The 59,245-nt window shown below is 46.5% G+C and overlaps 3 protein-coding genes across 6 annotated transcripts; all 3 read right to left on the reverse strand.

Annotated features, from left to right (window-relative positions):
• Window positions 1–5,317: 5,317 nt before the first annotated feature.
• PPP1R36 (protein phosphatase 1 regulatory subunit 36) lies at window positions 5,318–24,077 on the reverse strand. The gene is made up of 11 exons (XM_040975462.1): window positions 24,006–24,077; window positions 23,420–23,484; window positions 20,695–20,781; window positions 20,157–20,248; window positions 19,988–20,054; window positions 16,614–16,712; window positions 11,498–11,632; window positions 6,753–6,795; window positions 6,291–6,469; window positions 6,030–6,203; window positions 5,318–5,609 (listed from the first exon to the last, which is right to left on the reverse strand). Exons 1-11 carry the CDS (start codon window positions 24,072–24,074, stop codon window positions 5,423–5,425), a joined length of 1,197 nt encoding a protein of 398 aa, XP_040831396.1. The 5' UTR covers window positions 24,075–24,077; the 3' UTR covers window positions 5,318–5,422.
• Window positions 24,078–29,196: 5,119 nt separating this feature from the next.
• On the reverse strand, window positions 29,197–31,739 carry HSPA2 (heat shock protein family A (Hsp70) member 2). Of its 3 annotated transcripts, none has more exons than XM_040975461.1 (2): window positions 31,350–31,638; window positions 29,197–31,169 (listed from the first exon to the last, which is right to left on the reverse strand). In XM_040975461.1, exons 1-2 carry the CDS (start codon window positions 31,632–31,634, stop codon window positions 29,730–29,732), a joined length of 1,725 nt encoding a protein of 574 aa, XP_040831395.1. In that variant the 5' UTR covers window positions 31,635–31,638; the 3' UTR covers window positions 29,197–29,729. The 3 variants fall into 3 exon arrangements, with proteins under 3 accessions (XP_040831395.1, XP_040831394.1, XP_040831393.1); XM_040975460.1 differs by having other exon boundaries at window positions 29,197–31,163; window positions 31,218–31,638; XM_040975459.1 differs by having other exon boundaries at window positions 29,197–31,739.
• A 3,942-nt stretch (window positions 31,740–35,681) lies between these two features.
• On the reverse strand, window positions 35,682–46,342 carry ZBTB1 (zinc finger and BTB domain containing 1). 2 transcript variants are annotated; one of them, XM_040975457.1, is made up of 2 exons: window positions 44,431–46,342; window positions 35,682–36,620 (listed from the first exon to the last, which is right to left on the reverse strand). In XM_040975457.1, exons 1-2 carry the CDS (start codon window positions 46,326–46,328, stop codon window positions 36,563–36,565), a joined length of 1,956 nt encoding a protein of 651 aa, XP_040831391.1. In that variant the 5' UTR covers window positions 46,329–46,342; the 3' UTR covers window positions 35,682–36,562. The 2 variants fall into 2 exon arrangements, with proteins under 2 accessions (XP_040831391.1, XP_040831392.1); XM_040975458.1 differs by lacking the exon at window positions 35,682–36,620 and adding an exon at window positions 36,628–37,406.
• Between the last annotated feature and the right edge of the window lie 12,903 nt (window positions 46,343–59,245).

Consider the following 59,245-nt stretch of genomic DNA (forward strand, 5'->3'; position numbering starts at 1 on the left):
ATGTATTCATCCAATGCTTTTTCCAAAGGGATTACCAACGAAAACTTCAGTTAGTTCAGTTCTGATGACCCCCAATGCTGACTCCATGAGGCTGTTGTTTGAACGGTGACACAGGCGTGAGAGCAGAGCGTGGTGTCTGGTGACAGGTCCCGGACTACTCCTCCTGGGGCCTCAGGGATCGGTTAGCTGCAACTGAACAAAGGACTCTCTGTCCTTGACTTTGGAAAAAGCTTTGACCTTGCCCCTGGGGAAGGCACCAAACACAAAGTGTTCAGTCACCTCTGCCCAGCCCAGTTCTGAACAAAGCCACTTCCTGCTAACAGGCCGACTGTTTCCAGACGCTTGGCAGTGGCCAGCACCGACAGCATTCTCTCGGCCTCTGGGAGTCCTGAACTGCACCGTGTCAGGGGAGCGGCCACTTTGGAGACGCGGATAGCACCCAAGCCCTACTATTTAGGGAAATGCTGCCCCACGGGAAGCAACAGAGACCCCTCAGCCCCAACCCCCACCTGAAGCTCTTCCTCCATCACCATCCTCCCATTCTCTGGTTCCTGTGGTCCCTGTCATGCAGAACTTGAATTTCTGGAATTTTCACATTGCTCATAAAGTGTTCTAGATTTTTTTAAAACTAATTTGGAGCACCGCTTAAACTGGGATGAGTGCCCACTCCTAATGTACTTCAGCGATTTGGGTTCAAGTCAAGAGTTTTCTTCTCCACTTACAACTGACAGAACATCTTACTCTGATGTTTGCTGTTTTATTGTTTAGAAAATGGTCTGAGGGGCCCAGCACAGTAGCCTAGCGGCTAAAGTCCTCATCTTGCAAAACAAAATCTCATATAGGCACCGATTCTGGTCTCAGCAGGCTTGCTTCCCACCCAGCTCTCAGCCTGTGGCCAGGGAAAGCAGCTGAGCATGGTCCAAAGCCTTGGGACCCTGCACCTGCTTGGGAGACCTAGAAGAGGCTTTGGACTCAGACCGTTGGACTGGCTCAGCTCCAGCCATTGCAGCCACTTGGGGAGTGAACCATTGGACAGATCTTCCTCTCTGTCTCTCTTCCTCTCTGTGTATCTACATTTCGTCTTTGTGCTGTGGACCTGCTTGGATTTGTTTTAGCTTCATCAAGGTCAGCCAAAAGGGGTCATGTTGAGTTTGGTTCTTGCTGTCTGGGATGTTAGCAACTCCACCTAATATGGTATCATCCAACAAACAGAAGAGGCTTACTCTCAACTCTGTCCTGTGGGTCGCTGGAGAAAAGTTCTTGTACAATCCTTTTTTCCCCATAAATATTCTTTTCTGACTTCCAGAGAGCCTGGGAGTGGTGAGCTGGGTTTACTTTTTTAATTTCTTCCAACAACTGCAGTTGGTGATCGGTGCTTTATGTTGACTTAGAAAGAAACAATCAAGATTCATTTCCAATTCTGAAGCAACTCTGAGATCTGGCCACCACTCAGCTCCTGGAGACCAACCAACATGAATTTATGCTAACTACGGGAGAGGCGGCAACACTGTTTGGAAGGAAGATACTTGGCCAGCATATCTGGAACATGGTGTAAGGTTCTGCCTCTCACCCTGCTCCTATCCTGGCCTCCTAGTTAGCTTTTGCTAAGCAGAGAAACATTTTAATCTGGTAGCTAGCCAGGGCACTGTGCAACGACACACTGGGAGTCTTTAAACATGAACTTTCATGTTATTCATTTTACATCTTGTGCCCTAAAAAAAAAAGGTAGAAATGTGTCTTCAAAAAAGGAAGTTCCAGGACTTTTACCTAGCTTCTGCATTTGTGGGATGACCTGGCATTCCTTATGCCAACGCATCTGGCTGATGGGCAGAACTCCCTGCGAACTTTGGAAGACATACGTGGTCAGCCCTTCTAGGCAGCCTGCACCTCCAGCATGGGGTTAAGATGTGGGGGTGATATAGCTCTAGTTTGTTTTTGTTTTTGTTTTTTAAGATTTATTTTTGTTAGAAAGTCAGATATACAGAGAAGAGGAGACTGAGAGAAGATCTTCCATCCGTTGATTCACTCCCCAAGTGGCAGCAATAGCTGGAGCTGAGCCGATGTGAAGCCAAAACCCAGGAGCTTCTTCTGGGTCTCCCACGTGAGCACAGGGTCCCAATGCTTTGGGCCATCCTCCACTGCTCTTCCAGGCCACCAGCAGGGAGCTGGATGGGAAGCGGGGCCACTGGGATTAGAACTGGTGCCTAAATGGGATCCCAGTGAATGCAAGGCAAAGACTCTAGCCACTAGGCTACCACGCTGCCCCCTTCCCACCCCCCCACCCCCCCACCCCCGCTTTTTAAGATCTTTATTTTGCTAGGAAAGACAGACTTACAGAGCTCTGGGATCCTGGTCCTTGCAGGGGAGGAGTAGCCAACTGGGCCATCGTGCTGGGTCCTCATCTCTGTCTTTGAAAACTTCCCCGTGGCAAAGGATTACATCGGTGGTGAAATCACTGAAAGAGAATGCTAGCAGTCATTTTTAAAATGAAGATGGGGGGTGGAGGGGTGGGCGCAGTGGCCTAGTGGCTAAAGTCCTCGCCTTGAATTCACCAGGATCCCATATGGGCACCGGTTCTAATCACGGCAGCTCCCTGCCTATGGGAAAGCAGTTGAGGATGGCCCAAAGCCTTGGGACCCTGTACCTGTGTGGGAGACCTGGAGGAAGTTCCTGGCTCCTGGCTTCAGAGCAGCACTGGCCATTGCGGTCACTTGGGAAGTGAATCATCAGACAGAAGATCTTCTCTGTCTCTGCTCCTCTCTGTATATCTGACTTTGCAATAAAAATAAATAAATAAATAAATATTTTTTTAAAAAAAGATTGTGACTGGCAAAGTGGTGCAGCAGTACCAGGCTAATTCTCAACCTGTGGCACAGCATCCCACATGGATGCCAGTACATGTCCTGGCTGCTTCACTTCCCATCTAGCTCCCTGCTTGTAGCCTAGGAAAGCAGTGGAGGACAGCCCATTTCTGGAGAACCCTGACCCAAATTGGAGGCCCAGAAGAAGCTACTGGCTCTTAGCTTTGTATTGGCCCCAGCTCTGGCTGTTTCAGTCATTTGGGGAGTGAACCAGTATATGAAAGATATCTCTCTCTCTGTAACTTTGACTTTCAAGGACAATAAATGAATTAAAAATATTTCCATTGCTTTGCATCAAAGTGAACTTTTCTTTTAATTCCCTTTTCCTACCAATTTTTGGGAGGACACTCATACAAGGTGAGGGTTTCAGCACTCAGAGCTGAACAAGCTCAGGTCTGACTTACCTGGGAAGTTGTAGCTGTCACTGGTGAATGTGACAGCCAGGGCTGTGGGTGGATCAGGTTGGACACAGCTGGAGTACCAGTCAATTCATGTTCCAGATGGGGCTGGGCGCAGAACTGAGCAGGTAGCTGCATCTATCTATATGTGCATCATTGGCTGGTGCAAGTGACAGGCTGAACCTGATCCAGCACTATCTGACACACACAAGAGTCAAGTCTGAGGTCACCCCAGGCAAACTTTCTTGGGGGACTCCCCAGCTGGACTGCTGCACTCAAATCATGGCTACAGGGAAAAAATCACAAGATATATGATCCGACCTTCGAGTCCACGTATCGGGGTTGGGCATCCTCAGTTGTGGTTGCCCAGGTACACACAGGGCACATGATAACGAACTTATCTAGGTCAGCAGAGGAAGCTGAGCACTTTATCACAGGCTAAAAAGCAGAACAGGCTGGGCCACTCTCCTGGTCAAGCTTTACAGCAAGTGTCCGGGTCTGTAGATGAACACCGAAGTGGACGTGGCCAGCCAACAGACCTTGGAAAGATTTTCTCAACCCTGGTGCAACCAAACTGACAGAGTCTCAGAACCGCCAAAACCAGTCACGTCAATACCCTTGGAACACTCTTCCCCACACTGGGGTCTCTAAGGCATCATCAGATGACTGCCCCCTATCCCCTACCCCCGGGTACTGATGTGGTTTGGCAGCAAGGAGTGGTTCCCTCCCTCCTACCTCATCAGACCAGAATAAAAAGAAAATAACTAAAACGTTTGTCCCACCCACCTTCCTCTATACCTTGACCCTTCCCACCCTAATCAGAGGTCCACATGGGCATGCATCCCTCTCAACCATGTAAACAATATCAAAGATACAATTTAAAAAGAACATAAGGCATGTGAGTGCTCTACTTCTCAAATTCAACCTTGACTGATATATAAAACATGTTCTTTTCCCCCTACCACAAACCCTACATGAACATTTAAAAAATTCATGGAAAATTGAAATAAAAACTAAGTTATCTTGGTACAAAAACATTTGAAATCCGTGTATAGCTTTTTCAGAATACAAATTTTTTTGTTGACTTATTGAAACATACCTGTATTCATTAATCCATGTTGGATTCTTTATTTTTGTTTTGTTTTGCAGAGGTGGGAGTTTGGCGCAGCAGTAAAGACCAAGCGTGGGATGCCTGAATCCTGTACTGGAGTACCTTGACTCTCGGTTCCACTTCCAATTCCAGTGTCCCACTAATGTGCATGCTGGGAGGTAGCAGGTGATAGCTCAAAACTTTGGGTCCTAATACCTACCATATGGGAGCCCCAATTTCATTTCAGTCTCCTAACATCTGGGGAATGACCCGGTAGGTAGGAGGGTCTGTCTGTCTCTAATAAAACACAAAGAAAGTTTCAAAAAGTAGTATTAAGGAGAGATACCTTTAAAACTTTCCACTAAAATAAACTTATCTTTTAACTCCATTTTCTGTGGCTTTTTGAAGTTTTCATGTTTACAACAGGCTAATCCTCGGCCATGTAGCACCAGCATCCCATATGGGTGCCACTTCATGTCCCAGTTGCTCCACTTCCCATCCAGCCTTGTGCTTATGGCTGGAGGATGGCCCAAGGTGTTGGACCCCTATGTCCATGTGGAAGGCCTAGAAGAGCATGCTGGCTCCCGGCTTCAGATCAGCTCAGCTCTGGCCATTGTGGCCATGTAGCAAGAAAGCCAGGGGATAGAAGATCTTTCTCTCTCTCTCTCTCTCTCTCTTTCTCTCCAAATCTGCCTTTCAAATAAAAATAAAGAAAAAAACATTTGCTTGCATTTTAAAATGGAATTTTGTTTATCTATCTGTATCTCTATATATGCAGCAAAAAATGCTCTCTCATAAAGTAAAAATCAACTCAAAATAAACAAACCAACGTGTTTTCACTTGTCCACTGGAACACTGCTAACCCTACATCGTTATACAGAAGTCAAGGAAGAAGAGAAGTAACAAATCAGCAAAAATAGTAAAATTAGTTTTCGAGCTTTAAAGGACATTTAGGAAAGAAGCTTGAGCAATTTGGAGAAGTTTAATAATAGTAATAGTAGCAGATACTCGTCCTGTATAGAGGGACTAAGAACAGCATGCTTCATTTTCCCGTGCGGGGACTTCCCCGTGGGCTATCTGGAGTATGCTGGGTGAGACACGGACAGGGTCTTCATCACCAAGTCCAGGGTATTCTGAATCCGTACGTTGTTTCTTTCTATCACAGAGGAATGTCGCCCCGATTTCACGCTTTCTTCCAGGTCAATGGGTAGAAGGGTATGGGGATTGAACAGGTATCGAGGCTCCCCCAGGATGCCTACTCTGTGAAAAGAATTCATGGCACCGATGAAGGGGGAAAGACCAAAGACTGAGATGCTAAAGCTCAAACACACACACAGGCACATCTGTGTAAAGCCACTTCTTTTCCCATGAACTACCACTGAAAGCTTACGTATCTCCCCACGCAACTCTATTTCTCTCATAACAGGAAAACCTCAGCCTTAAAGTCTCTTATTCCTCCCAACTTGGACTACTTGAGTCCAGAACTCCAGCAAAGTTTATCTCGCCTGGATGGATGTACCTAGGGATGCTCACGAAAGGATACAGTTGGAGAGGTGGGAGGGAGGATGCAGGGAAGCTGGGGTTCTCATGCTTTCTCTACAGCAGTGGAGGGGGTCGGCCTGAGCTCCAGCGCTCCTCGGCCCACCCAGAAGCCCTGCGAAGGCCCCTTGGGCCACTTACTTGGGTAGGGGCACAAAGTCCAGGTGCCCCTGAGCTGGGAGCGTCACTCCTGTTTGGTACTTTTTCTCTATGATATTCTGAACTTTCTCTCTGTGAGAGGGCAGCAGGGTAGACAGAACTGGAGAGCGCATGTTAACGGCTTTTTTAATTGCTGGGCGTTTCGCCATCATTCTCCTGGGGGAGGAGAGAAAGGTGAGTTTGGGTCAAGTTGTCCTGTTTTCTGCAATTGTGCTTATGCTTGAGGAAGTCAAAAGGTCATACCTAAACTGCACAAAAGTCATGCGCTTCCTCTCCCCTCCTGATTCTTCCTCCTCCCGCTTCCGGCGGGGAATGTTGAACATACTGGTACGAAAGAGCCTCCCTACTTCCTCCTCAATCTCGGTCAAGTGCTGCCGCCGGAAGACAACCCACGCCACATAGGTGCAGAAAGTGTAAAAGCACTGCAAGGGGAAGCAGACAGCAACCACCTTCTCCGGCTAGCTGCACAGCTGGGGCTGCACAGCCCACATTCCTGCAAAGCCATGAGCAATCCAACAGGACCTCAGCTTTGTGGGGCTGGAGGGGTAAGTGAGAACCAGAGGGAAGTGTTAAGATGGAACGTCTAGCGTGTTAGCATGACTCTGAGGACACACACTCCCATTAAGTGCTTGACAGAGGGCCACAGGTTATTGCTATATTTCACCCTCTCCTATCAAAGTGGAAAAGCTCTAGGACACGACCCACCTCGAAGAATTTCCAGTCTTTCTGCGTATCTGAGATTTTCTCCCTGCAACACAGCAAAGCACGACTCTTGGGCGAGGAGAAAGTCCAACTGCTCAGTGACCTAGTCCCCAGCTTCTTTCCGAGAATTGGACTCTCAAGGGTATCTGGCTACATCAAAGCTCTCAAGGCATGGGCAAGGAGTCTCAACACCTCATTCCTCAACTTCCTCAGTTACCCCAAACTAAACACCCATACAGCTTGATCGCATGTCGTACCCATTATAGAAAGTGGGCACAAACGAGCCAGTGAAGAACTGGATTCCTGCGCATGCTGCTGGTGTTGTGGGTGCCAGGGAGGTGAGCCACGGGGAAGTGGCAAAGAGGTAACAGGAGGCATTAGGTGTGTTTGGAAGTATGGAACTAAAGGTTAAGTCCTAAGTGGAGGAAAAGAAATGATTATGGCTGTTGGCTACAAAAGAAACAGACATGCAGGGCAGCATTGTGGTACAGCGGCAAGGCTGCCACTTGGGATGCCTGTATCCCATAGCAGGAGGCTGGTTTGAGACCCAACTGTTCCATCTCTAAACCATCTCCCTGTTAATTCATCTGGCGAGCAGCAGGTGATGGCCTAATGGCTCGAGTCCCTGCCAGCCATGGAGGAGACACAGAGGGAGTTAGTGGTTACTGGCTTTGGCCTGGCTCAGTCCCACCTGTTACAGCCATTTGGAGAATGAGCCAGTAAATAGAAGATCTCTCTCTTAACACTCTCCCTAATTCTGTGTTTCAAATACACACACACACACAGTTTAAAGAGACACAGAAAATGAGTTAAGTTCTATATCACACAATCAATATACTGAAGGGCAGAAATTTGCACAAGAGTCTTTGCAACCCAATCCTAAAGCCACTGTAGTAGTCTGGGCACAGCAAGTGAAAGCGGCCTCTGGTCCCAACACAGGCCATTCCAATTCTCATCCCAGCTTCAGGGAAGTAGCGTGGGAGTTGAAGGAAGGGTCTACTGCACCTGTGGTCACTTGATGACTCATACAGGCCACGGCTAGCCTCAGAGCACGCCAAGGTTTTGCTGCTGTTTTGTGTGGATTGGCCTTCTTTGGAGTAATTGTGACTCCAGGGACTGGCCCTGGACTTGGATCTTTAGAGTCACCCACAAATCCAAACCCCTCAGAAGCTGCAGCCTTCTCACATAGCCTGAAGGGACCCACACTAGCTCATGGCTTTGAGGGTGAGACAGATAAGTTGGCTCAGCATTTGCCGGGACCTATGCCTCCTTCCCAGCAGACTCATCTCCTCAAGTTCAAGTCTTCAGCAAAGAATTAAAGAAAGAGCCATATTTGAAGGCCAGGTACCACATGCCATGCTAGCTCTTCACACTTACTGCGATCCTTAGTCCTTCCCTTTGAGATAGTCTGTGTGGCTGTTTCCAAGTTATGGTTAAAGAAGCTGAAGTTGGAACTCTATCATATATATGGGAATGTCAAAAAGTTCATGGAACACACTAAATATCTTTAAAATGTGTGAATATAAAAAAAATGCATCAAGATAAGGCTTTGGCCCATTCTCTACCACTTTGTCAGGCCACAAGCAGGGAACTGAACAGAAAGTGGAGCACTCGGGGTATAAACTAGCGCCCTTTGGGATCCTGACACGTGCAAGATGAGGATTTAGCTGTTGAGCCATCACACTGGGCCCGCTTTTTGTAAATCTTAAATTCTGGTCTTTTCAACTTGAAGTGATACTTTGAAGACAAGAGAAGTTAGAGTCAGCACAGTGCTAAGATGAGAAAAAGTAAGTGCAGCATTGTGTGGCACAGTAGATGAAGCTGCTGTCTGTGGTGGTACCAGCATCCCATATGAATGTGGAAGTGAATGTTGAAGTGGCTGCTCCACTTCCAACTCAGCTTCCTGTTAATGTCCCTGGGAGAACAATGGATGATGGCCCAAATCCTTGGTCCCCTGCACCCATGTGGGAGACCTGGAGGAAGCTCCTGGCTTCACATTGGCAGAGAACCAGCCATTGTGGCCATTTGATGAGTGAACCAGCAGAGAAGATTCCTGCCTCTCAAATAAACACATAAACATTTACAAAAAAAAAAAAAGAAGAAGAAGAAGAGAAAAGGCACATTTGTAGGTAACAGAGTAGGAAACTTAAAGCTATGATTTTATCATAACACTTTTCTTGAAAGTTCTGCCAGAAGGAGAGACAAGCCCATTTTTTCGTAAATGGAGTCTGTTGTAAACTGAACCTCCGCCTACAGTTCTTGGGCTCCTGCAGTAAGGGTCTTCAAAAAATTCATGAAAAATTCAAAATGTCCTTTGCGCCAAAATAAACTCATCTTTTAGTGCCCTCCGTCCACAAACTTCTGGAAGTGCACTCATATCTCTGGTGCAGCCATCAGCAATCTCTGCACCAGGTACCCAAAGACTCCTCCTCTAGGTCTGCACCAGCTCTGTTCTCTGTATCCCAGCACACGACACCACACATCGCAATGCAGGTGCTCAACGCATGGCATGCATCAAAAACAGAACACAGACTGCATTGCTCTGTGTTCATCATGGAAAAACCGGGGCTAGCACTGTGCCTTTCAAATAAACAAATACATCTTTAAAAATAAACAGGCAACTCTTTTACACCAAAAAGGAGCACAGTATCTGAGGTCAGTGCAAGTTATTCCAAGAGGCCACTGTGGAAATATACAAGCTAATTCTCCCTCTACACTGCTGGCATCACCATGGGCACTGCTTTGTGTCCTGGCTGCTCTTCCACTTCCAATCCAGCTCTCTGCTCATGGCCTAGAAAAGCTGTGAAGGATGGCCCAAATCTTTGGGACCTCGCACCCATGTGGGAGACTAGGAAGAAGTTCCTAGCTCCTGGCCTCAGATCGGCTCAGCTCCAGCCTTATGGTCACTTGGGGAGTGAACCAGTGCATAGAAGATCTTTCTGCCTCTCCTTCTTTCTATAAGTCTGCCTTTCAAATAAAAATCAATCTTTTTATAACAAAGATATCCAAAGTTTAATTAAACAGCATTAAGATTTTTATATACTTTCAAACTCCCAAATTACAAAGTAATAAAACCCAATGTGAGTAGGTGTGCTTCCTGCTGGTATGCTGCAAAATGTTTGAACCTTTCTGGAGAACCATCTGTCGCTATGTATCCAGAGCTATGCAACTGTTTGTGTCTTTGAAGTAAATGTACTCTGGATAGCAGGCCACGAAAAAAGTACCCAAGTGAGCAAAGTAGTTTATATATAAAACAGGGGGGAAAGAAAGTGAAGGCACTTAAAGGTCAATAGAAAGAACAGTTAATTGCAAAGCTGTACGATATGACAGAACAGTGACAGCTGCCATTCAAAGTTCTAAGAACAGGGAATGCAGATGCAGAAAACACACATGCCAACAAGCACGTGCGTGTGTCGGCCCGCTGACAGCTGTCTACCAGCTCTCTGAAAAGGTGGGGGAGTGGAGTCCGATTCGTCAGGCACTGGGTTCTTCTGCTGAGTGCAAAGAAAATTTCTGTGTGACAAGGATGCATGATCTGTACTTCAGGCTGGGTGAGACTTTGGGCTGGAGGTTGAAGCTTTCTGTCCTATGAGTCCAAACTTTGCGGCAAGGAGGCTGTTTCTTACATTTAAAAAAAAAAATTCAAAACATGCCATTCTGGTCTCCCACCTGGGTCATCTTCTGCTAACACTTTTTTTTTTTAAGATTTATTTATTTTTATTGGAAAGGCAGATATACAGAGAGGAGGAGAGACAGAGGAAGATCTTCTGTCTGATGACTTACTCCCAAACCGGACACAACAGCTGGAACTTAGCCAATCCAAAGCCAGAAGTCCAGAGCCTCTTTTGGGACTCCCATGCGGGTGCAGGGTCCCTAGGCTTTGGGCCATCCCCCACTGTTTTCCCATACCACAAACAGGGAGCTGGATGGGAAGCAGGCCTGCTAGGATTAGAACCAGTGCCCATATGGGATCCTGGTGTGTTCAAGGTGAGGACTTCAACGGTTACGCTATCCCTCCAGGCCCATCTGCTACTACTTTCTGCAATCACTCTGGCATGGGAGATGGATGGAAGTGGAGAAACCAGGATTCAAATCAGTGATCATGTGGAATCCTTCAACCACTGCAACACCACACCGGGGTCCTTCTTTTTGCATTTTGATCACAGGAGTGTAGACATTGTCACCCTAAGGCAAAAGTCATCTCCCCACAACATTATCTTTATAAGTCCTGCCCAGCAGCTGGTAATCACAACTGTGCTGCTACAAAATGGGCAAAGGGCAAAGCCCCCTAAACTCAGACCCAAGGCCACAGTGGGAAATCACCTGCTCCTTTCTGAGGCACCAGGCATCCCTCCAGGTAGAGAGCAAGATTCTGCTGAGGGGTTCAGACACTTCACTTACTACTGCCCAGCTAGGGAGATCTCGGGGTTCCTTCCGTAGCCACCCGGCTCCCTCAAAGGAGACATCACAGGTGTTTAGCACCCAGACTCACCTGAATGCTGGTATTCTAAAAAAATGATGCACTTCCTGCAGGGTACCAACAGTCAAATCAAAGTGGGATGTCAAGGATGTGTGGACATACCATGGGGACTTTAAAAACACATGGAGAAATAGAATTCAACACAGGTTCAGTTTGGCGCAAAAAAAAAAAAAAAAGGAGGGTTGGGAATCCCAGCATGGTAATGTGCATCCTCCATGACCTTTGCGGAGTCCAGGGGCAGGGGATAGGGCGCTGGGCGCAGGCTTACTTCCCGCAGGACATGTGGTGCTTATCCGGCATGCCCAGGCCCAGCACGAGCATGCAGTACTTCTGAGCCAGATGCTTCTGTGCTGCCTCCAACTTGCTGACAGCCAGCTCCATCTCTTTTTTCTCCACAAGGCCCCTGCAGGGTGGGTCAGGGGAGCAGGATAGGAGAAAAAAGACAGTCTGGATTAATGTTGGCAGATGTCTGGATGAGTCAGCAAAAGGTCAGCATTGGGACTCCAGAAGTACCAGTGAGTCTGCATGACTTCACGTTCCAGCTTACTGTCTTGGGCTGTGATGCAGGAAAATCCTCCCGGGCCCTTGCTGTTCAATCATTGGACCTGTGTATCTCTTAAGGTGAATTGCCACCGTCCCATATATTCTTTATGCTCTATGGTCTTCATTTTACATTTTTAAACATGTTTATGAATTCATTTATTAAAGATGGGGAGACAGAGACAGACAAACTCACCTACAGGTTCATTCCCTAACTGCTCACAATGGGAGAGGCTGGGTTGAAGCTGAGAGCTAGGAACTCAACCCAGGTGTCCCACAAGGGTGGGAGGACCAAGCCATTGTTAGAGCCTATTAGGCCCTTGAGGCCTGCTAGAACCCCCAGACCTGATGAAATAGGAAGCAGTTCTAAGGGCTAGCGGGTGGGGGGGTGCTTAAACAGACAAGTGCCAACTCCACCAGGGAGCCCTTCTGCACACACACCCTCCCTCCCCTCTCCCCACCCACAGTCCCTCCACCAAAAAAGCACTTAAATGGGGGTTCCAACCTGCTGCTCAGATGATCAGCCTGGCTTCATACCCCTCGCTCCATCTGGGCAGGCTCAATCCCCAATCTCTTTACCCCCATCATTTCTGATTCTGTCCCCCCAAACCAAAGCCTCTCTACTTTAGCTCCCTCCTTGCCTTCTTCAACACCCTCAAATCCTAAAGTCTGACAATCACTTGAGCCATCACTGCCACCTGCCAGTGTCTTGCATTAGCAGGAAGCTGAGCTCAGGAACTGGAGCCGGGTCAAGCCAAGTACCACAGCGTGGGATGCAGGTGCACTTACCCCTAGTCTAATAGGTTACTACCAGCCCAACCCTGAGTCCTCAGTGCTACAGATGGGAAACCCTAATTCACACGGAACAGCTCGACTAACAAATGACTGGCTGCACGTTTTTCCACTTGGTCGCTGGCATTCCTGCAAAGCTCGGACTTGGGGCTGGGAATGGGAACGCAGCCCCACCTCTCGGCTCTTCAACTGTGCCAGTGGAGGAGGCAGGTGCAGTTCTAAAAGTGTAGCTTCCCAGAGAGACTCCGCCCCACGGCCCACTGAACTGCAAGTAGACTTCCCACCGGATGAGCTGCTCTGGCTGACACGGCGTCCCAAGGTGAAAGCTGAGTTTCTGCCTTACTACCACAGGGCAGGATGTGATATTGTGCTGCTGTTGAGAACAGCCGTGTCACCAGGCAAAAAGTGAAATGAATGTTCAACTGCCCCATTCTGAGGTTCACAATCATTAGACTCACAATTGCAGCCAGCCTGCAAGGGGATGGGATGAGAAGGATATTGCCAGCACAGATCCTTATCGCTTTTAAGGAAAAGACTGGGAGTCACAGGAATGAGATGAATTTCTGGAATGAACTGAGTGAACGGTGACTTCAAGTGCCAAATGTGACACAAGAGTCACCCTCGCACCCTGTCTCCCCATTTTCTTCAGCAACCCCACCCTTCCCATTCACTCTACTTTGCCCCAGTCACCAGCAGCTACATCTCTTTTTTTTTTTGTTGTTATAGGAAACAAACAAAAGCAAATCATAGCAATCAAGAAATGCCTTGAAGCTTTGAGGTCAACTGTACTCAAGTTTTAGTAAACAGGGACTGTGTTGTGGCTTAGTGCATAAAGCTGCCACCTGCAGTGCTGGCATCCCATGTGGGCACCTGTTTGAGTATCAGCTGCTCCATTTCCCCTCTAGCTCCCTGACCATGCACCAGGGAAAGCAGTGGGGGATGGTCCAGGTGCTTGGACCTCTGCATCCATGTGAGAGACCCAGAAGAAGCTTTTGGCTCCTGGTTTTGAATGGGTCCAGCCCCCAGGCCTGTTGCAGCTATTAAGGGAGTGAGCCAGTTGATGGAAGATATCTCTCTCTCTGTAACTCCATTTTTCAAATAAATAAACCAATTTAAACAAAAAGGCTTTTGACTGGGCTACTTGCTATGAGAGTATGTCCCTCTCCAAGACTCAAGTTCAGCAACTTGAATTCACGTGTCAAAGTAAAAAAAAAAAAAAAAAAAAAAAAGGAAAAAGTTACAGGAGACAAAAAAAAGTAGCTCAGGGCAGCTGAGCATGATGGAGAGTGAGAGGCCTCGCCAGCCCGGCCGCTTCAGTTCTGCAGAAAACCACCCCTCCTGCTCCATGCCCCCTTGCTTCATCTTGCAATGCCACCAAGCACACCCTTGACACAAGGCTTTAAACATGCAAATGATAATGCTGACAACATTTTGTTGAACCTGATATATGTACACATTGCTGATAACAGGACATTGGTATAAAAAGTCTGAACATAATTTTCAGTGTCATGCAGTGATCATAAATTTTGACTTAATTATCTCTGCCCTGGAAATTTATTCTTTTTTTAAAGGATTTATTTATTTTTATTGGAAAGGCAGATGTACAGAGAGGAGGAGAGACAGAGAGGAAGATCTTCCATTTGATGATTCACTCCCCAAGTGGCCACAACAGCCGGTGCTATGCTGATCTGAAGCCAGGAGCCAGGAACTTCTTTCCAGGTCTCCCATGTGGGTACAAGGTCCCAAGGCTTTGGGCCATCCTCTACTGCTTTCCCAGGCCACAGGCAGGGAGCTGGATGGGAAGTGGAGCGGCCAGGATTAGAACTGGTTCCCATATGGGATCCCGGGCGTGCGAGGCGAGGAACTTAACCACTGCGCTATTGCACCAGGCCCATAGCACATTTTTCAAACTGCCTGATAGCACACTAGGGAAGTGCATTTTGGAAATATTCTGCAGGAACAAGTCACTGGCTCTGCCCAGCATTCCTGAGAGCAAAGCCATTGAGCTTCCCCACGTGTGCTGGGCCGGGGGAGGGTACATTCTGGGCACATGCAAAGTTCCCAGGCCCGAGAGCTGCTGTCTGCTCTGAGCTGGTAGGTTCAAGCCCTAGGTATGCCTCTCTGAGCCACTTCTACTTCGAGCCGCCTGAAGAAACCTCGGGTTCTCCGCTGTCGTGTGAAATGTCACTTGGGACAAATCCACCAATTTTTAAAGTTCCTTAGCTTTTCTTCTATTTACCAACTGTTCAGCAAGAATTTTACGAGCAAAAAGCATGCCAACAACACCTGTACCTTCACCGCTCAGTAGGGCAGCCGCCGGCCACCGCAGTTACTGAACTCGTTCTGGGGCTGGCCTGGGCGAAGACGTGTTGTAAGCATGACACGGACACTAGGTCTCAAGGGGTTACTACAGGAAACCTAAGCCAAATCACTCACCACTTCCTGATGCTGACAACACGCAGTAGTGACCAAATCTCTGACAACTTGAGTTAAACAAAACACAGTATTAAGGTTTCCCCTAAAAGATATCAAATGTGGACTTACCCACTGGTCATGAAGGACCACCCATTGTAAATTAGAGGGGAAATCAAATGGGAGGGGGAGGGAACTTGGCAAGGACAGGAAATCCCAGAGCCTATGGAACCGTATCATAAAACAATCATTAAAAACATTTTTGTAAATAAAAATATAACACAAAGAATATTGAATGTTTTCACTGTGAAGAGACAGTAAATGTTTGAGGACATGACACATGTTTATCCCTATCTGAATGTTACACAAGCTCTACATGTATTGAAACACCATATGGTACCCCATGCATATGCATGACTCTTAAGTATCAGTTACAGAAAAAGACAGCTGACTTTATAGCGCAGCACGCTAAACCTTCAGCATTGCAGTGCTGTTCTGAGTCCTGGCTGCTCTGCTTCGGACCCACGTGTCTGCTACGTGCCTGAGCAGGCAGCAGAGGGTGGCTCACGTGCTTGGGCCCCTGCGCCCACGTGGGAGGTACAGACGGTGCTCCGGGCTTGGAGCTTTAGCTCGCCCCAGGCTTCACTGTAACAAGTATGTGGGTAGGGAACCAGCAGATGGGGGACCTCTCCCTGCCTCAAATAAGTAAAATATTTTTTTAAATGAGTATTTAAAAAGTCACTTTCAGTTGTATCCTTTTATGTTATTATTATTATTAAAGATTTATTTGTTTTTCTTGGAAAGTCAGATTTTACGGAGAGAAGGAGATAGAAAGATGTCCTGTGCACGGGTTCACTCCCCAGGTAGCCGCAATGGCTGGTCCTGAGCCAACCTGAAGCCAGGAGCTTCTTCTGGGTCTCCCAAGCAGGTGTAGGGTCCTAAGGCTTTGGGCCATCCTCTATTGCTCTCCCAGGCCACAAGCAGGGAACTGGATGGGAAATGGAACAGCCACAATACAAACCAACACCCATATGGGATCCCAGCACGTGCAAGGCAGGGACAATAACTACTAGGCTACTGTGTTAGACCCTTTTAAATATTATTTTAGAATATGGTTACTAGAAAATTTTAAATGATGCAGATGGTTTTGATTATATGTGACTATTGGGAAAGTCTTTATTAACTGGATTATTTTTGCTAAAACATAGCCATATAAATGATTCAGTGGATTTTAAAAATTAGCAGACTCTTCACATATAAAATGTCTAGGTATAGTTGGCCCTGCTTTTAGTAACACAATACTATGAACGGGGTCAGCTAAAGAGAAAAGAGATTTACCTGGTTCATATTCTGGTGGCGGGGTTGGGGATGCGGAGCAGGGCAAGCCACCCTGTGAGGACACAAAATACGTCCACGTGCCTCTGCTGCTCTCGTCCCTTCTTCTGAAGCCACCAGCAGTTACTCAGGGGTGCTGCACCCGAAGGACCTGTTCTGATGCCCTGCCCACGGACACCTTGGCTGGGTGAAGCCCTCACATGTGGATGCCTGGATGCTCAAATCCTAGCACATGCCGCCACTCCATCCAGGACAAGAGTTCGTTTTAACTCTGGCGGTGAGGCACATCACACATCCGTACTTACACCATGTAGCTTTTGGGCTTCCTTTCCAGTGAGTTTTTTTCCAAGAAATAAGCTAAGTAGTACAGTAATGCCATGAGGAAATTGTCAAGACTCTTACTCCTACGGGGAGAAGTGAAAAGAGAAACAAAGAGAAATAAACTCTAAGGTACTCCAAATATAAGATTTCTCATTTAAAAATAAAAAAAACACCAAGTGACTACATGGTTGAAGAATAACTAGAAATGCGTTATTACACCAATCACACAATTAATTTGTCATTTAAAAGTCCTACTTATTATATTCTTGACAATGTAAGAAATCTGATTCTTGTAAATAAAATTTTCGGGGAGATCAGACACTAAAAATAAAACCTTCTGGGGACAGGTGCGTGGCACAGTTGTTCGATTAGGGTGCCTGGGTTCCAGTCCTGGCCTCATTCTCAATCCCAGCTTCCTGCTGATAGAAATTCCGGGAGATACACACAGTGACTCGAGCTGCTGGGTCCCTGCCATCCGGCCGGGAGATGTCTACGGAGGGCCAAGCTCCCAGCTTCGGCCTGGCCCCAGCCCCGGCTGTCACGGGAATCTCTGTGCCTGTCCCTAAATCCATCAAGTGCGTGTACTCTCCTCCCCTCTCTGTCACCAACCCACTTCCTTAACGGTAGTCACTTTTGAGACCCTGGCATGAGGGCCCCTAAGATTTCCAAAGTTGACAGCCACATATAACATCCTCCCCTAGCAACACATATGCTTGCACGTGAAGATCCCTTCACATCTTTTGGCAACAAGTGGGATGAGGTTGCAAACACAAGTCTTTGCAAATTGTTCTTGCCGCCTATCTGTGGAACGTAGACCCCCCCCCATGACACTACATTTTATCAATAGCTGTACAGAGCATTCCATGGTTCATTGGTAATTTAACTAGGCTTCTATTGGTGAGTATTTAGGTATTTTTAAAATATTAGAGATGGAAGTGAAATCATTAGAACACAGTGTATTGCATATTAAATTATCATGGCTTCCTCTCCAAAGAATATGCTGATTATACAGTACTATCTCAACTAACTTTCACCAGAAGTCACTGTTTATGGGACTAGCATTGTGGCACAGCACAGAAGCTGCTGCCTGCAATGACAGTATCCCATGAGTTCAAGGGGTTCCAGTCCAGGATGTTCCATTTCTGATCCAGCTCCCTGCTAATGCACCTGGGAAAGCAGCAGAGGACGGCCCGAGCGCTCGGTTCCATGCATCCACGTATGAGATCTGGAAGAAGCTCCGGGTTCAGGTGCAGCCTGCCTCAGCTCCTGCTGTGGTGGCCATTTGGTGAGTGAAACAGCAAGATCTCTTTAACCCTGCCTTTCAAATAAATAATTTTCTTAAAAAGAGAGAGAGATAAGTCATTGATTTCTTTCTAAATTTTCTTGCTTGAATTTCATTGTATTCTTTCTATCCCCAAATGGAAATTCTTACTCTGGCATGTTCTCCTTAAAAAAAAAAACAAACAAACAAACAAAAACCAAAAACAAAACAGAGATTATTATTTATTTGAAAGGCAAAATTAGCAAGGGAGAGAGAGGGAGAGAATCTTGCTGGTCTACTCACCAAATGACCACAACAGCCAGGGCTGGGCCAGGCAGAAGCCAAGAGACTAGAATTTCTTTCAGGTCTCCCATGTGGGTGCAGGGGTCCAAGCACCTGGGCCATCTTTATTATTTTCCCAGGCATAGTAGCAGGGAACTGGGTTGGAAGTGGGACAGCTAGGACTTGAACCGGCATTCATATGAGGTGCTGGCATTGCAGGTGGGGACTCAGCCTGCACAGCATAATGCCAGTCCCCCTGGCAGGCTTTCTTCACATACAGCCATGGAACAGGATGTCTCCAGTCGAGTTCCTCCAGAAACAGAGCTCAAACAGAGACAGGAGAGTAAGAGGCCCACTTGGGAAATTATTTCAGTTAACATCAGCACGTGAATGTATGTGCCTGCGTGTATGTATTTGTGTGCCTGGTGTGTATGTATGTGTGTGGGGTACAGGGTGTATGTGTATGCATGATGTGTGTATGGTCTGTGCATGCATGTATTGTGGCATGTGTATGTACAGAGTGTGTATGGTTGTGCGTATGTGTACAGGATGGTCTGTGTATTGTACATGTATGTATATGTATATGTATATATGTGTGTGGTTTGTATATGTGTGTGTATGGTGTGTGTGTATGGGTGTGTGTATGCAGTGAGTGAGTGTGTGTGTGTGTGGATGGTGAGGCATTATTAACAGGTCATCAGTATGGAGTTCAGTCCTACAGGGACTCGGGGACCCAGGGTACAATCTGCAGGTATTCTACCAGACAGAATTGGGGGTTTTACCTGCTAGCTTCCTCTCCAGCACTGATTGGGGGGCCGCACAGTCCGTATTCTTAGGATGCCCTGTGGTCAGGCTGTGTCCTGTGGTTGGGGCAGGTTGGGGTGCTTGCCACTGAGCAGCCCTTGCAGCGAATGATGAAGGGTTTGGGGAGGGAAGCCTACGGGGTCGGGTCCCTAACCCTCACTGAGCACTCCCAGTGAGGCGCCGCCGGAGACACTATCAGGGACTATCCCACTTCCAATTTTGTAGCTGAGGACCAGGAGGCTTAGAAAGGTCAAGAGGGGTGGACGCGGGGCTCAGCAGGGAAGATGTGGCTTGGGGCACTCACGTGCCATACCGAAGGCCCTGGGTTCAATTTCCTTCTCAACTTGCAACTCAGCTGCCCGCCAATGTGCACCCTGGGAAAGCATCACGTGATGGTTCAAGTACTGGGGTCCTTGGCACCCATGTCAGAGACTCAGATTGAATTATATTCTCCTGGCTTCAGTTTGGCAAAATGCTGGCTGTGGCAGGCATTTGGGGAGTGAACAAGTAGATGGAAGACCTTCTCTCAAATAAAATAAGTTCAAAAAGTTTTTAAAGTTAGGAAACTTGCCCAGAATCACCTATTCCTTATCAGGATTCCCAAATTTAACTGGTGGAGAAAACAAATCTTCAAGCCATTGGAAGATCTTTCTAACTGTTCTACAAATATAAAGTGTCTTCTGAAAGTTCAAGGAAAATTAATATGAAAAAAATAGGCACAGGCTTAAGAAACACCAAAGTGTGTCCTTTCACTTCATTTTTCCAGGCCCTTGCCCAGGTGCCCTCAATGACGCAGCCTACATGGGGTCCCAGCTTTCCTCAAGGTGCCTGGCTTCCTCTTCCAGACTCGTTGGTGTCAGTCTCTCAGACTAATTCCCACAAGGATGGCTTGCATAGAGCCAGCCTCTGGCTCTTTCTCCAGAAACCGGGTGTTTCATCGCTTAGTTGATGGAATTACTACAGAATACAGGGCAAACGTTTGCTCTCCATTATCTTGTGAGCCCGGCGTACCTCACAAAAGTTGTAAAAGAACAAATCCGCTGCATCTCGGAATCCTGCAGCAGCAGCAACACGACAACTGAAGGGAGAGAAGGCGGGCCGTTGTAGGGCGCAGCAAGGAGCTGTGCCTTGGACAGTCACAGTACACAACTTCTGGGAGGGGCAGGAGGCAGGTGCTCACATTTCACGTCGTCCAGCGTCACGCTGCCCAGCAGACCTCGCTTCTCCAGGGATTTGACTGTGTCTCTTGAAGCAAGCCTTTTATCTGTCAATCTGTTTTGGAACATAACACTCCCCAATAGAGTTTCCAAAGGGATTTCACTTACTCCACCCTGAGATGCACAAAGTAATGAGAGCCCGGGTGTCCCGTGTGGGTTTTGTTTAATGCGAAATCATCTCCGAATGATTTGACTTATACACTACATTTCCTATGTCAGGGGCAAGAGGAATGCCCCCTGCCAGGTGCAAAAATACAGACATTCCATCCAAAATAGATTATTTTCATCATCTATTTCTGAAGTAGTTACTATTTGGGACTTTTAAAGACATAAAATGCTAAATCTGATCCAATAGCCAAGTTATCCTAGGAACACATTTTAAAGGGACTGATGCAACTCCCACTCTCACAGTGCTGAAACACTGCATAGGCTGCCCTTGATGGGCTTTTGCATTTCGACCTTGGAGAATGGAAAGAGTTTGGGAGGTGCTAGCTGGACTACCTTTCTGCAGCCGCGCCATCAATTTCGGGAAAGTGGACTGCCTTGCCTTTCCTTCCTTTTTCCTTGAATTCCATGGTAGGCAGAAAACTGCAAAAGAAACGAGACAATCAGGACCCTAACCTAGAAACAAGCCACACTATGATCGCAGCTTAGGTTATCTTAGGACTAGCATACAACTGCACTTCAAAAAGTTCTCAGAACCATGACATTAAAAGTTTACTTTGGTGCAACAAATGTTTTCAAGTCCTTTGGTGCATGCCAAATGCTTTAGACAATCTCTTATAATCCATAGCAAATCCATAAAGAAAATATTATCATTACACCATTTTTATTTTTTCCATGAGAGCCAAAGGAAGAGATTCAAGAATTTGGCCAAAATCCCACAGCAGCTGGCAAAGCCCGGACTGGTGCCCAGTTTCCCTGGCTGTGGAACTAAGTTTCCCTGGTGCCCAAGTTTCCCTGGCTGGGTCACCATGCAATGCTGCTCCTCCCTCAGCAGTGCCCACAGCTGTGGCTTCTTCTAAAAGGCCTTATTACCATTGCCAAGGCCCTTGGCTTAACTCGGGGCTTCCTGACAAATTGCACCCGCTCAATCAAGCAGTAAAGGGTCTATTAGACCACAGATATCCCAGTCCCACTGGGCGTCAGCAGCAGCTGCGACATCACACACCGTGTCTGGTTACGGCCGAGCACAGGCTCTCAAGTGCATCTACAAACACTGACTAGAAAATAGAAACGTGGTTCAGAGACAAGCAGGGTGTGGCATCCTGCCTTACAGAGAGCACGTTCTCTGCAGGAGCCATGATATCTGCCAGACTCACAGGTTTGGACCCCCGTGGTGGACTACATCTTTCATTTTTCTTCTGGCAACTATGGCACGTGGGTAACACACACCCAGAGGCTCGCCCTCCCTAACTCTATTCATTTTCTACAGGCATCAATCACGTAGATCCTTATGATCTCCTTGTCAAATACCATGAAGAAATCAGAAAGATGCCTCCCCACAGGGATTAGTGTTGATTAAGAAATTTTTTCTTGGGCCTTGCCTTGCCAGGATTCCATGTGGGCACTGGTTTGTGTCCCAGCTGCTCCACTTTCATCCATGTGGGAGACCTGGAAGAAGCTCCTGGCATCAGATCAGCTCAGCTCCAGCCAATGAGGCCATTTGGGGAGTGAATCAGCAGATGGGAGACCTATCTCTTTGTCTTCATTTCTCCTTCTATTTGTAACTCTTACTAAAAATAAAAATAGGGCCTGGCGTGGTGGCCTGGCAGCTAAAGTCCTCGCCTTACACTTGCCAAGATCCCATATGGGCCCAGTTGCCGGTTCTAATCCCAGCTGTTCCGCTTCCCATCCAGCTCCCTGCTTGCGGCCTGGGAAAGCAGTTGAGGATGGCCAGAAGCCTTGGGACCCTGCACCTGCATGGGAGACCTGGAGGAAGAAGCTCCTGGCTCTTGTTTTCAGATTGGCTCAGCACCTGCCATTGCAGTTACTTGGGAATGAGTCATCAGACAGAAGGCCTTCTCTGTCTCGCCTCCTCTCTGTATAGCTGACGTTGCAATAAAAATAAATAAATCTTTAAAAATAAACAAAAATGGGGCTTGTATTACTAGCTTGGCTAGAAAAATCAGTGTTTTAGTGTTTTTGTTTGCTTTTTGGTTTTTTTGTTGTTGTTTGTTTTTTGTTTGTTTGTTTTGTTTTTTAAGAAAAACAAACCAGGAAGCCAGGAACCAGGAGCTTCTTTTGAGTATCCCACACAGGTGCAGGGTCCCAAGGCTTTGGGCCATCCTTGACTGCTTTCCCAGGCCACAAGCAGGGAGCTGGATGGGAAGTGGAGCCTGTAGGATTAGAACCGGTGCCCATGTGGGATGCCAGCGCATCCAAGGCAAGGACTTTAACCACAACGCTATCACACAGGGCCAATCAGTGTTTTCTTAATGAAGTTTAAAATTTGGTTGTCTGGCTTTTTTTTTTTTTTTTCCAAATAAGGCAGAGTGCCCATCCAGGTGTTCACTGCCCACAATACCACAGACCGAAGCCAGGAACCGGAAACTCAACCCAAGTCTCTCCCAAGGCTGGCAGGGACACACGCACTGCACTTGACCCTGCCAGGGTGTGCACCAGCAGGTGGCTGGAACCCCGGGTGGAGCTGGGAGGAGACCCAGGTGCTGACTATGAGATCTGGCACTCCAAGCGGCATCTTAACTGCTATGCCAAATGCCCGATCTAGACAATTTTCCATGTAGTCATTTTAACTTGTAAAATATACCACCTATTGCAGAAGATGTAATATGATCCCACTCAGATGATGAAACTGTTTCTTCTGCAACTCAAGCAAAGTAACTTTACATAGCAGTTGGGAATGCATGCTTTCATCCAAACAGATTTAGGCTTAAATGGTCTTAGCTGTCCCTGTGGGACAAGGCCGTGTTCAGGGAATTGTCCAGAAATTACTTCACCCTTTGAAACTCATTTTCCTCATCTGTAACGTGGATTTGCACCCAGATGCTTCAAAGGCTCAATGAACTGAGGAACCCCACATCTGGTACACGGATAGAAGCTGCTAATGTTGACAGAAAAAGCTGTCTGAGAGACCAAAATGGTTACCTGAAAAAAATGGGATTTTAGCAGACATCTGATTCTTTCTACTCTGTTGCGTCCATTTTTTTAAACCCCAAACACGTCATTTTTATTAAAATTCTAATTAAGTGTTGTGAATTTTTACCTTCTGAATTCAAGAGTTCTGGTTTCATCTTTCCAGTACCACATCCCTAATCGCAATCCCAAATGCTGTAAGAAGAAATAATTTCAGCATAAATAATTAAAATTTCAGTTTTTTTTTTTTCCAACTTGAAGCCAGGGTTTTATCCCTTTGGACTGTTCTTCAATGTGGTTTCAGTAAAAACAGAGGGAGGAAGAAAACGCACCTAGTTCGAAGGCCTTCCTTGCTGTTCCCCTCCGCAGCCCGTGGCGGAGCCGGACACGCAGGAGGACCGAGCCCCAAGGGCGGCGGGAAGGGGTCAGCCGGGCTGCCCGGCCTCTCCCCGGGCCGCGCCGTGGGGCTGTTACCGTTGCAACCACCACCCTGGGAGAAGCGAGGGGCTTCCTAAACCCGCGGGAGGTCCAGCGGAAGGTCCACCGGGGGAACCAGAATGGAAGCCCGCCCGTGTCCCACGCAGTCTGGGGTTTGGGGGTGACCGCCATCCGGGCCCAGGCGGCGGCCACCTCTGGAGACGCGGTCCCGGCTGGGCCCGTCGTGTCCGCCTCCCCGCCGGCCACCGAGCGTGGGGCGACCCCGAGGCTGCGCTCACGTCCAGCAGCGGAGAGGCCCGCCCGTCCAGCCGCTTCCGCCTCGGATAAAGCTCCGGCACCGAGTACATGACTTCGCCGTGGGGCGCCTCCTAGCGTCGCCGAGGCTACCGTCCGCCCGCCGGGCGCGGGGTGTGGGGTGCGGGAGGCGCTGGCGGGGTGCGGAAGGTGCGGGGCGCGGGGCGCGGGGTGCGGAAGGCGCGGGGCGTGGGGCGTGGGGTGTGGGGTGCGGGAGGCGCCGGCGCGGGATGCGGGGTGCAGGGTGCCGGACCCCAGCCCGCTCCGTGACCTCTTCATGGCGGCTTCCCGGCATTCCCTCCGCGGGGGAACCGCTTGCTGCGTCGTCTTCGTGGAAATCACTGGATTCGGCCCTATGAGTGTTAGCTATTTTTGCCACAAATCTCCAAACCCCAGACACCTTGTGTCAACCACACAAGAGGTCCTTTATTCTGGCGGGGGGAGGCAGCCACGGGAAAAGGGGAAAGTGGGGGTTGAGGCTCGGAGAACAAAATAGAGTACGAGAAGAGCAGAGGTGCCCTTATAGCCTCGAGTTGGGGAGTGCGGGGTCAGGGACTGGCCGAGGCGGCTGCGGGTGGACAGCAGGGATAAATGCCTCAGGGGATTGGTGGGGGCGTCAGGTATGGGGGTCACAAAGTTACGGGGACTGGCAGAGAGCACGGTTTGAACCTGACGGTCACAGAGCTTACTTAGGCAAGTGGGCCATAAGAGGACCGAGACCGAGAGGATTTACAGCAGTGCTGGGAAGCAGGTGTTCTAGGTGGCGTTGGGGCCACGACGGTGGAGCTCATCTCCGGGATGGCTGTTTGAGTCACCCCTTACAATGGAGCAGCCCCCGTTGCTCCCACGCTTTGGTGGGTAGCACTATTAAGCTCAAATCCACCTTGGGCCTAGGTTGATGTGGGGATGGGGGCTCAGCGGCGAAGTAGTGTAGGCTGGTGGACACTCAAACTTTGCAGCCTGCCTGCCTGGCACCCCTGCCTGGCACCCCTGCCTGTGGCACCCGGACGCCTGTGGAGGCTCTGTGTGTGCACCTTCCCAGTCAGGGCTTGGGAGATGTGGTGAGGACCAGGGTGAAGCGCCAGCCTTGACCCACTGTGCCCCTCCGCCCTGATCCCCAAACATGCCTTCATTCTGCAATCGACCACTTAGGGTAACTTGGTTCTGTGTCAGTTTTGTTGAAATATCACAGGCTTGCAAACTTGGGACTGAATAGGTTAACAACTCAGAAATCAGAGTTACTCAAAGACTTTTTGTCACTGAGAAGTACATTTACATTTTTTCAGAGCATGTGTCTTCTAGTCCTTTTTTGCAACTGATTTGATATCCAAATTATAGTCTTTCCAATACAGATGTAAATAATTCCAGATAAACAGCTAGTACGAGTATATTCTGCCTTGTACCCTCCCAGTTTAATTGGTATAAAAGGCACTCTGAACACTGATGATGTATTCCTACAAACTTTCCAATGATGACAGTACATCCCACTGCCTCCCTTACCTCCACCATCCCAGGCCCCTTAATTGGTAACACACAATCTCTAGGCTCGTGTGGTATATAAAGTTGTCACCTAGGTTATGTTCTACTCGGACAAGCTCGCCCAGGTCGGCTCCCGTGGGGAAGCCCACGTATGCCAGGGCAGTGCTGCCTTCAGGCTGGGAGCAAGGCTTGCTTATCGCAGGATGACTGATTCACCTGAGAAGGAGCCAGACCAGGTGCCAAGCCACATCTCTTTTATGTGGGGTGGGCAGGATGGCATGACACAGGAGGGGAAGCTCTGGGCAAGACTGAGCTGAGTCCTGACCGAGTGGGACCTGGCCACCTCGCCATTATTAACAGGAACACCACGTCAGTGGTCAGTCAACTCCAATTCATCCCAAAATAAGGGCTAATAAAAAACAACAAACTAAGACCATCATGGTATAAGCTCCGGCCACCTAACGTACAAAACCAAGGTAAAGAGTTACTGAGAACCCTGGACAGCATCTACTAAAAAGTTAACACAACAAATTGACGCAAAGTGTTACTTCACATGTACTAGAGGAATATTATATTTAAAGTAAAGGAACTATGTTCCAGTTAATCACCTTCCTCCAACAACAGGGAATCACGTGTTTTTAATGGCTCAAAATCACTACTTACTGTGCAAGGTGATCCACTCATTTCCCGGACCAAGAATTTTCACCAATTAGGTTTTAAAATGACATTAAAAAAAAAAAACCCCTCACAACCTGCAGTGTATTACAATTTTTCCTTTTCAAAACAAAAAAGCAATTCATGTCATACAGTAAGGTAACATGATACTGCCTTTTAAATACTGAGGAATCCTAAGTATCTCGGTGAGGGAAAATTTTCTTGCCTAATTTAGAGAAACTCCTCAAGGTCACACAGCTAAGAACATGAAGAACTAAGCTGCTGGTTTCAGATTTCAGGCCCAAGACTTTTAGCTAAAAACCATGTATGCTTTAAACTATGGGCAGATTTTCTTAGTGTTGTAATTCCACCTCACAAGAATGAATTTTTTTCAGAACAGAAAATAGCAGTGGCAGATTCTGAACCAGTTAACTCTAGGTTGCTTGTTTTGCTAACCTTCAACTCACAACCCACCTCATCGCCCAGAGGGGTAGAGGAATTGGTCTGTGAGTTGTTGATTTGTTCTAAGGGAGCATTTCAACAATAAATATCACTCCAATCAAATTTCAGACATGCATCTACCCCGACATATTTCCCACTCCAAGAGGTGTCTCAAGAATAAACACAGGGGTCTTTCCCTTAAGATCTGTCATTTATCTTTGCTGAATGAAATTAAATTATGTATCTCCTTTCTCATCCTAAACAGTTTACATATCGCCATTTATACATTAAGTACATGGAAGCAATTGAATAATCTTGCTTCTTAGTCCAAACACGTGTATTATTTTAGCAGCTGTCTCCTAGAGACATACCAGGTTTTTTTTTTAAAAACTTCATGGAAAATGTTCATTATGAAAAGGAATTTTTTGAACCAACATGAAATGTTATAATTCCATTTTCCCACCAGCTTTTTGAAGGGTTCCATATGGATGTGATATTTTTTTTTTAAGCTTTAAATTCCAGTGTTCAAGAGAAAGAACAACATGCCTCATAATACAGCTTTTCCATAAACTGCATTCCTACCTGTAGCAGGGATGGCTTACAGGCCTACTATGAGGCTTCATAAAATGAGATCTGGTTTCATCCAGATTGCAAGGTTGTATTTCTATATTATACCTGAAGTAAACTAACTCTTAGGGCTCCCTGACACACTGATGATATAGTAAATATCCTACCACAGAAGTGGAATTTAAACATGTATACAGCATAACATCTCCTAACGTACAGGCTTTAATGTATTTATGTTACATATATGTGTAAAATGTACCTGTTTTGAAATTTCACACATCTCAATATAGTGAACAATTTTATCCCATCTCATCATGACAGGTGTCAGATGTATTACCTCCAAATAGGGACAACTGTTGATGAGCTACTCTGGTGTCTGGGAAATGTGCTTTTTCTATTACTTGGCATTCCAAACCCATTGCCTTTGTTTTAGTCATAAAGACTACACCTTAGCATAGTCTCACTACTTTCAAGTTCAAACGATGCTAATTATTCCCTAGGATGTAATTCAGCCGGTCCTGCTATCAAGGACTTTTTCCACTGTTATTTGACTAGGGCTAATCTAACATCTAGTAAGGGGCTGGCAGGAGTGATCAGGTTGCCAGCGTCAACTGACTCCTGGAAACAGACTGGCTACTTAGGCGGGCTTATCTTAGTAATATATTCAAATGTAGGTCATACATTTGAGAAGACATAATTTAAAGACATTCAAGAGGGCCAGTTTTGCACATTACTTTTCAAAACAACTGAAAATGAAGGTGTAATGCACTGAGGTTTGTGTGCTGCCCATCTATTGCGAATGAAAACACCTGCAGTGCTGCGAGTACTTTCCAGTGTGACACTAGCCCTGGCAATATCCTTTCAAAGCAACTTCACAATCGTCTATTTGCCTCTCTTCCCCCAGCCAAGTGAGGCTTAAGGAAGGATTATGTCCACACGACTCAAGTCTTACATGACAGAATCACTACCCAAGTCCAGCATGGTTAGGCTACGTTGTGCTCTGGTTTTTGAGTTATTACTGATAATCTGTGTGTGACACAGAGGCATCCATCACTGAACTTAAAGTATAGCTCCTGTAATTCACTGTTAGAAGCAAATGCTTGGAGAGAGGAATCAAAATGCCTATGTGCAGTTAAAATATTAGGATAGCTTTGCATTTTCCAGGCAGTTTTGCTGAATTTCTTCCAAGTTTCCCCTCAAGGACAGTAAAACAAAATGAAGTGTCATCCTACTAAAAAAAAAAAAAAGAAAAAGAAAAAAAGTGCAATTTCTCCCAAGGATACAAATTTGCAAGCTTAAGCCTAGGATACTGGATCTCCAAAGGATTACAATCTGTAACAACTGGATATACAGGAACGTGGTTGTGGCAAGTTATATATTAGCAAACTATCACGGAATGTTGTACTTTGCCATTTAAAAAAGAAAGTATAGTGATTTAAGGCAGGTGTTGCAAAAGCATTGTGCTCTTTAAATCGGAAAAACAAAACAAAAACAAACAAAAACCTGACACAAGATGTGTAAACTGGAAAAGCAGAACTGAGTGATGCAAATTCCCACACGCTTCTATGAAATCCCACTCCACCACTTTCCCCTACCTCCCAAAAAGGACAAGTTCTTAAGAAGTTGCCATAAGCTCCCAAGCTGAGCCTACTAGAAAAAGACAAGCTGAGTTTGATTAAACTTGGCCTCTCAGGATCAAGCTGCTTAGTCGGCCTGCAGGCTGGTGGCGGGGGAAGGGGGGTGTTCAGGAAAAGCAGCTGGTCTCCACACTACCTTTGGCTGTTCAGGAGAAAAGGCGTGTCCCGGGCTTGCAGCATCCTACCGCGGAACACGGTCATATTTTCCTGTGATATTCAGGAGGATTTTCACTTGACCCTTTTGCCAAGTCTTAGGAGTCTAGGGTACACTAAAAGACCCCAGTCAGCTTTCGGTACTAAAAGGGGAAAGAAAAAAAGTTCACCCCGATTCTTTTCTGCTTAAGTTGGAAATTCAAGGCAGGCACCTTATCTGAGAATTAGACAAGATTGGGTTATATCAAGTTCATATCACTTTAATATCTTTTAAAGACCAATATGGGTCAAGCATGGGAAGGAGGAAAAACTGAAAATTCCAACAAGACAATGACTTTGAGATCAATTACAGCATTAAATTTGCATTTACTTGCAAAAAGTATACCTGTCCCTAAAATTACTGGTATGTTCACTTTAAAGTTGTGCATAAAAATAAACAATTGAAGCGTCTATATATCTCATTGTTATCAAGCTTGCACAGGGCAGGGGTGCAAACTTCAGCTCCCCCCCCGCCTCGTCTCCACGCACAAACTAAGTTAATTAAAAATAATCTTGTCAGCAAACACAAGCTGTGTTCAAGAGAATCGTCAAAAAAATGCTTTTTTAAAACCAAACTTTAGAATTAACCTTTTATAAATAAACCAACTTGTTGCACCTTTCCTTTCATATGCAGACTTCCATCACCGCAGCTCCTGCTTGGCACGGAGGATTTCAATGGAGAAACAAAAACAAAAAGGAAAGAAAGAAAGAAAGGAAAAGAGCTTTACGGGTGCCGGCTTAGTCCACTTCCTCGATGGTGGGGCCCCCGGAGCCGCCGGAGCCGCCGCCAGGGCCGCCTTGGTAAAGTTTGCTGATGATGGGGTTGCAGACTCTCTCCAGCTCCTTCTGCTTGTGTTCGTATTCGTCCTTCTCTGCCATCTGGTTCCGGTCGAGCCAGCTGATGACCTCCTGACACTTGTCGAGGATCTTGTTTTTGTCCTGCTCGCTGATCTTGCCCCTCAGTTTCTCGTCTTCCACCGTCTGCTTCATGTTGTAGGTGTAGGACTCCACGGCGTTCTTGGCCGCGACCCGGTCGCGATTCGCCTCGTCTTCCGACTTGTACCGCTCCGCCTCCTGCACCATGCGGTCGATGTCGTCCTTGCTCAGACGACCCTTGTCGTTGGTGATGGTGATCTTGTTTTCCTTCCCGGTGCTCTTGTCGGCGGCGGTGACGTTGAGAATACCGTTGGCGTCGATGTCGAAGGTGACCTCGATCTGGGGGACCCCGCGGGGCGCCGGGGGGATCCCGGTCAGGTCGAACTTGCCCAGCAGGTTGTTGTCCTTGGTCATGGCCCGTTCGCCCTCGTACACCTGCACCAGCACGCTGCTCTGATTGTCCGAGTAGGTGGTGAACGTCTGCGTCTGCTTGGTTGGAATCGTGGTGTTCCTCTTGATGAGTGGGGTCATGACCCCACCTGCCGTCTCGATGCCCAGCGACAGCGGGGTCACGTCCAGCAGCAGCAGGTCCTGCACGTTCTCCGACTTGTCCCCGATGAGGATGGCCGCCTGCACGGCGGCGCCGTAGGCCACCGCCTCGTCGGGGTTGATGCTCTTGTTCAGCTCCTTGCCGTTGAAGAAATCCTGCAGCAGCTTCTGGATCTTGGGGATGCGCGTGGAGCCGCCCACCAGCACGATCTCCTGAATCTGGCCCTTGTCCAGCTTGGCGTCGCGCAGCGCCTTCTCCACGGGCTCCAGCGTCCCGCGGAACAGGTCGGCGTTGAGCTCCTCGAAGCGGGCGCGGGTGATGGACGTGTAGAAGTCCACCCCCTCGTAGAGCGAGTCGATCTCGATGCTGGCCTGCGTGGACGAGCTCAGGGTGCGCTTGGCGCGCTCGCAGGCGGTGCGCAGCCGGCGCACGGCGCGCTTGTTGGGCCCGATGTCCTTCTTGTGCTTGCGCTTGAACTCCTCCGCCAGGTGACTCACCATGCGGTTGTCGAAGTCCTCGCCGCCCAGGTGCGTGTCTCCGGCCGTGGACTTCACCTCGAAGATGCCGTCCTCGATGGTCAGGATGGACACGTCGAAGGTGCCGCCGCCCAGGTCGAAGATGAGCACGTTCTTCTCGCCGCCCGCGCAGCCCTTCTTGTCCAGGCCGTAGGCGATGGCCGCCGCCGTGGGCTCGTTGATGATGCGGAGCACGTTGAGGCCCGTGATGGTGCCCGCGTCCTTGGTGGCCTGGCGCTGCGAGTCGTTGAAATAAGCCGGGACCGTGATGACGGCGCTCTGCACCTTGCCCCCCAGGTAGGCTTCAGCGATCTCCTTCATCTTGGTGAGCACCATGGAGGAGATCTCTTCCGGGAAGAAGGTCTTCATCTCGCCCTTGTACTCCACCTGCACCTTGGGCTTGCCTCCCTCGCTCACCACGCGGAACGGCCAGTGCTTCATGTCCGACTGCACCGTGGCGTCCTCGAACTTGCGTCCGATCAGCCTCTTGGCGTCGAAGATGGTGTTGGTGGGGTTCATGGCCACTTGGTTCTTGGCCGCGTCGCCGATGAGGCGCTCCGTGTCGGTGAAGGCCACGTAGCTGGGCGTGGTGCGGTTGCCCTGGTCGTTGGCGATGATCTCCACTTTGCCATGTTGGAAGACCCCCACGCACGAGTAGGTGGTGCCCAGGTCGATGCCGATGGCCGGGCCGCGGGCAGACATCCTTGACTGCAAAGACAGGCGAGCGACGTTAGAATAAGCGACAGACGACAGAGCCTGCCTCGACTAACGGTCACCTGGCACCGCGAGCGTGGCCACCAGCGTCTCCCGCCTCCCCGGGCCCCGCTGCCCCCCGACTCTTATAGCCTCCCGTCTCCCGGGCCGCCCGCGTCGGGGGGGCTCCCAGAGCCAATCGGCTCCCGGAACCGCCCGCACACAGCTCTCGCAGCCTCGCCACAGGCTTGCCTGGCTCCGAGTGACCGGCCCGGGGCCCAACTGGTCTCCAGTCGGCTGACGGGCGGCTCTCCCGCCGGCGCCCCGGAGCCCAGCGGGGCGGCCGTTATGTAAATGAGCCCGGCGCCGGGGCTGCCGCGCCTCGCGCGCCGCCTGCTGCTCTGCCAGGGGCGTTAGGCTCGCGCTCCCCGGGCCGGGCGGGCCTCTGCCCTCTCCTGAGGCCGGCATTTGTCTACGTCTGCCCGATTGGCAGGGCAGGCGGCCAATGAGAAGCGCAGACTCCCAAAGGGGGTGGGGGCTCAGGAAGGGCGTGGGGAAGCGGGGCGGGGGGTGAGGGGGGTGAGGGGCGTGGTGCGGGAGGGAGGAGGAGATGGTGGCACGGAAAATGGGTGCCGAGAGAGTCTCCTGAGCAGTACAGTGCTAGGTGTCCCGACCAAGCTCAGCCCACAGGGACCGAGGAAATCCTTGTGAGCTGGTGGCACTGAGGAAACGCGGCCGGGATGGCGCCCTGAGGGACCACGGAGTTGGCTTGGCTGAGCCGGCAGGACGGCTCCCTTGGGCGGGGGGTCGAAAAGCGAAAAAGGAGGATCGTGAGGCGGGCTGCCCCTCGAGGGGAGTGCCCCGAGAGAAGTGCGAGAGGGCAGCCGTTCCGCGGGTGGCACGGCGGCCCAGCCGCGGGGGATGGCAAGGGCGGCGGCTCCCCCACCCCCAGCCCCCGCGGCCCTACCACTTTTAACTTGGGTGGTTTCCTCTCCTAGCAAGCTCCCCACTTGTTCCCTTATTGGCCGATTTCAAGCGCTTTATCCGCCTCTTGGAGGTCTTCACGTTCGCGAACCGCGCCCGTTGCCGCTCCCCCTGAGAGCCAGCTCGCACCCCGCGCGACGTGGGCCCGCGCGGCCGGCTGTGTCCGTGGATCGCTTCTAGGACCTAGCTCCACTTGAAGCAGGTTATTTTCTTTAGTTTGTGCTGCCGTTGGCACTAGAGACATAAACTCTGTGAGGGAAAGTAAATGAAAGCGCGATCCCTTCACTCCGAAAGTAACTTGGAGCACAGCAATAATTTTCACCGTTTCGGGGCAAGGGCGGGAGTGGGGGAGGCCTACGGTGGTCCAGGAGTAAAAGGACTAACTCGGTGGTCCCCAGGAGAGTGAGTGAGGGCTTCCTGGCAGCGGGGGCTTGGGTCAGCATGAAGGGGAGGCACCGAGATGGGAGCCGTGTGTGCGGGAGGGACGGGCGAGTTCCCCTTAGGATGAGCGGGGGTGGGGCGGGACGGGATGCGGTAAAGAGCTTTGGTGTCTCGGCATTTTCCTTGCGCATCGGCAGGGGTGGGTGGTGGGGTTGGGGTGGGAGGAACTCATCCCACCCTCCCCCCAAAGTGGTAACGTTGACAAAATTCTCAGAAGTCCCTCAATACAAGTCTTGTTCTTTTTTTTTTAAATCAGGTTATGTAATTTCTAGTTTTGTTTGTTAAAATTGCTGTCTTTATATAGGTTCTGTGTTTTATGGAGAAAAGAGGATCAGGGGGTCGGGGGGCACTACAAATGCTCTGTGATGAACCGATGATAGGCTGTGACTTAGAGACAGTCGGCTAGAACTGCAAGAGCTGAGAGACACAGACTGTTGGGTTCCCCTGTATTCCGTCAGCCTCACACACCGGCTTCAAGCAAAGCAAGACAGCAAGCAAGGCAAGCAGGCTAGACTTCTTGCACACAAACACTAAAATTAGAACTTCTGGAGGGAGAGGTTCTTTTGCATAACTCAGTCCTACCTCCGCGCACGGTTCTCAGAAATGTTGCAATCTAACCAACAGGTTGGTCTTTAGGTCAGCTTGCTGAAACCATCGCACTAATATAGCTCACACACTTGCTGCTCTGACTTTCCCCCTTTTTGTAAATTCAAGTTTCATACTTCACATGGCATCCTGATTTCTTTCTCTTAAAGACACAGTATTTGCATTTGGATTTTTATGTGAAAGAAGCCTTTGCAGTTATAAAATAGCAGCATATACTAATCAGACGTTGCGTTTATACATTTTTCTTATTTGAATTGATTTTAATCATTTTTCTTTGATGACTGTGGCTCAGAATTCTGATCTGTTACAAATGATTACACCAGCAAATGCATAATCAAATAACATCCATATCATCGGGGATGCGTTAACAGTACCATGGGAGTGTGAAGCATGACAGTCTTTCTGGAGGCAATATGACAACAGTTCTTCATTAAAGATAATCAAACCTTTCATTTAGTATTTGTAGCATTCATCCTAAGGAAGTAACAGAAAATACAGGCAGCATTATTTATGTTAACAATAATTAAAAAATGGCTTATAGATCAGACAAGAAAACGGTTACATAAATTAAAGTACATAGATATGGTGAATAATTATTCACTTATAAAGGTGAATATACAAAGTTTTCATGACAGGAAAATATTCTTGATATAATTAATACATTTAGAATGCACTACAATATAAGAAAAAAATCCATTAGAATGGATTAACTCTGGATAACAGGATTATCAGCATTGTTTAAGTTTGCTTATTGTACTCTAGGAATGAGTTTTTAGACTGGATTATAAACATTCAGCTGAAACCAAGTCCACTAATCCTACTACTTACATAGAAATTACTATTGGCTTTCAACATGCAAAATGTCTGACAGATTATGCTAGGGTGTTTCAAAATATATTTAAAACCGAAAGACTAACGGGTTCCACGTAGATGAAATGCTGGCCTCAACAAGAACTCTCATGTCAGTCAAACCCTCTAACCAGCCCCCAGCACTGGGGATACCCCCGGAACCAGTCATTCCTAAGCTCAGGGGTCTAAACCAAGTGCCCTGAAGAGGCCGACTCAGCAAGAACAAATGTTGGCAGAAATCACGTGTTTGGGGGGGGGGGAGGAGACCTTTTCTGTTTGCCTGGAAAGATTTCAATCCCTCCACAGGCACAACCTCCAGAAAGGGTGTGGATTGCTAATGGAGGGTAATGTCACCCACTGAAGACTGAGTGACAGCCTGTCATTCGAGGACCTTTGAACAAACTTGAATTGAACTAGTATTTAAAGTGTCTGTAAATATTGCCATTTTATACTTCTTTCAAAGTGTCCTGTCCTAAAAATAATTCTCCAATCACCTGTCACTACAGGAAAAGACGTCACTCTTTGCTTCTTCTGAGTCTTCATAATCCTCATTCTTTAAGTTATACTGCAGTTGCATAAGGTAGGCTGGGGCAGAAAACTGCCACACAGGGTGGGGAATGCTAGGAGACCTGCCCGAGAGGAAGGGATGCCGTAAGGACTGTAGACAAACTGCCCACTTCCGCTGGGGTGCCAGCTTTCACGAGAGCCCCTGTAGTGTCTGAGGTTACTTGGAGAAAGCAAGCCGTCCTGAGCCTGCAGACGCCACAGGCCAGTGCTGTTCATACCTTGCAGCATGATTAGACTGGCAAATAAGTTATGTCTCTGGATAGAAAACTGTGTCATTTTGAAACATGAATTTAGCTCCTGAAAGAGCTAAAGCACTTTATAAATGCATCTTTATAAGTATTCTTTTGTTGCCACCTGTGTTTGCTGGGAGATAATACTCTGGCAGTCTTTCTGTGGTGTTCCGAGAAATGTTAAGGTTGACAAGACTTTTAGCCAGGAGCTTGGTGCCCTCTCTAGGTTACAAACATCACAATAAACTATCTCAGGTACTTTGTCATTACAGCATCAGAGGCTGGCAAGGATTGACAGTTTTTTAGATTGTATTTTAAAAGAGCCAGGTTGGAAAAAAATGGCATAAATAACAGCGATATGCAGACAGCTTAACTTCTGAACACAGAGGGGGAAATTTTATTAGTTAAAAACAGTGGTTGAAAAATGTAACAAATGCAATCCAGGTATTTCCTTTTCTAACATACAGAAAATAATCACATTATAAAAATGAATTATATAATTTATAATTATAACCCATTACATTTGTAATTAGTACAGTCAGAATTTAGGCCATCTTTTAGAAAATAAGTCTAATTCCATCAATCAAAAATGTTTTCTGTTGAGTCATCATTCCTGTATTTGTCTGGCACCGTGGTTAAGATTCTCTTATCTTTCCTCCTATTTATTTTCAGAAACCTGCTATTCTTTAAAGCTCATGTTTCCAAACAAAATTAAATCTAGTGTTTTTTAGACTTTTACTTCTCGACTTATTTTTGTCTAAAGCAGCTGAATTCATATGTATTTGAACTCTTCCGGAGTTTCTCCCTTGTCCCCCTGTACACAGCGCATTGGAACTCATCTTTCGGATGTAGGTCTAACTATTAGAATGCAAATTCAAGCTGCCATTCTACTTTACAGCTAGAGTTTTTAAACGGTTTAAACGGCAAATTCTGCATATAATGTTTAGTATGCTTCAAGTTAGATCTCTTTATGTAACTTCTTACAGCATTAGAAAAACTAGGCATAAAAAACAAACATTTCTGAAAGGATGTAACATCTTACTATTACACAATAAGCGTCATAAGGAATTGAGTACATAGTCAAAGGCAAAACTACAAGTATCACAATAAAATAATATGGTTATGAGATCCATATGTTTGAGAAATATTGTGTATGTGCATATATATCTATTTGGAAAACGTTTGCACTTAGGTTACTAAGTCTCACCAAGACTACTGTGAAAGTTCTGAGAACATTTTAAGCATCACTTCATTCAATACTTACTCTAACTTTATTTTGAAATTTGAAAGCCGAGAAACGTAGCAGTATACATGAATTCTGAGAATGCATAACAAAAATTAATTCTGCCATTTTACATTAGTAATACATCTGATTTGTGGAAATCTAGTAGTATTGAAGTGATATTCTTTTCTTCAAATGAACATACTTAACAGGGAGCTTCATTAATACAATTAATAACAAGTATGTGACTGGTAATTTAAAGTGAGGTAGGAAGAATTACAATGAGTAACAACCAGATGCTCTTGTTAAAATATTGGTCTTCACCTTTTTTCTGTTACCGATTTTACTTGCACTCTCAACTGCAGATTTTTGGGTGTAACCTTTAAAATTGCCTAACTACATTCCATAGCACATAAGCTATAATTCTGGTTTAGGATTATGTATGTTTATATAAGTATGATTCTCTTTATAATGTATTTACAGCAGCCTAGCAAGCCCTTTTATTTTACAAGGGACGCTTGAAGATAATTAGCATATACAGTTTCATTTTAACGTAGCTTTGACCACTGATGTCACATGATTTTGATGGTGAACTTTTCTTTAGTAGATTTTCCACAAATACTAGGAGAGTCACTATGAATCAATTTTGTTACAACAAAGTGATTCCCAAGTGCTGTTTACTGGGTTCTCTTGGATCTTTGCCACTGGAACTTTAGGGGTTGATGAAGTTTGTCAGGAAGACACAAAAGATGGTGCCACTTCAGATCTGCTACTCCTGGGTCTGCACTTAAAGATTATCTGTTGAAGATTGATGCTTCCCCATGTCCTCTCCAAATTCAGATCTCTCACTTCTCCAGAGGTTTAGAAGGCCCTATGTCACCACTGCCACACAGAAAAAGACAAAACTCAAGAAAAATAATATTACAAGTTGTCTGCTCTACAAGATACATTATTCTTAGGTCAGAATTTCTTGACTTTTAAAAGGTGCCATGCCAGCACACTATTAACCAGAAAATGGAAACAAAAGCACAGGACCTGCGATGTACTTACTTCTGTAACATAACTCACTGTACCTTCCAAGGTGTTTTCATTACTGCTATAATTCCCCAGCTCCACAGGTACCTTTAACTTTTGGGTTTGCATGGCCTGAACTGGAATGGGTAGGGCACATAAATGTATAACATACACAGACAGGCAAGCAGAGGACAGTAGGGAGGAAGGAAGCAGTTGACATATATTTTTCTTCAAATAATTTTACACTGTACTTTGTCAATGGAAATCTCTGCAACACAGGCCTAATGATTTCAGAGTTCATATTTTTACTAAATATCCTTACTTATCACACAAACATTGCTTTCTTTAAATCCTGAGTGTTGTACTCTTGGCAAATTAAAATGAAGCATATATACACAGAGAAAGGTGTTTTTCCTTATTCCTGGGTTCAGAACACTCCAGAGCACTGGGTAGGACTGGAATTTCTGTAACTGAGGCTAAATTTAAGAAAATATTATCACATCAAGAATGTAAGTATTTGAAAGAAAAACTGGCTTTCAGGCCCAGCACGGTAGTCTAGTGGCTGAAGTCCCAAGCCTTGCACGTGCCTGGTTCTAATCCCAGCAGCCCTGCTTCCCATCCAGCTCCCTGCCTGTGGCCTAGGAAAGCAGTAGAGGAGGCCCAAAGCCTTAGGACCCTGCACCTGCATAGGAGACCCAGAAGAGCTCTGGGCTCCTGGCTTCGGATTGGCACAGCTCCGACTGTTGCGGCCACTTGGGGAGTGAACCATGAGATGGAAGATCTTCCTCTCTGTCTCTCCTCCTCTCTGCATATCTGACTTTCCATAAAAAAAATTTTTTTTTTGAAGATGGCTTTCATAATCTGGGCACTTAAGTTTCTGTCTGAAAAAAAAAAAGCTCTGCTGATTCTGATATAAGCAATTGGTTCAAATAAAACAGAAACAAAATAGTAATTCTTAAAATATAGTTTACGTGGGAGGTTATAGGCTGTATATGTCGTTGTATTCCTGTCTCATGTAGTTAAATTCAGAGAATTATTCAGTTTTTCTCAAAATGTCTTCTCAATGTGTCTGTTTTTGGCCCCAGGCTTTCCTCTTGTTTCTTAATTAGTACATCGATTAATTGCAATCATCATACCATTTTTTTCAGTTGCCAATACAAGTAGGTAATGAGAAATAGTGATCTGTGGTGAATTTAATAGAAAGGATGAACAATTGTTACTACTGATTGACCTTAGTGAGTTGATTCTCCTGAATATAACCAATGCTTTTTTGGTTATCTCTTGCTAGCATATGAGTGTGTAAATTGCTAAATTTCCTTTAGTTTTACAGAAGAATATTTCCTTGACTTTGACAGAAAGCAGTGAAAGTGGGCCACTCAAAAGATCATATAGCCATTGTCCATGAAATCTCTTACCTCATTTTTCTACTTTCCCATGAAAATAACATTTGACGCTAACTAAAGCAGTGGTTGGGCATGGTAGGTGGCATCAACGGTTACCCCAATTCAAGTCACATTCGATTGTGGAAAGAGTTGTTGCACTTAAAACACCTTTTTGTTTTTTTGCCAATTCACTGCTTGGGATGATTACATAACTATCATGTCCTTTTGAGTGAGTTGACTTGGTAAGTTTACCCTAAAAGTCTGTATTTTCATAAATTATAAATGGATTAATTAATTTTTAAGCAAACTCACCACTCAGTAATCAAATCATTCACTGGTGATTCACTCACAGTTCACCATTTTGTTTACTGGCCCCCCAAATGATGACTTTCTTATCCAAATATTCTGTTAAGTGTGTGTGTGGAGCCTTTATTCTCCAGGGCCATTCGAATGTTTATAACATCATTTGCAGGCCAACCTAAAGATGAGCCTGTGTAAACTTACTGCATTTTGAGTCCTGCTGTCTGGCATATCCAGACCAAATGACTTTACTGGCCTTTATATGGCTTGTGGGCAGGACTTCCCATCCCTGGTCATCCTGCTCTTCCTTGGGAATATTTATTTTTAAATGATGAGTCCCTCATCACTTTCATAACCAAGAAAAGGAAAAGAAAGAAGAAATGAAAATTGGCGTGATAGGTTAAAACATAAGACAGGAATGGGGAAAATAAAGAGAAAAGGTCACAGGCACAGAAATGTGGAAGTGGAACTCAAGTTATTTTTGAATTATTTACTGTGGGTGGGGAGAAGGGTTGACAATACCACCACTAAATGTTTTTAAGTTTAAAAGAAGGAAAATCAAAACATTTATCAACGTTAATATTTATTTCTGAAATATCATTCTGAACGACTCATTCAAGTAAGTTTTGTTTTCCACTCAAATACTTTCACATTACTCAACGTGTTCCTTCGGGATCCACTATTACCAGCTACTTGACCAGCACAGATGACAGATGACCAAGGAGCACAGCCTCCTAGCTTTGCCACGCGTGTTCTGAGGCTGAAAGGGCCCTTTTTGTATTTGTAGGTGGGTGGAGCATATAACTTAGTGACTAAGTCCAGGAAGGTGGAAGGCAGAGGCCTAGGTTTAAATATCAGCTCTCCAGTATGTACATGGCTTGTGTGACTTTAGGAAAGTTCATCTAAACCACCATTCCCCATCTGTAAAGACAGTACCACACTTACCTCAAAGGCTGTGAGGACTAGTTCAAAAGTATGTACGTAAGCACTTGGCAGCACGGGGTGTTAACTAAACACGTGTCGGGATTGCTGAGCCCGGATACTGTACCATCACAGATTTCCTAACACTAAATATACACGCATCAGCTTCCTAGCCTTGCTCCTGTCCACTCCTGCTTACTGCTCCACAGATTGCAAGGATGCGGGTGGGATGCGACAAGCATTTGTTCCCCTGGAGTTTTTTGGTACCCTAGAAGTCCTTGATGCTGGACAAAGGAAGGTACTGTGGGGCCTTAAGGGTTAATTCCTAAGAAGTGTCTGTTATAAAAGAGTGCAGGTGAAGAAAGTTGAGGAACTAATCAAAGTAAATCAAATGGTAAAAAAATTTAACTTGTGATAAAAAGTTAAAATTAGGCATATCAAAATTTATTCTCAACAGTGTATACATACACATATAAGTTTCTTTTGGTATTGATTTAGATCTTTGTTAACAGTGACAAGTCTTACAATTTAAATATCTGAATTGTTCTCCCAGTTCTTGGGGAGATTTTTCAGAGCACTATTAAAATATGGAGGTTCGGGCCTGGCACAATAGCATAGTGGCTAAAGTGCTCGCCTTAAACGTGCCGAGATACCATATGGGCACCAGTTCTAGTCCCGGCAGTTCCACTTTCCATCTAGCTCCCTGCCTGTGACCTGGGAAAGCAGTCCAGGACGGTCCAAAGCCTTGGGACCCTGCACCTGCTTGGGAGACCTGGAAGAAGCTCCTGGTTCCTGGCTTTGGATCGTCTCAGCTGCAGCTGTTGCGGCCGCTTGGGGAGTGAACCATCGGACGGAAGATCTTCCTCTCTGTCTCTCTTCCTCTGTATATCTGCCTCTCCAATAAAAATAAAATAAATCTTTAAAAATATATATGGAAGTTTTTAAATTGGTGACACAGGAGTATTCTTTAATCGGGGGAAAGCTGCCAACCATCACCATTCTCTTCTCCCACTTTTTGAGAATATTAGGGTATATACAGCAGTAAGAGCTACCCTTGGCCTGTTTGCAACAACTGCCGCATTAGGCATTCTATAAGTATACCAGAATGATTCTAATCTAGCCAAATTATTTGAATCCTTATTCATTTCACCTATAATTTTCAAAATGTCTGATTTTAATTTGTACCTCGCTCATAATTTTTAACTACAGTAAAACATGCTTTTTTCATGTCTATTATTTTTCCTATTAATTAATGTTCTGACTGCCCTAAGCTAGCTCTGACCTCATTTTAGTTCTCTTATTTTTGTAACTAGCACCTCCGGAATCCTTATTCTACTTTTCATCTGCCAACTGTTAATCTGCATACATAACCAACGTTAGGCATACGCCATTTTACTCACATGGGTCACTTCAGTGATGTTTCTTACTTTAAAACGATGAGAGAGACTAATTGGAGTCCTAATCCTTGCTTTATTAATTTCTGAGTTTCTCAGTCCTGCGTACTAAATCATGGCAGAATACCCAAGTGGCAGCGTCACTAGAGGCAAGCCTGTGAGTCACTAACTTCCCCAAGCTTCCTTTCTGTTTAGAACCAAACAGCCTCGGATCAAGTGAGACAGAAAGAGGGACAAGATTCCATTCCATCTACCCCGCTCTGCATCCTTCAGTTTGCGGTTCCAGAGGCAGGAGGAACGACAGCCCTGAGCCCGGAAGCACTGCAGGGATGTCCCTGCAGGTAGGGGGCAGCTGGGAAGGAGGCGCAGACATAGGGAGCTGGGCTGCAGGGATGCTGCGTGTTCTCAAGCCTCCGATTCGCAGGGCGACTTAAAGGAAAACTGGTACACACTACAGCACCTGAGCTTCTAGCCCCCAACCCTCAGCCAGTTCCAGAACAAACGGGGATGTGGTACATCGGGAACCTGGGAGAAAACATGGTGAGGTGGGGCTTGGTGAAAATAGAAATATTTCAGTCATGGAACTTCAAATTTACATGTCTTCTTGCTAACCACTGGCCGTGAGTACATGTCTAAACGTCGAGCTAAGCCCCCTTTCTTAGCAGTGTGGACAATCCTTTCTTAAGTCCCGTTCTGCCATGGTACGAAAGCTAAATTTTGATGAGGGTTATGGAAAAAGTGATCCTCTGCCAAAATTGTGTCCAAGACAACATGTAGTAACTCTTTCTACTGATCTCAGGAGGGTCAGGGGGTTGGAGACCTTTTGTTCCACATGTTCCCAGCAGAAAGGTATGCCTGCATACGGCTGTCAAGCTGCATTTCAGATTTCATTACTTGATAAGCAATCCTATCCAAGACAGGTGAAATGTGTCCCTGGTGTTACTCCCACGGCTCTGTGTCTCCCTTTCTCTACCTACCATTATTCTGCTTTACTTCTGCACTGGATCCCATGCTATTCCTACCCTTAGTTAACACCAACCTGTGGGCTCACACGTGTTCTCATATTTTGAGTTAAATAGGTATGAGCCAATCTCTCTCAATTTCCTTGGAAATCCGTTCTTTAATGCAAAGGGTATACAAAAATATGATATATCTTTTAAAGATCTAATGCAAACAAAAAGAACAATGTCATTAAATTACTGTTTATAATCACAAAATTAATATCTTTAATATGAGTTAATAAAAACCCCTGTTTATTACGAGAAGTCATTCACTTCAAAGTCATTCTACTCAATAGATGTGTCTGTCGGTGGGTCAGCTGTGCCAGTGCTTTAATCCACATGTTATTGATATGGACACTGTGTCAACAACAACTAACAACACTTTAGCTGAAATATGACACTCTTCTTTTTCCATTTATATGCTCTGTGATTAATTTATGGTCCTCAAATTTTGTGATCCTTTACAGAAAACAAAACAAAACAAAGCAAAAAAAAGGCATGGTGATAAACTGTAATTTGCTGTTAACACATTTCCCCCAAACGTTAGATAGTATAAAACACAAGACATTTTTTGTGCACTCTACTTTTATAGAACAACCAGATTTATAATTTCTTTATTTTATTATATTTATTAATATACATGGCAGCTTTCTCAAATCTCAAAGTTCCAAAAGTATGTAATTTTAAAGGTGAAAAATCATTTTTCTTTAGATGTCCTAGAGAGCTAGTAAAGTCTATTTATAAACAAAAATAACTGATAAACTAACACACTTTAGAAATCAGAATATTTTAAATTAAGATATCTTTAGTGAATACAAGATATGTCTTTTTAATTAACTATCATAGTTAAATTTACCATCACAAAACAAAATGGCTTCTCCCCACTAACCTCTCATGAGGGGGAAAGTCATTAGGATTTACACTTAATATAAGTTTTAAATCTGATTATTAAATGATAATATTTTATCAATTATAGGAAATATTCATTTATAGGAACTTCCTCAGGTCCATTCCTCTTTTTAGGCCAAGTCTGAGCCCATGTCAACCTCACAGGTGAGAGTCATTGCACCTAACTTGCCCAATGAGCTTGTCAATTGAAGAATATGAATTTCACTGATAATAAGGGAGAATAAAAAGTAGTTAACTCACTGTTCAACTGACCAGAAAAAAAAACTCCTAAAAACAAACACGATAGTTTCAAAAAATTAATTACTTAAAAACTTTTCTTAAAAAAAAAAATTTGAGCAGGAAGGGCCAATGATGTTGGGTTTAAAATTTCACAGGATAACCTTAACAAATAAAAATAAAAATAGTGATGTCATGACTTTATTGATTTAAAAAAAAAAGTAAAATTTAATAGTCACCGAAAGGGTCACAACCAGCAATCTACATTTAAACGTAATTGTAATCACAACTAAGAAAAACTAAAAAAAAACAAAGAATTCTATTAAGAAACAACAACAAAAAAAAGATAAACATTAAACACCTAACATGTAGATACTTAAGGTCCTAAATAAAAATATTAAAGGTAAAAGGGCCTTGAAAAAATTTTCCCAACAATTCATCTTAAATTGATGTCTAAATAGCTCATATCCTTTGCTTTGGTGTTGTATCTCTTAGCAACTAAACATTAGTACATTAGAAAATCACTTAGGTTCTTTTCAAATGCTTGGCATTATAATGTGATCTCATATCTTTCCTCAAATTAAATTTTGCTCCACATATTCCACATGTATACAGATGAACATCCATGTGCTGCTCCAACTGTTCATTACTCGGGAATATCTGGAAGCAGACCTGGCATATCGTCTCACCAGCAGATAAATGAGAAATCATATGCCGTACATGGTCATGTTTTCTGAAGTTTCCTTGATCACAAATGGAACAGACATACCTGGCCATGCCCTTGTGCATATCATTGTGCAGGCGCAACTGGCGTTCTCTTAAAAACTGCTTTCCACATGTCTGACACACAAACTGTTTTTCCTTAGTATGAACAGTATAGTGTTCTCTTAGGTGGCACCGCTGGTAAAATCCCTTGCCACACAGATTACAAAAATGCTTTCGTCTGTGGTCTCTCTCGTTCTCCTCCATGATGGCACTCTTAAACATATCCTGGTCTAGGCAGTTTGACATATGTTCCACTACTAGGTTTTCCGTTTCAAAACGCTGGCCACAGTTAGGACATCGGAAAGGACAGGTAGAATGTTTAAACAACTGCTTTTTCTGGATACTGTTAATCTGGCAATGGTTGTCCCTAAAGTCATCCAGCATTTCAACAAACATGTCCCTCATCTCCGACTGCTCATCCGGGTTTTCTTCCATGTCCATCTTTTCCTCAGGATTGCCTAACCCATTCATTGTCAGATCCTGGGGTTCTCCGCATCTCTGTGCGTGTTCCTGAAGCTGTCTGCCCTTGACAAGTATCTGTCCACACTTGCCGCACGCACAGATGTTTTCAATGTGCTTTGCTAAGTAATGCGAGGACAGGTCCTCCTCCGTTATCGTGAGCCCACACAGTTCGCAGGATGCGTTTTCCGAGTCCTCCTGGACCGGGCTGCTGTGGTTCGGGGGCCTCATGTTTTCCAGCCCCCTGCGTTCGTCGGCGCTGACGGACATGCGCGGCTTCAGGGTCTTCCTGCTGTTCCTCTTAATGCCTACATCTTCTTCAACATAGTACCTGTAAAAGGGCTCTTCGGGCTCATCTTCCAGCTCGTCGTTGTCAGTGGACTCATTGCCGTCTTTGTCAGTCACTTTGATAATGTTAAAGTCTTTGAGCTCATCCGTGGGAATATCCTCTGGCTCCATCTTAATAATGATCCGTTTCCTCTCGGCTGCCCTGCTTTTGTCCTCGCTGGCCACTTCAGACTCCACCGCGCTGCTTTTCCTGCTTTCAGTGGTGGAAGTCGAGTCCTCCGCAGCTTGGCTTGTGTCTCCTCTGTACTTGTCTGTTTGCGGGGAGAACGTCTTAGAAGAATCTTTTTCACCAAACTCAGCTTTGATGTTACCATCTTTCCCATCTCGAATATCTACTATTCGGTGGTAAGATCTTGTGTTTTGGTAGGAATGCCTGTTGGTACAGGTCAGCACATGCTCATCTAGTAACTTTTCACAGCTAAAGCCAAACCCACAGCTATCGCAGGTGAAACTCCGGCCAAAGCGGCGTGACACCCGTTCTTTCGGAGTAGATAATTTGGACACGGAACTTTTTTTGCAGACATCAAACAGTGGTTCAGGAAAATTATTTAACTGTAAAGATTCTTCATCAGGCTCTCTGTGGTGCGGTGTATTCACTGTTGAACTTGGCTCTGCACACCACCTGTTGGCTTCGTTGCCATTTCTAGCCACAGTATCTTCATACATTCTCACCCCAAATATCATTTTGCTGTTCTGTTTGCTGGATGCAGAAGATGAACATTTTGAACTAGAGCAGTCTGCGTCCTGTATGTCCTCTAGGCAGTCGGGAACATTGTACAGTTGTAGGTAGTTCATGGCCACTTTAAACTGCTCAAAACTGGACGGAGCTGTCATGATTTTTCCCAAATACATGAACTGCAAAATGAGGTCGAAACACTCGGCGCTAATTTTCATGTTGCTGAGATTTAGCTGTGCCGTGCTATGCTGATGGTTCATGAAAAACATCCTAAAATAGGAGCTGCAGGCAGCGAGAACGGCTTTGTGTGCCTGGAAGTAAATGTCATCGATTGCAATGCAACAGTCACAGAGAAAGCCCCACTCTCGCTGGTTGTTGAGCTGCTGCAGGACGTAGCTGCTGTGGCTGGGCTTCGCCATCTTCCGTCAGTTGAGGACCTAGGTAACGCAGAAACACCAAGGTCAGACAGAACATCAGAAAAACACTTGGAGCAACTTTTGTTACGTCTGTGTGACCTGTGTGACTTTTGCTGTTACTATCAAGTATGAACAGCTTTCCATTCTAATGGAAAATGTAGCAAAATTCAGTAATATATACCTGAATCATTCTTTAAATTTGAAGATGAAGGCACTCAGACATTTATTCAGTTTTCATATTGAACAAAGGCATCAAAAGTGAAACACCATAATTTTGGTCTCACTGACGAGTTGGAAGATGAACCCGGAGAGCCCTTTCACAGACCACGTAGATGATGTTAGCATTAACAACAGTAGGAAGACGTGGAAGCCCCCGATGTCAGTAAGTGCCGATGAACGCAGGGGGCTGGGAAACACGAGGTCCCCAACCACAGCATACTAGATTTGAAAGATTAATTTCAGAGCGCTTCAAGGATATAAACAATGGCAAATAAAATGCCAACTTAAACCTAAATCAGATTACGAAGTATTAACAATCAGTTAGAAGGTTGATATTGAGTGTAATAAGGTCTTGGTTTTTAGCTTCAGTCTTTCTTAGTCACACATACTGCAGTATTTACAGATGAAATATATGAGCTGTACTTCCAAATAAATGGAAGTAAGGAAGATATAGAGGATACAAAATTGGCTATGTACTGATAACTACTAAAGTGTGGAAAAAAGTACAAGTTCTAATTTTTTATAAAAGATTTTCCTTATTTTTATTGAAAAGGCAGAGAGGAGAGACAGAGAGGATGATCTTCTGTCAGCTGATTGACTCCCAAGTGGCTTCAATGACCAGAGCTGAGCTGATCCAAAGCCAAAGTCCTATTTTCTATATGTCTTAAACTGACCACAGAAAAAAACTCAAAGACTCTAACTAGAGGCCAGCACTATGTCACAACTGACTGCAGTGCCAGCATCCTTATGGGAGCTGGTTTGAGTCCTGGTGACTCTGTTTCCAGTCCAGCCCCCTGCAAAAGCGGCTGTGAAGGTGCCTGCGAAAGCAACGGAGGATGGCTCAGATGGTTGGCTCTTGCATCCACAAGAGAGAAGCGGAAAAAGTTTCTGGCTTTGGCCCGGCCCAGCTTTGGCCATTGTTGCCATTTGAGGAGTGAACCAGTTGGTGGAAGATCTGTTTCCTCTATCCTAAGTCTGCCTTTCAAATAAATAAATCTTAAGAAAAAAAATCTAATTAGAATTTATGGAAATGGAATCAAACAGGCTTTATGTACTTCTTTTTTTTTAATATTTATTTTATTTTTATTGGAAAGGCGGATATACAGAGAGGAGAGACAGAGAGGAAGATCTTCCCTCCGATGATTCACTCCCCAAGTGAGCGCAATGGCCGATGCTATGCCGATCTGAAGCCAGGAGCCTCTTCCAGGTCTCCCTCGCGGGTGCAGGGTCCCAAAGCTTTGGGCCATCCTCAACTGCCTTCCCAGGCCACAGGCAGGGAGCTGGATGGGAAGTGGGGCTGCTGGGATTAGAACCGGCGCCCATATGGGATCCCGGAGTGTTTAAGGCAAGAATTTTAAGCCACCTAGACCACCATGCTGGGCCCTCAAGTATTTTTAATGTAAGCGGGGGGGGGGGGGGGGGGGCGGATGACTTTGAATAAAGGGAAGAAAAATATTACAATCACTAGAAGTCCTATGTATTACATTACAAAGCTGAAACAAGATGTTTCAACATCACAGTTTACATGAAGTGTCAGAATCTTTTACTGAAAAGCAAGTTCCTATGCTATTATACTGAACTTAAAAAAGAATATTTAACAAACTGTTTAAAGGAATATAAAATGGGCCCAGCACATTAGCCTAGTGGCTAATCCCATTCTGATGGGATCCCAGCCAATTCTAATCCTGGCAGCCCCACTTCCCATCCAGCTCCCTGCCTGTGGCCCGGGAAAGCAGTCGAGGACGGCCCAAAGCCTTGGGACCCTGCACCCACACATTGGAGACCTGGAGGAGGTTCCTGGCTCCTGGCTTTGGATTGGTGCAGTTCCAGTCATTGTGGTCACTTAGGGAGTGAATAAGCAGATGAAAGATCTTCCTCTGTGTCTCTCCTCCTCTATACATATCTGACTTTTCAATAAAAATAAATAAATTTAAATATATTAAATGTTCACACTACAATCCCCGGACACATCAAATCCCCACCACGATGACTGGGAGCAAGCTTGTTTCTTTCTGGCTGTCGTCCTCCGTTCCATCACTCCGCGCAGACACATCCTGTCGCCCCCTCCTCAAAGCAGGGAGGAATCCATGTGCCCAAACACAAAAGGCACAAGGCTGCTTGGGCTGCATAATTCACCATGTGAATGCTTGGCAATAAGGCAGGTTGTTACTAAGTAGATGAAGGTAAATGTACTTCATGCAATTCACTTTCAAAAATACACCCTTGAATGAATACTACAGAATGAAGTGGGGGGAATGTTCCGGATGGAGAGCCAGACAAAGGGCACAAAATGACTTTAATGAGAACTCTATAAAACAGGGCTAGCGCAATGCCTCAACTGGCTAATCTCGCCCTGCTCACGCAGAACTGTCAAAGTCCGACACCTCAAATCACAAACGAGAGGCCTCGCAGAGGCCTGTGTAAAACGTGTGTGGTACAGAGTAATTAATGGAAGAAAGGTGACTGCTGCTGTCACTCATGTATGCAATTACTTTGATGCTTCCTTCCAAATACGTGGCCATTAGAAAGCCGGCAGTTAATTTGTAAAAAATTTCAGGTATTGACTGGTTCATCCTTGAAATACTGACGTAAGTAGTTTAAAGGGTCCCCAATCCCTATTTTTTGTTATCTAAGTGAAAAACAGTTTTCTGATCTGTAACTATAATTAATATAATCGTACAGAAGACTCGCCTTTGTGGGACTGCAGCACCTGCCCAGGTCACAGGGAGAGCTGGGGGTGGTGACAGGCAGAGCCAGGCTGGACCACAAAGCTCACCTGACAGAAACCCACCTGACACTTGCAGGAGGTGGGGCTAGGCCAGGCTGCAGCACCAGCCAGCACATTCAAGGGCTGGGACTGAGGGAAGACCATACTAAGCACATGATCACCTCTAGCACAGGCCTGGTAGAGGAACTTGGGGAACTCCCAGTTAGGGGGCAACTCCTGCTGGAGGGTGTGAGAGCCAGGGCTTGGAGCAGGCCAGGCCTCAGTACTCACCAGCATGCAGGAGAGCCAGGACCAGATGTGGGCTGCACCTGGCTGGGCCAGGCTGCAACACCCACCAGTAAGAGCTTAGACTGTGGGTGGGCCATGTCAGGCTGAGTCAAAGTGCCTGCTAGCACATGTAAGACCCAGGGCTGAGAATGCGCCTGACAGGAGAACTCAGGGGACTCCCTTACTGGGTTGCAGCTCCCACTGGTGGATGCAAGAGCCAGGGCTGTGGGTGGACCAGGCTGGGCAAGGCTGCAGCATTCATCAGCATACTTGAAGACTGGGTCTAGTGGCAGGCCAGACTGGGTTAGGATGTAGCACACATCAGTGAGAGCTGTGAATAGGTGCAGGTCAGCTGGGCTAGACCATAGTACCTGCCCTGCCGCTGAGTGCCAGGACTTGGGGCTAGCCATGTCAGTCTGGGTAGCAGCACCAGATGGCACACTTAAGATCCACTGCTGGGAGTAGGTCTGGTAGGGAACTTGGGGAAATCCCTGCTAGTCCACAGCTCCCACTGTGCAGTATGAAAGTCAGGCCTAGGAGCAGGCTAAGTCAGGCTGGAATGCAGTACCCATTGCATACATGTGAGCCAGATCTGGGGGTGGACCGGGCAGTTAGTCCACAGCACACACTGGCACAAGTGAAAGGCAGCACAGAGTCCAAGCTAGGCTGGGTTGGACCACAATACCCAATAGTCCACATGAGGGCTAGGAATGGGCCAGGTCAGGCTGAGCCAGGCTGTAGCTAGCACCTGCTGGCTGACACCAAGTACGGGGACAGGTCATCTCATACTGGGGTACAGCATGTGCCGGCACATGCAAGCCCAGGGCTGGGAGCAAGTTTGATTTCTGGGACTCCCTTGCTAGTTGCTGCTTCCAATGGTGAGCTTGAGAGCTGGGACAGGTGTCAGGCCAGGTTGGGCTAGGCTGCCATACCTGCCGATGCACACAAGAGCCAGAACGGGCGGAGCCAGCCAAGTTAGGCAGCATCACTAGCTGGAAAGTGCCCAGATTGGGTGCAAGTCATGTTAGGTTGGACCACAGTACACCTTTGCAGGTGCAAGATCCAGGGCTGAGAATATGTCTGATAGAGGAACTGTGGGCACTCTGCTGCTAAGCTGTCCCTATCACTGGTGAGCAGAAGAACTGGGGTTGGGGTTTGGCCAGGTTAGACAAGCTGGCAGCACCAGTCAGTATATGTGAGGGGTGGGTATGGGAGTGGGGTGGACTAAGCTAAGCTGCAACACCCACGAGTGTGCACAAGAGCCAGGCAGGATGTGGGCTGGGTTAGGCTAGTCTGTAGCAGAGGCTGGCATGTGCAAAAACCAGGGCTGGGGCTGGGGCTGCTGGGGATTCCTGGGGGTCATCCTGACTAAGCCACTGACTAGATCCACTGGTATGTGAATTGGCTGGTGCAGGTGTGAGACAACACCTGAGCCTAAACTGGCTGGTACACACAAGAGTCAAGTCTGAGGTCACCTTAGATGAGGTTTCTTGGAGGACTCCACAACTACACCACTAGACTCAACCAAGTCACAAGGAATAACAAGTGGTGTCCACCCTTGGAGTGCATGCCTTGGGACTGGGCCTCCTCGGCTGCTGATGCATGTGGACAGCACGTCAGATGCATAGGTTAGACATGACAGCCAGTTCCACTACGCTAGCAGATGTCAACTGCTTCAGAGTAAGGAAAGCAGAACAGGCTGGACACTCCTGGCCAAGCGCTGCAGCGAGTGTTGGATCTGTTGATGTACTAAGGTGGACTATGTCAACCAACAGGTCTCAGATTTTCTCAACCCTGGAGCAACAAAACCAAAAAAACTTCTCAGAACTATCAAAACCACTCCAGTAACAACCCCAGAACACTCTTCCCCACATCATGGTCTCTGGGACGTCATCAATGACTGTCCCTCAGCCCTGGCTGCTGCTGTGGTTTGACAGCACAGTGGCCCCCTCCTCCTCCTCTCTGCAGACACAAGAAAGAAAAGACCAAAACATGCGTCCCACCCACCTTCCTCCATGACTGAGCCTCTCCACCCTAATCAGAGAACCACATGGGTGTGCATCCCTTTCAACTATGTAAACAATATAAAAAATGAAAATTTTAATACAAAAAACTGTACAGAAGTACAGCTTCTGCAGCTGTAGTCACTATTCAGAAGACATACACTGTGTGTTTCAGCATCACTAATTATGCTGAACATTTTACTGCACTCATTCATTCAACAGTACACAGTGGGCTCCCTTGATGTACCAAGCACCAACGAATCAACGGTCCAGGTGTTTTGTATGTTGCAACTTCTTCACAGATTCGTGATTTCATTCACCATGTCATCAGTCAACAGTCCCCTGTGTGGAAGACGACATCGCGCTGTAGCAGAGAGAGAGGGCTGTGCAGGTCAGACTGACCTGGGTGTGAATTCGACTGCTTTCAACCAGGGGTCTTGGAAAATTTCAGTGAGAATATGTATCATGAAAAAAATGGCATGGATTTCAAAAGCTTTTTGAACCAAAATGAATTCATCTTTCAATCCTGGTTTCTATGTACCTCCTAAGTTCCTCCCCAGTGTGCAGTCCTGCCTTCCCCTGCACAGGGCTGCTCAGACTAACAGTGTCAAACCTCCAGCCCCACCCCTACCTAGAATCTAAACATCATTATGCTAACACCTCCCGTCTGAGTAAAGCTGCTTTTTAGAACAGCAAATTTTTTTCTAGCATTCATTTACACCCTAAGTCTCAGCCGGAGAAGCTATTTAAGAAGGTTTAATATACCAGAGATGGGAGGCAGCATGGGGAGGAAAGAGATCTAAATTCTTGTGAAAAGGTTTGTTTGCTGTCTTTAGCATTTACTTTTATTTGAAAGGCAGATTTACAAAGAGAGAAGGAGACAAAGAGAGAGAAAAGAGATACTTCATCCACTGTTTTGCTCCTCAAATGGCTGAAACAGTCGGAACTGGGCGGATCCAAAATCAGGAGCCTGGAGCTTCTTCTGGATCTCCCACTTGGGTAGCGTCTCCCGTGCTGGGCCATCTTCTGCTGCTTTCCCAGGCACATGAGAAAGGAGTTGGACAGGAAATAAATCAGCACCCATATCAGATGCTGTCACCTCAGACTGAGGCTTAATCTACTATTCCATCCTGCTGGTCCTGTTTGCTATCCCGAGAATAATTTTTGCTTTAAAATTTTTATATATGGGGCCCGGCGTGATGGCGCAGTGGCTAAGGTCCTTGCCTTGTGCGCCCAGGATCCCATATGGGTGCCGGTTCTAATCCCAGCAGCCCTGCTTCCCGTCCAGCTCCCTGCATGTGGCCTGGGAAAGCAGTCAAGGACAGCAAGAGCCCTTGGGACCCTGCACCTTTGTGGGAGACCCAGAAGAGGCTCCTGGCTTCGGATTGGCTCAGCTCCAGCCGTTGCGGTCGCCTGGGGAGTGTCTGTATGTCACCTCTGTATATCTGTCTGTCCTCTCTGTATATCCGCCTTTCCAATAAAAATAAAATAAATCTTAAAAATTTTTTTTTATATATGGGCCCAGTGCGGTGGCCTAGTGGCTAAAGTCCTCGCCTTGAACGTGCCGGGATCCCATATGGGCTCTGGTTCTAGTCCTGGTAGCTCTGCTTCCCACCCAGCTCCCTGCCTGTGGCCTGGGAAAGCAGTGGAGGACAGCCCAAAGCCTTGGGACCCTGTATCTGCGTGGGAGACCCAGAAGAGGCTCCAGGCTCCTGGCTTCAGATAGGCACAGCTCCTGCCATTGTGGCTGCCTGGATAGTGAATCAGCGGATGCAAGATCTTCTCTGTCTCTCCTCCTTTCTGTGTATCTGACTTTCCAATAAAAGTAAATCTTTAAAAAATCTTTATAATGCATCATTTTCCACTAACGCCAAACAAAATTTTGTCTTTTCAGCTTTGAAAGTTAGGGTTCCAGGGAGAAAACCAGGGAGATCACGCCCATCCACTGCTTCATCCCTAAATGGCCACAATGGCCAGAGCTGGGCTAGTCGGAAGCTTCTTCAGGGTCTCCCACATGGGTGCAGAAACCCAAGGCCTTTGGCCATCCTCTGCTGCCTTCCTAGGCCATTAGCAGGGAGTTGGATGGGAAGTGGGATACTGGCATGGGACAGACTGCTATGCTACTGCACCAGCCCCTTATCTTCTTCACTTTTGATATCTTTAAATTATGCTTTTAAAACACTGAACAGTGGGCTTTGTTAGAGCAAAGCTTATTTCAGCTGCTCCTGCTTATGACTGAGATGTGCAACTGCTTTCATAGTCTTAGTTGCATCACTGGCAGAAGACATCCACCACAGAGCAGTCCAGGCAGAGGCCGAGAAGAGAACCTTCCAATTGGAACCAAGGGACTTAGCAACTTTCAGATGCAAGTTTCTCTGAGGCTAAAACAGCCAGTGTGCAGTGCTTTAGCAAGAACAAGCAATCAGGCAATCAAAAAAATTTTTAGATTTTTTTTTTTAAACTTCAGATCTGAACAGTCCCCAAGAACATTAGGCATTCAGTAATTTGGACAGTCACAGACTTTTACAACTTGGGGAGATCTAATTCAACATTCTTCACAGAAAGCAAACATCTAGCACTACTAAGTAACGTGCCAGGGTATAGTTAACTGTCCTAAAGTGGCTATCAAGACCACAAAACAAGGACTTCCAGCCCCTGCAGAGCACGTCCCTGGTACCACACAGAGACCTCCTGCACAGAACACTCAGCAGGACTAGGTGCAGATCCTTACCATACAGTCTACTGTCAGAGGCCATTATGCAAGGGATACCCATATCTGAACTGTGATCTGTAACGTGGTTTCACCTGTAAGTGTCCAGTCAGTCTTACTCAATACAGTGTTCCTAAGATAGCCTCTGTAAGCTATTTCAGCAAATATCTCCCTATCTCGACAAGATTTCAGAAACATTCCTCCTTAATTGATAGCTCCCTTAAATTGGAAAGAGCAGCTTTGCTGCAATTTTCTTTTGCTTCACCCTTGCTCAAATGGTAACTCAGAGGTCTAGGAACACAAGCATGCAAAGTGCAGAAAGGACTTCAAGGAATCTGAAATGACCCCAGCTGTGAGGGAAAAGATCCCCACCCCCCCTCCAACCACGGCCTCAGTTTCAGAGAACCCGATTTCTGCACTACTCGGAACTCGCTCTGGACCTCAGAGTCAGGTGTATATACACAGTTCTCTCAGTGCCTACTCACACGTCTTACAGGACTGAGAATGTGAAGCTCACAGGCTACAGGACACAAACCTTAAAGGCAGCAGGAGGAGAATCCAGTGCTGGGCAAACCAGCAGAGGCCAGCCCAAGTCACCTGTCCTCTGCCCCCACATACACGGGAGATCCGGGCAGTATTCCAGTCTCCTGGCTTCAGTCTGCCACAGACACAGATGTTGAGGCCACCTGGGGAGTGTACCATGGGACAGAAGCTTACTGTCCCCGCCAACCCGCTCCCTCTCTGTAAATCTGCCTTTTCAATAAATCTATCTTTAAAAAAATGAAATCGAGAAATAAGAACAATTAATTTTTATGTTGAATAAAGTTCAGCAAGAGTTTAAAAAAGCATGAACTGTATTATAAAAGTGGGTTTAGGAAGGAAGGATGACTTTAGGAGTGAAGTTTTTGTTTTTAAAGATTTATTTTTATTTGAAAGGTAGAGTTACAGAGAGGAGAGACAGAGATTTTTCAATTTACTGGTTCACTCCTCAGACGGCTATAATGGCTGCATCTGAACTGATCTGAAGCTAGAAGCCAGGAACCTCCTCCAGGTCTCCTAGGCGGGTGCAGGGAACCAAGGATTGGAGCCATCCTCTGCTGATTTCACAGGTCATAAGCAGGGAACTGGATTGGAAGTGGAGCAGCTGGGATACAAACCAGTGCCGATATGGGATGGAGCCACGGAGCAGAGGATTAGCATGCTTCCCCAGGAAGCCACCTTCAGGAGTGAAGTCCTGATGAATAGGTAGGAAAAAACCAGAAACAAAAGGTACTTGTCTAAGTGTGTGTAAATAATTGGGGAGGAATACCTGCAGCTTGGTTAGAAATGTAATGGAAGGAAAGGCAGAAGTGTTTGGCGGATGCAAGTTTATGAAGATAAGATAAATAACAGCTGTAATAAATAATAATTCCAGGAGTTAGTGTTTGGTTAGCCTAAGCATATTGCCAGGCTCTATTCCAAGAAGGGCCATATATAAATACAGGGAAATACACAGACTCTGTGTGTGTTAGAACACACACATCCTTTAAGCATTCAATTCTCTAACAAACCCCACAAGGAGGCCCTATAGTAACATTCATTTTCCAGCTTAAAAACAGGCATATGATGTTACGGGTAAGGACTTCAAGAAGTTCCTGGAGGAAGCAGGCATTAGCCTGGTGTTTAAAATGCCAACCTCTCACACCACAGTGCTGGTCTGGTTCCCGGCTCCAGCCTGCTGCACGAGGCAGCCATGATGGCTCCGGTACGGGAATTCCTGCTCTCCCATGGGAAACTTGCATCAGGCTCCCAGTTCCTGGCTTCCACACCGGTTCAGCCCCAGATGTTCCACACATCTGAGCAGTAAACTAGAGGATGGGAGTTCTTTTCTCAAATAAATAAATAAACAGGTAGATAAATAATTGAGAGGACTTCTAGAGGTTAGACCACAAGCAATATGACTCTTGAGCTCAAATTCACGGCTTGATGGGGACTTTCTATAAAAATATCATATTGGCAAAATATTATTTTCCAGAGTATACAGTGCAACCTCTAAACTGATTAAATTCCTCAGGTTTCTCCTTAAAATGTCCAAGCACAGCTAGTCCTAGAGGCTCTGGAAGCTCACAGCTTTTACTTGAAGGCCCTTATGTGACAAACACGCACACAAGTTTGGCAAACTTTATTCACTATTTGGAACAGGCATTCTGACTCATTAGACTCTAAATACTGAATGTAGGAAGTTTTGAAACTATAATTGCGCAGTGTTCCAAAGCTTTATTTTTATTCGGAACTTGAAACACACAGTCCCACAGGAATCATGCTCTCACTGACGGCTTGGTCTTACGCTCACTCACCCCCTCGCGGCTCCTGAGACCGCAGCACAGCTGTGCACGAAGCCCAACAATGCGGCCGTATGCCTTGGGTCCCCGGTACTGACGCGCTCCGAGGGGCAGCACTGCGCAGCAATGCCTGCGCCCCGGAACCCTCGAGGACAGCGACCAGGATGAATGGCCTTTGTGTTTCCCGTGCCTAGCACATTCTTCCCATCGCTGGCACTTAATACATGCTTGTTAAAGGAAAGAATTAAAAAGGAGCCTGGGAGGCGGTCGCGACTTTACCACTTACCCAGTCACGAGGACTGGCCCTCTCAGAGCCCGCGTTTCTCCGCCACGGAATGGGAATAAATACGGTCCTCAAGGGATTCTTGTGTGGAGATGACAAATGTTTGCTTTTCTAATCCAAGTATGATATAATTTTAAAAAGGATTAATGCCACCATTGTGAACGCTGTTGATAGAATTCTACAAAACGACCAAGCTCAAGGCGCTGCTTGAAGGAGTAGAAGGCACAGCGAGGCCTTCAGAGGTGAAGTGATAAGCTCCAAGTCACATCTGGCTGTGGGACTGCCGGGTAAGACCTTGGCCTCAATCCCGTGGCGGGCTCTCCCACTCCCTTGACTGCAGCCCCGGGCACGGTGCGGCCGGGCAATGACGTCCTGCCAATGAGGTCTTCAGATCTGCAAGCCACAAAACGGCTTCAAACGGGTTCAGACTTTTACAGATGGCACTTGGTATTTTTCCGCGTCCCTGCTGTCAAACCAACACGCAGTCACTTTTCTACAAGACATGCTCATCTCCTGGCTGGCCACCACTTCTGCGCTTCAGAGACTGTGTCATTCAATGAGAACTCTTTGAAGCTCCACGTGCATAATTTAATTCTCTGTGAGGACCTGGGGAAAGGGTCCATGAATAACGTGCACAGTTTTAACTCTTGAACTTTGCTGATGCTCAATCAAATGGCCTTCCTCTTTCATTTCATGCCAAGGTACTGCATAGCTGAGATGCCCATCAAGTAACTTAGGAGTGAGTCAGGTATTCACTGGTTCAGCTGCATTATAGGTTTAAAAAATGAATCTGCCCACACAGAAGGCAGAAGGAACACAATGGCTTCTGGAATATTCCCCTTCCCCACCAGGAGTGAAGGAAAACAACTATCTAACTCAGGCTGTCTTCAGTTTTTCATCCATCTGGCCGGGCATGACGGCCTTACAAGCACTAGGATCCCTTATGGGCGCCGGTTCTAATCCCGGCTGCTCCACTTCCCATCCAGCTCCCTGCTTGTGGTCTGGGAAAGCAGTCGAGGATGGCCCAAAGCCTTGGGACCCTGCACCCATGTGGGAGACCCAGGAAGAAGCTCCTGGCTCCTGGCTTTGGGTCATTTTAGCACTGGCCATTGTAGCCATTTGGGGAGTGAATCAATGGATGAAATATTTTTCTGTCTCTCCTTCTCTCTCTCCAGAAATAAAAAATCTGCCTCTCCAGTAAAAATAAATAAATCTTAACATTTTTTTCCCATCCATCCATCCCCATTCATTCTCAAGACAGCGTAGCATCTTCCGACCACCAGAGGGCACTGCCTAAACAGCAGGTCCCTTTCAGCTAAAAGCAGCTTGATCAGGAAGTCCCTTCCCGCACGTGGCATTCAGACTGCACTTCCTCCTGCAGGACTCCTTCTGTGGCCTCAGACTGTGACTGGGGCCCACCTAAAACTGCCCCCTGCATTCCATCTCAGTGTCACGCCACAGGAATCGCCAGGCTGCTTACAAGTCCCCTCAGCTCCTTCATAACTGATTTTTTTTTTTAAGTCTTTCTCAAATCTGTTCCTCTAGTCCACCTCTACCTTCCTGGTCCTTCTGGAGCCTCTTATTATCACTCCTGAGTTACTACAACAGGTTCCTCAACTGGTCCCTCAACTCCACCCTCAGATGATTCATCAAAAAACAAAGCCAGGTTAAGGCCTTTCACTTGCCCCGGTTCCACTCGCTTATGCTCAAGCTACAGGATCAGCTGTCCCCTCGTGAGGCCCCCAGGGCCCTCCCTGCCCACCAGCTAGCCCACGGCTGGCCACTTCCTGCTTCAACCCTCCTGTTCAGACAGCACAAACCCACTTGCACTCCTGCCACCACAAACGTCCCGGTATACACTTCACGTGTCTCATACCTCCAGTTTTGCTCATGTTGCCTGGGTCTTCTGTCCGAGCTTCCCACATATCATTTACGAATTAGACGATCACTTCCTCCTAAAAGCTCCAGCACCTTGCTTTTAGTTTTTTTTTTTTTTAATTTCTCCTCTTAGGTCTTGATACTACAGTTGGTTTTAGTTAGCACAACAGCAGCATATAGTAGGTGTTGAAGAATGGACTGACTTGCATTCAAACCCTGGCCTTGCCACTAGTTAGGCTGTGTGACCTTGAGTAGGTTGCTGAATTCATTTGTGCTTCACTTCCCTCGTCTCAGGAGGGATGGGAAACCCTTCCTGCCTTTAGCTACTGTGAGGCGGTGTCTTTCACCAAGCCATGATAAATAGCTGTTTGCAGCGGCCGGCACTGTGGCGCAGTGGGTGACGCCTCTAGTGGTGACACAGTCATCCCGTATCAGAGTAACAGCTCAAGTCCAGGCTGCTCCACTTCTGTTCCAACTCCTGGCGAGGCAGCAGAAAACTACCCCAAATATC

The sequence above is a fragment of the Ochotona curzoniae genome, unplaced genomic scaffold (genome assembly GCF_017591425.1).
Source record: "Ochotona curzoniae isolate NIBS_2020 unplaced genomic scaffold, NIBS_Ocur_1.0 contig_2688, whole genome shotgun sequence".
Taxonomy (NCBI): domain Eukaryota; kingdom Metazoa; phylum Chordata; class Mammalia; order Lagomorpha; family Ochotonidae; genus Ochotona; species Ochotona curzoniae.

Bases quoted from the DNA above. Each gene is read 5' to 3' on its own strand.
- PPP1R36 (XM_040975462.1), bottom strand. From the start codon at position 24,074: ATGTACTCGGTGCCGGAGCTTTATCCGAGGCGGAAGCGGCTGGACGGG. The intron at 20,782-23,419 runs GTAAAAATTCAC...TTTCTTTTGCAG, and splicing joins AGAACTCTTGAATTCAGAAG to TTTTCTGCCTACCATGGAAT. The intron at 20,249-20,694 runs GTAGTCCAGCTA...GTTCCAAAACAG, and splicing joins GATGGCGCGGCTGCAGAAAG to ATTGACAGATAAAAGGCTTG.
- HSPA2 (XM_040975459.1), bottom strand. From the start codon at position 31,634: ATGTCTGCCCGCGGCCCGGCCATCGGCATCGACCTGGGCACCACCTAC.
- ZBTB1 (XM_040975457.1), bottom strand. From the start codon at position 46,328: ATGGCGAAGCCCAGCCACAGCAGCTACGTCCTGCAGCAGCTCAACAAC. The intron at 36,621-44,430 runs GTATGTCTGTTC...ATGCATTCTCAG, and splicing joins ATGCACAAGGGCATGGCCAG to AATTCATGTATACTGCTACG.